A 72,089-nucleotide genomic window follows, 5' to 3' on the forward strand; every position below is an offset into this window, starting at 1 on the left:
AGTATTCCTTGGCTTGTGGCCCCTACTTCCATCTCAAAATGTATCACTTTAATCTCTGCTTCTGTCATTACATACCCTACTCCTCTGAATTTGACTCCTTCTGTTCTGTGATGATTACTCTGGACTCACCTGGATAATCAAGGATGATCTCCCCATCGCAAGATCCTTAACTCAATCACATCAGCAAAGTTCCTTTTACTCAGTTGGGTAATGTTCACAGGTTCCAAGGATTAGGATGTGGACATATTTGGTGGGGGGCATTATTCAGCCTGCCAAAAAAAAAAGTTCAGTAAAGTGGTCTTTCCTTTGTGCAGCCCTCTGGGCCTACACTGCCACCCTGAACTGAGATGCGAAACAAAATCACATCAATCTCTAAACATCCAGAAGTCATCTAGCTCTCTCCCCACCTTACCTCAAGGCATGTTTGTTCTTAAATTATCAAAGTACCTCTTCTATGTTTCAAAATAGCAGTATCCATACACTATTCAGGTGATTCCAAATACAATGCAAATTAAATCCAGACCTCATCTAACTGAAACACTCACTTTTAACTTTATTTATGTATTTATTTATTTTTGGCCACATTGAGTCTTCATTGCTGCGCACAGGCTTTCTCTAGTTTCAGCAGCGGGAGCTACTCTTGGTTGTGGTGTGCGGGCTTCTCATTGCGGTGGCTTCTCTTGTTGCAGAGCATGGGCTCTAGGTGTGTGGGCTCAGTTGTTGTGGCGTACGGGCTTAGCTGCTCCGCGGCATGTGGAATCTTCCTGGACCAGGGCTCGATTCTGTGTCCCCTGCATTGGCAGATGGATTCTTAAACACTATGCCACCAGGGAAGTCCCGAAACACTCACCTTAGACAAAAGTTTTCCTTCTCTAAATAAAGAGTAAATGATAAAACAAACAAGTAACCCTTTTTGGTGGACTTTATTAATAACTTTCAGGGCCCAGTTCAAAAACAGCTATCTCTGCTATACCTACATTTAATGATAATGAAAAGGACATGCCCAAAACAAGTTACAGAGAGTTGCCATCATTTAAAATGATGTGATGAGTTCACAACATATCTCTGTGTATTTTCAGAATGACAAAATACAGCCTTTGTAAAATAACACAAAATCCTTAATTGCTTCTTCTCACATATAAAAAGCAAGCGTATACTTCAATCTCCTACATGAGAAATATATTTCACCACAACAATATAAAGATACAGAAAATCTAGTAGGGGAAATTAGTATTTAAATAGTAGCTGTCATCCAAAACTATCAGAGCATACCATAATTCCTTGATGTTTTTTATTATCTTTAAGTTATGACAATATTTTATTGCTTAAAATGAATCTTTTAAAAGACTGGCCTCTCTCAGTAAAATCAAGAGAAGGAAATCATCATATATGATTTTCTCCACTTTCCAAACAAGAAAATTGAAGACATGGTGAAGTTATCCAACCCAGACAGGATCAAAACTTTTCATGGTACAGCAATGCACCCTTAAAACTTGGAAATAGGTATTATCAATGTAAACACAGTGAAAAATGTATTTGAATGATGAATTTTATGAATTTCCTTGCTTTTAATTTGTTTGTAGATAAATATAACCTCTTTGTTAAGGCTTATGGCAAGTTTCTCCTATACCCTTCCAGTTTAAGTTCAAGTGATCAGCAAAGGGATTTAGCTAGACTTTCATTGCCTGCAGTTTAAGAGGTGGGGAAAATAAAAGTAGTATTTGATGTTGTTTGAGTCCATTTCTTGATCTCTACTAAATTCCCCAGTGGCCTGACATCTTAAATTACCATAATTCCTAACTTGGTTTTCTAAAATTGAACTAATGTGGAATCAAACGAAAACTGAAGTAAAGTGTTTCCCAATTAAGTAACACCAGAAACCCATGCTATATTTTGGGGAGGAAAACCTTACATTATAAAACTACTGTGCCTGTCTGTCAAGTTTATTGGTAAGTAATTTTATAATGTGAGTTTTTTCTTCCAAACATGTTACATGGATTCCTGGTGTTAGTTAATTTGGAAACACTTACTGCAGTTTTCTTGTGATTCCAGATTAGCTCAGTTTCAGAAAATACCAAAACTCGGGGCTTTGTAATCTGACATCACTGTATTGTCTCCACCCTGCTCCCATTTCCCTTATTTCCTTGAATTAGTATTTAAGGGCTCCCATATGAATCTATGCCCCTCATATTATAGAAGAATGACAGACGCACAAACTAAACATCTTAAATGTAGGTAGCTCAGTGTGTTACCCAACCCAGGGGCATGTGCACTTTATAGACAATCAACAGAACACAGTGCTTATCCTAAAGTTATGAATGAGAGAGGAGAGAATTTAGGCTTCAGGTTCAGGACAAAGTGAAGTAGTAAAAAATTCAGTGGAATCAGATTCAGACCCTAGGTCTATCTAGCCCTAGTTTATCTCCTACTAGCTGTGTGCCTTGGCAAAGTCACTTAATTCTCATGATCTTCAGATTTCAATTCTGAAAAAAAGCCTAATCTTTTGTTCTATCCTATGTCCATAATCATTTTATACAAATATAAATGTAAGTATTTATAGCATTTAATATATGTTTACAAATAACTATTATAGATATAAATGTACTTTTAAGTACTTATGACTATCTAGTGTTATCCCTATGCTAGTCGAGAAATGTACTCAACATCCTATGCTAGTCACCTTATACAAGACAAAAAGATGAGATGAGTATTTCATACTTTCACAGAGCTTACAACCTTGCAGACAAGAGATTGGCAAAGGAGGCTTTGCCAATAAGAAAGGAGGAGATGTATATATGCTAGAAGAAGAATTCAAGGTAAGAGTTGAGGATCAAAATTATCATAGATTAATGGCTGGTAGGAGGGAGTGCATTCTAGGTAGGCAAAGAATGTGCACAAAGGTACAGAGACCGTAGTGAGACTGAAACATTCAGGGAATGATAAGGAGTCAAAACAGATTGGGGCGCAGAGGATGCACACTGAATCATGTAGAAATCAAAATGATATAGGTGGGATGTAAGGAAAGATCAGGAAGTCTTCAAGGCCAGGAAGTCATGCTTGCACTTGATGCTATAGGGAATCAGGTGGTGACTATTACTGTTGGAGCAATGTTGAGATAGCTAGCCCACTTAGGCAACAACCCAGGTATGAAGTGATGTAGATCCACTTGATACCATGATACCACCTGCGGTTCTCCAGGAAGAACCTGTAGTTCTCCAGGAAGCTTTCACACACCAAGTAGACTTTTTCTGGGAGAGAATTGGCCTATTTGTGATTTTAAATAGGATAAGCACAGATTGTGTTTATTATCATTGCTGATTGTCTTCTTGGACAGTAATAGTTGTTTCCAACATTCCTTTTCAATGTCCCACTGGTACTTTCCCCATAACGGGGTTGATTGGCAGATGATTTAGTGCAGGTGGCCCAGAAGCAGATTCTGAGACTATGATTGATAGTGAAGCTATTCATTAAAGAAGTGCTCCCTGGGAAACCCAGTAAATGAGTGGAGAAACAAAGACAAGGAAAGGGAAGAAGCCAAGCAAGGAAGTGACTTCAGGCAAGGCAACAGCCTCAGTTGGATCTTGTGGAGGAACTCTGGGGTGTGAATTACACCTGAGTTTATCCTGAGTTCATCAAGGCAAGAGAGATGGGTTTTCATTCCTTTGTACTGATTGGTCACTGGCTAGGAAATGCTTGGGGGAGGGAATAAGAAAACAGACTTCCAGGCACTTCTAGCTCTCTGTGCTGTCAGGTGAAGCAGCCCTCCTCTGAAAAGGAACCAGAAACAGGACTCAAAGCAACACAGAAGCCAGGGGATGGATGCCCAGGAAAGGTATGAGGGGATCTGGAATGAGAACCGGCAGTAAATGCTTCCCCCCGGGGCAGGGGGTGCGGGGTGGGCATTACTGGTTGTACAGTAATATTATTTTTTGCCCTCCTTCCATATTGTCCTGAACTTGCAATTTCATCACCATTATTTCCTCTCACCTGAGAATCTGAAACATAGAATTTGGAGGCTCCAGATTTCCGAGATACAAACTATCCCTTTCATCTCTCCAGCAAGAAGTGTTCAGATTTAATCCTGCATCACAGAAAATAATTAGGTGTTTAAAGCATATAAATTACATTTGTCAGCAGCAGAGGAAACAAATGGAGTTTCTGGTTCTCTGGTGGCAATGATGAATGGCAACATTGAGCTTTTGCCATAAGAAACTCACATGGACCTAGCAGCTTTTTTTACTGACTCTTAACGAAAAACTATTAATCCAAACTGTTTTAGATGGTGGTGGCCAAGCTCTGTGTACAATGAGGATGTATGTGTGGGGTATCCTAGTGGATTGGGAAGTTTTATATCACTGACATCCCTCTGATGACAAGAGAAAATACTGCCCGGGCACCAATTTAGAGTAGAATATGTGGCAAAAGTATACGGATTAGACAACCCATTAACTAAGATTTATACGATGCTAGCAGGTGTTAATAGGGTTGACAGTATCTAGACAGGACATCGATTTCTGGCTAACATTCATGATGTAAACCCCTCAGATTCTGACTCCACAGGGTGGTTTAGTGGCAACATTTCAAAGTTTAAGGTAAAATGTAATTGATTAAAAATGATTCTAGAGGTACAGAATGTGTAGGCTGAGAAGAAAAGCTGACTTTGTCCTAACAACTGCTAATAGGTTGCTAAAACCAACCTGCGTTCTATTTGCAGTTTTTGAGGAATGTGGTGCATGGAGTGGCCCTGCGTGCTCTGGGAGGTGGGCAGGTTCAAGGCCTAGGGACATGGGAAAGCAGGTCATTATGCTGTGAATTTTGAAGTTGCTGAAAATAGAACTCCCCCTCACCCCAGTTCTGCTCCCACAGCAGTCATTAACTTGTTGTTAAATCAGGAAGATACTAGGGTTGGGATTAACCAAGAATACATTCCTCCCTTCTCTCCCATCTGAGGAAGGAATTTACAGCAAATGAGTGTATTTAGGCAAACGTGTGTCAGCAAGAGTTTTCAATCAAAGCTGATTTGCATCCAGTAATATCGTTAGTAGGAATCACATTGCTAAATAGAATAAACAGAAAGGCAAAACAGAACAAAAGAAACACAGCTAAAAGAAACACTCAGCCAACGTCTCAGGCTGCTTCCTAGCAATACACACAAGCTATCAGCAGAATAAACTAATGGAAGATATTCTCTTGGCTTAATGCTCACAGAAAAGGGGAAATCTATTCAAGGTCCCTGTTCAATACAGTTCAGGGAAAAAAGCCATGTTGAATTCAAGTTTTTGCACAATTCAGCTACTGTGTCACCATCCAGAAACCTACATTTGTATTCATAAGTTAGAAATATTACTGTAAAATACAGGAAATGTCTCCAGACTCTGTGGACTCAATGAAGAAAAAATAATTCATATGCCTTTGAATCAATAAAAGGGCATGGTAAGGGTATCTACAAAGCACTTTAAGCTTCCACATAATTTCTCATCACTCTGTTCACTCCCTGGAGAGAAAACTATGCATGTGTCACACATTCATTTAGCCCTCCTGTGGAAAGAACAGGGCTACATCCTATGGAGGTTGCAGACATGCATGAGGTTTGTCTCCATTTCTCTAGTGGATACTCCTTGAGCTCAGGAATCCAGACAGATACAGAAATAATTGCTATAACAGGCATCCTGATAATCACCAGATACACAATTGGAAGCAATACCATGTATTTAGGAATAGGGGGACTGGGAAAGACAGCACCACTTAAAATGGGCAAAATGTTGAATGTTGCAGCAATGCATCCTGTATAAACAAAGCGGGCCAAAAATACACAGCCCCAGACAAGCTGATAAATGAGCCCCTTGCCAAATGAATATTTCTTAAATATTTATTCAGTGTTTGTCAGTGAGGTTGGGAAAGTGATTGTTTTTTAAGTAAATGTTATACCAAAAAATACTGTAAATAGAAATAGATTCCCTCTCAGTACTTCACAGCCATTGGACAAAGAAGTTTCTAAAATCTATGAGCAAATTAATTTCTGCTTTCATGCAACTTTAAAATTTTTGTTTTATATTGGAGCATAGTTGATTAACAATGTTGTGTTAGTTTCAGGTGTACAGCAAAGTTACAATATTCTCTAATAACCTAATTGGGAAAAGAATTTGAAAAAGAATCGATACATGTATATGTATAACTGAATTACTTTGCATGCACCTTTCATTTATTTTAATTAGATTATCTCTATTTATTTAGATTTTTAATTTCTCTCAGGAAGTGTTGTAATTTTTAGTGTAACATGTTACATTTTTTTGATAAATTTATTTTTATCTATATTATCCTCTTTTTTTGTTCTCTTTTTAAAATTAAGGTATAGTTTATTTACAATATTTTATTAGTTTCAGGTGTACAGCACAGCGATTCAATATTTTTATAAGTTATACTCCATTTAAGGTTATTGCAAAATAATGGGCTATATTTCCCTGTGCTGTACAATGTATCTTTGTTACTTATTTTATACATAGTAGTTTATATCTCTTAATCCCATACCCCTATTTTGCCCCACCCCCTTTCTCCCCACTGGTAACCACTAGTGTATTCTCTGTGTCTGTGAGTGTGTTTCTGTTTTGTTATATATAATTTATTTTATTTTTCAGATTACACATTTAAGTGATAACATAGAGTATTTGTCTTTCTTGGTCTGACTTCTTTCACTAAGCATAATACTTTGTAGGTCCATCCATTTTGTTTCAGATAACAGAATTTCATTCTTTTCTAGAGCTGAGTAATAAATATTCCATCACATATACCACATCTTCTTTATCCATTCATCTGTTGATGGGAACTTAGGTTTCTTCCATATCTTGGCTATAATAAATAATGCTGCTATGAACATTAGGGTGCAATGATTTCTACAAATTAATGTTTTTACTTTCTTTGGGTATATACCCAGCAGTGGAATTACTGGATCATATGGTAGTTCCAATTTTATTTTTCTGAAGAACCACCACACTGTTTTTAATAGGGCTGCACCAATTTACAGTTGCACCAACAGTGTAGTAGGGTTCCCTGTTCTTGACATCCTCTCCAACATTTGTTATTTGTAGACTTTTTGATGATAACTATTTGACATGTGAGAGGTAACATCACATTGTGGTTTTGATTTTCATTTCTCTAAAAGTTAGCCAGTTGACCATCTGTGTATCTTCTTTGGAAAAAATATCTATTCAGATCTGCCCATTTTAGGATTGGGTTGCTTATTTTTTTGATATTGAGTTGTATGAGCTCTTGATAAATTTTGGATGTTAACCACTATTTGTCATATCATTTGCAAATATTTTCTCCCATTTAGTAGGTTGTCTTTTTGGTTTGTTGATGGTTTCCTTTGCAGTGCAAATGTTTTTAAGTTTAATTAGGTCCCATTTGTTTATTTTTGCTTTTTAATCCCTTTGCTTTAGGAGACAGATCCAAAAATAATATTGCTGTGATTTATGTCAAAGAGTAACCTGCCTGTGATTTCTGGTCTTACATTTATGTCGTGAATCCACTTTGAGTTTATTTTTTCTATGGTGTGAGAAACAATGAGGCTCTAATCTCATTGTTTTACATGTAGCTGTCCAGTTTCCCCAATACCACGTTATTTTTAAATTTTTATTGGAGTACAGTTGACTTACAATGTTGCATTAGTTTCAGGTATACAGCAAAATGAATCAGTTATATGTCTGCTCTTTTTTTAGATTCTTTTCCCATATAGGCCATTACAGAGTAATGAGTAGAGTTCCCTGTGCTATACAGTAGGTTCTTATTAGCTATCTATTTTATATATAGTAGTGTATATATGTCAATCCCAATCTCCCAATTTATCCCCCACCCCGAACCCCTGGTAACCATAAGTTTGTCTTCTACATCTGTAGCTCTCTTTTGGTTTTGTAAATAAGTTCATTTGTACCCATTTTTTAGATTCCACATATAAGCACTATCATATGATATTTGTCTTTCTGTGTCTGACTTCACTCAGTATGAAAATCTCTAGGTTCATCCATGTTGCTGCAAATGGCATTATTTTGTTCCTTTCTTATGGCTGAGTAATATTCCATTGTATATATGTACCACATCTTCTTTATCCATTCCTCTGTCGATGGACATTTATGTTGCTTCTGTGTCTTGGCTATAGTAAATAGTGCTGTAGTGAACATTGGGGTGCATGTATCTTTTTGAATTATGGTTTTCTCCAGATATATGCCCAGGAGTGGGTTTGCTGGGTCATATGCTAGTTCTATATTTAGTTTTTTAAGGAACCTCCATACTGTTGTCCATAGTGGCTGTACCAACTTACGTTCCCACCAACAGTATGGAGGGTTCCCTTTTCTCCACACCCGCTCCAGCATTTATTGTTTGTATATTTTTTGATGATGGCCATTCTGACTGGTGTGAGGTGATACCTCACTGTAGTTTTGATTTGCATTTCTCTAAAAATTAGTGATGTTGAGCATCTTTTCATGTGCTTTTTGCCCCTCTGTATGCCTTCTTTGGACAAATGTCTATTTATATATTCCACCCATTTATTTATTTATTTTATTTATGTTTTTTGGCTATGTTGGGTCTTACTTGTAGCATGCGGGATCCTTCATTGCGATGTGTGGGCTTCTCTCTAGCTGTGGCACATGGGCTTCTCTCTAGTTGTGGCACACGGGCTCCAGAGTGTGTGGGCTCTGTAGTTGTGGCATGCAGACTCCAGAGTATGTGGGCTCTGTAGTTTGCAGCATGTGGGCTTTCTAGTTGAGGTGCATGAACTCAGTAGTTGTGGCACGCTGGCTCAGTTGCCCTGTGGCCTGTGGGATCTTAGTTCCCCAACCAGGGATCAAACCCACATCCTCTACATTGGAAGGCAGATTCTCTTCCACTGGACCACCAGGGAAGGCCCTTCCACCCATTTTTTTATTGTTTTTTTTTAATATTGAACTTCATTAGCTGTTTGTATATTTTGGAGATTAATCCCTTGTCAATTGCTTCATTTGCAAATATTTTCTCCCGTTTTAACGGTTGTCTTTTTCTTTTGTTTATGGTTTCCTTTGCTGTGTAAAAGCTTTTAAGTTTAATTAGATCCCATTTGTTTATTTTTTTTATTTTCATTACTAGGAGGTAGATCAAAAAAGATCTTGCCGCGATTTATGTCAAAGAGCGTTCTGCCTATGTTTTCCTCTAAGAGTTTTATAGTGTCTGGCCTTACATTTTGGTCTTTAATCCATTTTGAGTTTATTTTTGTCTGTGGTGTGAGGAAATACAGAAACAATGAGGCTCTAATCTCCTTTTTTTACATGTAGCTGTCCAGTTTCCCCAGCACCTCTTATTGAAGAGACTGTCTTTATCCATTGTATATTCTTGACTCCTTTGTTGTAAATTAATTGACTGTAAGTGAATGGGTTCATTTTTGGGCACTCTATCCTGTTCCATTGATCTGTGTGTCTGTTTTTATGCCAGTACCATGCTGTTTTGATTACTGTCGCTTTGTAGTAAAGTCTGAAGTCAGGGAGTGTGATTCCTCCAGCTCTGTTCTTCTTTCTCAAGATTGTTTTGGCTATTCTGGGTCTTTTGTGTTTCCATACAAATTAAAAAAAAAATTTGCTCTAGTTCTGTGAAAAATTCCATCGGTAATGTGATAGGGATTGTACTGAATCTGTAGATTGCCTTGGGTAATATGGTCATTTTAACAATATTGATTCTTTCAATCCAAGAACTCTGTGTATCTTTCCATCTGTTTGTGTCATCTTCAGTTTCTTTCATCAGTGTCTTATAATGTTTGGAGTACAGGTCTTTTGCCTCCTTAAGTAGGTTTATTCCTAGGTATTTTATTCTTTTTGATGCAGTGGTAAATGGGATTGTTTCCTTACATTTCTCTTTCTGATAGTTTGTTAGTATATAGAAATTCAACAGATTTCTGCATATTTATTTTGTATCCTGCAACTTTACTGAAATCATTGATGAGATCTAGTAGTTTTCTGGCAGCATCTTTGGGATTTTCTATGTATAGTGTCATGTCATCTGCAAACAGTGAAAGTTTTACTTCTTCCTTTTCAGTTTGGTTCCTTTTACTTGTTTTTCTTCTCTGATGGCTGTGGCTAGGACTTCCAAAACTATGCCAAATAAAAGTAACAATAGTGGGCATCCTTGTCCTGTTCCTGATCTTAGAGGGAATGCTTTCAGCTTTTCACCATTGAGTATGATTTTAGTTGTGGGTTTCTCACATATGGCCTTTATTATGTTGAGGTATGTTCCATCTATGCCCAGTTTCTGGAGATTTTTTAATTATAAATTGGTGTTGAATCTTATCAAAAGTTTTTTCTGCATCTATTGAGATGATTGTATGGTTTTTATCCTTTGATTTGTTAATGTGGTGTATCACGTTGTTTGATTTATGGATATTGAAAAACTTTTGCATCCCTGGGATAAATCCCACTTGATCATGGTGTATGATCCTCTTACTGTATTGTTGGAGTTGGTTTGTTAGTATTTTGTTGAGGATTTTTGCATCTATGTTCATCAGTGATGTTGCCCTGTAATTTTCTTTTTTTTGTGCTATCTTTGTCTGATTTTGTTATCATGGTGATGGTGGCCTCATAGAATGATTTTGGAAGTGTTCCTTTTTCTAAATGTTTTGGAAAGTTTGAGAAGCATAGGTGTTAACTCTTCTCTAAATGCTTGGTAAAATTCACTTGTGAAGCTATCCATTCCTGGACTTTTGTATACTGAGAGTTTATTTTTATATTACAAATTCAAGTTGACTTCTAGTGATTGGAGCATTTATTCCTTGACATTTAAACTAATTATTGATAGTTATGTACTTTTTGCCATTTAATTACTTGTTTTCCAGTTGTTTTTGTAGGTCTTCCTGTTCTTTTCTTTTTAGTTTCTTCCCTTGTAGTTTGATGACTTTCTTTAGTGGTTTACTTGAGTTCCTTTCTCCCTTATTTTGTGCATTTATTGTAGGTTTTTGATTGTGGTTATCATGACATTCATAAATGTTGATCTATAACTGTATCTACTTGTTTTAAACTGGTAGTCCTTTAAGTTCAAACATATTCTAAGACATCTACATTTTTTAATTCCTTCCCCCATACTATGTGTTTTTGATGTCATACTTAACTCTTCATGTTTATCCTTTTACTGATTATTGCATTTATACTTGATTTTACAATTTTCTTTTGTCTTTTTTTTTTTTTTTTTCTGCGGTACATGGCCCTCTCACTGTTGTGGCCTCTCCCGTTGTGGAGCACAGGCTCAGGATGCGCAGGCTCAGCAGTCATGGCTCATGGGCCCAGCCGCTCCGCAGCATGTGGTATCTTCCTGGACCAGGGCACGAACCCGTGTCCCCTGCATCGGCAGGCAGACTCTCAACCACTGCGCCACCAGGGAAGCCCTCTTTTGTCTTTTACTCTTTGTGCAAGCTTATTTAAGTGATTGATCCTAAGCCTTTACAATATTTTTGTCTTTACTTGTGGAATTGTTCCCTTATTATAGATACTTACTTCTTGTTATAGCCTTTTATTTTCCACTTAGAGAATACCCTTTGGCATTTCTTTTAGGGTTTTAGTGTTGATGAACTTTTAGTTTTTGCTTGTCTGAGATGTTCTTTATTTCTCCTTCATTAGTTGGTTTTTTTTCTAGAGTTTTTCTCTTACTGTTTCAACTGAGACAAATTCCTCTGTCTTTTCATTTTGCTTATCTTTCTCTAGCTCTATGAAATTAGGTGAAATAGTTACTTATGGTGGTCTTGGAGGGGTGTCCTTATATTGGAGCATCCCTATACACTCTGTCTATGTCCAGTGGCTTTGTTGGGAGAGCTGGATTTGCAAGGAACACAATTCACATTTTTCCTTGGGATGTGCTGTTAGCTATCATCTTGGTAGGAGGTAGGGCTGGAGAAGGAGGTGCTAGGGCCAGAGCCAGGTGTGAGGTGAGGCTTCCTCTCTATTCAGTGGTCGTCATTGCCCTTGGGGTTGGGTCAGATCCCAAGTGGCTGGAACAGAAACCCTGAAGGTTGGGTCCCAGCTGGCCCAGTTCCCTTTAAGAGTGTGTGCTCTTCTCTGTCCCAGGACCAGCACCCTCAGCTCCAGATGTGGGTATTTGGTGAGGGTCAGGCCTGGCCACCATTAGAGATCTAGACTGCCTCTGATGGGCCACCTGTGCAATTGCCAGTAATGGCTCTGACCTCTCTCTTCAGTTGCCACTTAGGGTTTTAGCTGCCACATCATCTCACAGCCTAGACTCTTCCTCAGTTGTGGCCACTCACATTCCAGTATGGAGCTGTGATGTGAGGCCAACAGTGCTGGAACATTCACTCAGCTCAGTCTGGGGTGTCCATCAGGGCAGTTGCAGGAAACCAGTCAGCCAGTCACATAGTGGTTTCAATCGACCCTTTCTGCCCTGCTTTGGAAGCTGGCAAACATTCATGCACTCCTCAGGAGCAGCGTCCAGCTTCCCACAGCCCTCCTGTAGTCTCACCAGCCCTTCAAGCAGCCAAGGGGGCTCATCTTCCCACTGTCAGACCCCAGGGCTGGGGCACCCAATAAGTTACTCAAACCACTCACTCTCCAGAGAGGGTCTCCACCCCCGTAATCTCTCTTTTCCTCTTTTCCTGTGCCCAGAGGCACAGGTCCTGACCTGATTCCTTCTATTCCTCTCCTACCCAATTCTGCATGTATCCTTCTTATAGCTGTGTTTACATGGGAGTCTTTTTGCTTGTTTGCAGTTTTCAGTGAGAATTTTTCCATGTGTAGATGTATTTTTGAGGTGCTTATGGGGGGGTGAGTTCTGTATCCTCCTACTCTGCCATCTTGATTCGAGTCTCATGCAACTTTTAACTTCAATTTCATTTTATGATTTTATGAACTAAACTTCTGGGAGGCATGATAATGATAATTATATCTAAGATTTATTGAGTGCATATTGTATTCCAGGTCCTATGCTAAGTGAATTAAATTACCTTTTTAAAACTTTAAAACAACCTTGTAAATTGAGTCCTATAACTAGCATCCTTTAATTAATGAATCTAAAATATATAAATTAAAATAAATTACTGGTCCACCACAAAGAACATTAAAAACAGTAAGCCATGTATAAACTGTTTTTAGAAACTCAGCAGATTATGGACACATGAAAGTTGAAAAAAATACTCAGTGTGTAGACATTTGTGCAGTAAAGGTGAATTTCATTTCTTCACATTTCCTTGGGAGCACGCTGTCTACTGTGCTGGAAGCTTGATGAATTTAGTTTATTATTCTTTAGATGTAGGTAACCTCACCTTTAATCTGATTTAGGGTCTATGAAATTTCCCCCAAGCAAGATTGTTATTATTCACAAATATTTTGTATAACTGATAGATATTTTAGTGTCAGTCTTTGTTTGGCTTCTTTTTTTTTCAATTGTAGCTTCAGATGACAATTATAATAATCTTCAGTTCTTAAAGACAGAATTATGTTTATGTCATAATTTGACCCTAAGGTTGTTAAAAGAAGGAGGGAGTTTACAAATTTCCCACAAATGAAGTTATCAACTAACATTCCAACATATCAGGGGGTAACATTGGACTTTTAATACCTGCCTTGTTTCTTAGGAAAATTTCATTGACTTTCAGATCATGGGTAATAGAAAATACGCTTTGCAGATTACAACCTTCTGCTTTCTACCCTACAAGATTTCACTTATTCAACCAATCCTGCAATATTGTTCTAGGTAGTATTTAACAACAAGAATAAAATCTTTTTTTCAACCACCTTCAAAAACCTATGATCTATGGCTTATTATTAACAGGTAGGGAAACTGAGATTTAGAGAGTTCCAATTTCACGCAGACAGGAAGTGGAGAAGCCAGAATTCAAACTTGGCTACATCTAATGCTAGAGTCTTCAATCGTTTCTTGATAAATTGCAGCCCTGAGTTTCACTGGTAATGTCATGCTGACCCCATAAGGCTGTGGATCTCAGAGTGTATACATGTCCGCTCATGTGCATGTGTAAAAATTAAGATACCTCTAAAAGGCAGAATGACCTAGAGAGCAGAGGTTTGGAGTAGGAGCCAATCCCTGATTCAGAGATCCCTGGCCAGTTGATCTTGCCTAAGTCAGGATATGTTGTGAACCTTGTACTAGGAGGAATCCCAGTGACTCAAGCTGTTTCACAGGCTTGTGATAAAGGATCAACTCATACTAGCCTATTTAGTTTCATCACTGCAGTTATCATTCTGATATTTTCTTATGTGTTCATTCATGTATTGCCTCCAACTCTCTAACCTCTTCTATCTAGAATTTAAGCTTCCAGAGAACATTTACCTAGTTCAAAGTGTTTAACACCACTGCACCCCAGAACTTAAGATCGTGTCTGGAACAAAAGAGGCAATTCGTTGGTTGATTGAGTGAAAGAGAAAAGGAATGGATTTTGAAGTCTCTGCAGAATATCAAGGGCTCTTTTATTGTTCGGATTGTTGTGATTATCCTCTTCATAATATTTTGAGGTGGTTAATTATTGTTCCCTCTCTCTATGAAAAATTTGGGCTTTGGCTTGAATTGGTATATTTTCCTTCATTTCAGCTCATGGTATTTGGCAGTTTTAGATGAAAGACTTTCTTTTCCATCAAACAGATTCATACACAGACACACAGATACTTGAGACAAAAGACTAAATGTTGAAATTCATCATTATCAAGAAGAATCTATTAGAAGAACCAGACATGTTGTTTGGGGCACACTTGTTATCTTGGAGATACTAAGACAAAAAAATGTAGCAAAGTTTGGGTGGATTTTGTTACTTATTTTGTTTCTGGAAATTGACTACTTCTCCTCCTTAGATGGAAGTCTAATTTCATTGTGACACTGAGCCTCCAGGCAGCCTATGGGCAGAGAGTTTAACAGTGAGTAAGAGAGGGACAAAGAAAGTCCTGCTTTTCCCTTTGATGGCTCATCTGTTTCCATTGCCTCCTGAAACTGTGTTAAAGCACAGTTTATAAACTGTGTATAAAGCAATTAGTTTGCTGGGCTGTTAGAGCCATCCTAGGTTCATCCTTTTCATCAGGCAATTCCTGCTGGGGACCAAACAGTCTGGAACGTGTTCACTAGAACACTATTAAGAATAATCACTATTTGTGTTCCTTACTTTCTGGAAACCTCAAAGCATAAACATACAGGTTTTATTTAGATAAGGGTCCTGTCATCACTAGAATCTTATTATTGCACAGTCCATGGTAGGTAGCTGGAAGATTTTTGTCTCTGTTTTCACATACTCTGGAAACGGTTAACCTGGGACAGACTCCAACTTTTTATTTGCTTTTCATAAAGATTTACTACAAAGTTCTTTTGGGAATGGAGTGACTGAATCCCTGAAACACACCCTGGATCATCCTGCATGTGCGGTCGGGGATGGGAAGAGGTTCTATCTAAGCCAACTTAATTCTTGCCAAAATGTTCCTCCCCCATGTAAACTCCAAATTCAGTTTAAATTCAGAGCTAGAGGAAGAAAACAATTAATATTGCTTCCATATCTATCAATAGCATAGTAGTATTTACTTAAAAATATCTTCCCATCCATTAGCCCATTCCACTGTATCAAAATTCTATAGAGTCAATTGTTCTGGCATCATTTCCCCTGTGTTTTCAAGTTGAGGAAACTGGCTCGCAGTGTTTAGGTCTTGAATTTTTTGCTCCAAGTTTTACTTCAGTGATACCATTTCAAGTTCAGAGAAGGCTGAAATAATTAGGTTAAATCATATGATTATGTCAAAATTCAAACTGTTCTTAACCTAGAAAACAGTGATTCAACTAAATAGAAAGCAGTCCCATTCTAAGACAATGTGTGAGATGCAAATTAAATGTCTTTTAGAAACTGAAGTGGCTAATGACTTTACAGTTTACAAGGTGCTATCACATACTTTAACTCATCTAAAGTTTCCTATAGCCTTTTGGGAAAGGACGAGAAAAGAGTCTCATCTAGAATGCAGAGTCCTTATGTGTTTCAGTGGGTTGAAATGACTTGCTCCAAGTCCCACAGTTGGAAGATGGTTAAGCTGAGACAATACCAAAAATCCCTTACTTGCTTTTCATAAGGATTTATCACAAAATTCTTTTAAATAATGAACCCCTTTGTGCATTTCAAGTGGAGTTTGGTATGCAGAGATTGATTTACATACCACCATTCCTAGCCCTTCTTTTGCTTAATACTGAAGAGATTTTCTAGGAGGCACTTGTGATTATTCGGTTTATGCCCAGTCTCAAAGGATCAGCAAGGTTCTTCTGCAAAGAAGCCACGTCTGATGAAGATGTTGAGGTCCACGATGCATCAAATCCTGAGTTTCTCCATGGAGCCACTTGGGGGCCTCCATGATTCTGTCTACTCAGTCTAAGATAATCTAAGAATCAGCAGTGAGGCTAACATTCTTAACCTGCAGCCTGCTCAGGCACTTCCTTTTCTCTCCCTTTCTGACATTCCATTTCAGCATTTTCTTACTGCACAATTTCCTGTCACCTTCTTTGTAGTCATTTGGTTTAATATCTTTGTGTTTTTCTGACACCTTTATGGATGAGAAAAATGGAGGGTCAAAGTGTCTCTCTCCCTTCCACTCTGATTTCTCTCACTATTGTTTCTTTGGAGGTATTCCTCTTACCCTGCAAGAATCCTCCACTCTTTTGAACTTCTTTGCTATTTCTTGGCTTTGCTCATTTTCCCTGGTTTCTCTTCCCTGGCTTTGCTCATTGTCTTAAGGTTTATCTCCCCAAGATTATTAAAAGTCTCTGCCCAGATGAGGGTAGAGAGTGTTAACCATATTATTTTATATTTAGGACCCTAATCTGCGTAGTGCCTCCAGATGAGAAATGCTAGAAAAATATCTACAAAATGCTTGATTTTTTTTCTGACATAACCATTATCAATGAAGATACAATTATATTTCCCGAACGTAGGAAATGCACAATTGGTAATATAAGTATTTGTAAGGATGCCCAGGGGTATAATTCTAGAGAATATTTATTCCTCAAAAGAATCTATTTAGAAAATCATCTATGGTTATTGCATTTTTAGTATTAATACGTAATATTTAGTATATATTGAGTGCTTACTATGTGCCAGGTAACTGTTGTAAATATTTTATGTCCATTAATTCATGTAATCTTCACAAGAGACAGGCTAGTGAAAGGGTTAAAGAGGTGTGCTATTCTAGACAGCCCTAGTATGTTGCCCTATATGCTTCCAGAATGAGTTCCTTCAACATAGGAATTTTGTTTTGCTACTTCACTCCTAGCACATATTAAATGCTTAGTAAGTATTTAATGAATGGAGGATTTAATAAATGAATGTCAATATTGATTGAAACCTTTGTTTTGGGTGCCATGTTGGAAATTGTTGTGTAAGACAATCAGTCTCATTACTCTATGATCACCCCTTGTTTCAGTCCAGGAATGGTATTTTCCAGCTTGATGAACCACCTAAATCATCAGACTTAGCTTCAGTGACCTTTAGATAGTTCTCCAAAATCAGCCAAATTTTCCACTGAAGAAAATCAGTATAAATCAAAGTTTAACCTTGGCACTATTGATATTTTGGATTGGTTAGTTCTTTTTTTTTTTTTTTACATCTTTATTGGAGTATAATTGCTTTACAATGGTGTGTTAGTTTCTGCTTTATAACAAAGTGAATCAGTTATACATATACGTATGTCCCCATATCTCTTCCCTCTTGCGTCTCCCTCCCTCCCACCCTCCCTATCCCACCCCTCCAGGTGGTCACAAAGCACCAGCTGATCTCCCTGTGCTATGCGGCTGCTTTCCACTAGCTATCTACCTTACGTTTGGTAGTGTATATATGTTCTTTATTGTAGGGAGTTGTCTTGTTCATTGTAGGATGTTTAGTAGCATCTCTGATCTCTACTCACAGATGTCAATAGCATCTCTCCTGTCCCCACTCCCGTTGGGACAACCACTGGTCCCCCGATTCTGGGGGGTGAAGGGTGAGGGCTGGAACAAAAGTGCCCCTGGTTAAGAACCACTGTTGTAAATCATTAAGAAAAAAAACATTTTTTAATAAGTTGCATTTGTTTTTCTGGCAGTTCTCCAAGAAGATGTCTGGACAGGACTTGAGAAATAACAGCATCTTTAGAATAAGTAACATGCCTTCATAAGAGGACTATTTTGAAAGGAACAGACATTTTGTTGTTTTTTAAGTTCTTGTGAGTCTGTATACATTAAAAAAATTGGACTCCTTATTTCATTGTCATGTAGTGCATCTTCCTTTGTCAAGTTCAGCAGTGTTGCTTAATGAATCCTCTCATTTATAGATAGGAAATGGAGCCTAGGAACATACAGTGACTTGGCTGAATTAATAGAACACCACCCTAGGCATCCTGCCTGTAAGAGGCCTGAGCTCTTCCCCTGACTGGTGTCCCTTCTTCGGTGGCTTCTACTTTTGCTCTAGCCTGTGTACCTTCCCTCCAACTATGTGGCCTCTAAGAATTCACATTGCTTCTCCAGAACCACATCAGCCTCACAGTTCACCTCAGATGCCTCACTACTTGTCACAAAGGATAAATACATCTCCCTAAGAGTGGCAGCCTTTTGCCTTTCCAGGGCCACAGCCTGGTAACAGCCCCACAGTTACCACCATGACAGCCCTGAGAATGTGTCATGACAGATTGACTGAAATGCCACGGTAAACCACTCCTTTTCCTGGGCCTGAAGAACATAGGGGCAGGACAGGAATAAAGACGCAGACATAGAGAATGGACTTAAGGACACGGGGAAGGGGAAGGGGAAGCTGTGACAAAGTGAGAGAGTGGCATGGACATATATACACTACCAAATGTAAAATAGATAGCTAGTACAAAGCAGCCACATAGCACAGGGAGATCAGCTCGGTCCTTTGTGACCACCTAGAGGGGTGGGATAGGGAGGGTGGGAGGGAGACGCAAGAGGGAGGGTATATGGGGATATATGTATACGTATAGCTGGTTCACTTTGTTATACAGCAGAAACTAACAGAATAATGTAAAGCAGTTATATGCCAATAAAGATGTAAAAATATAAATAAAAAAACTAAGAGCTAAAAAAATACATATATATATATATGGCATCTGATAGTGCCCTTATTTCATGTGCCTGATATTTTCCATATGCTTATTTAACAAACTTTATTTTGGCCATACTATGCAAGGAGATGGGTGTTCAGCTGTGAGGAAGACAGGGCTTCTGCCCCCATGGAATATGTGGTCTAGTTGAGGTGTTAGAGATTAAATAATTGGAAATGAGATCTTCTAGCATAGTGGAGATTATAGTGCAGGAATTCTAGAACCAGTTATCATCCAAAGTTCATACTTTACATGCTGGTTCAATCTTGATATGGTGCATTCTATGGATTTTGACAAAAGTATAATGATACGTATCTACCATTGTACTATTTTTTTTAATTTAATTTACTTATTTATTTATTTATTTTTGGCTGCATTGGGTCTTTGTTGCTGCATGCAGGCTTTCTCTAGTTATGGCGAGCGGGGGCTACTCTTTGTTGTGATGCACAGGCTTCTTATTGCAGTGGCTTCTCTTGTTGCAGAGCATGGGCTCCAGTAGTTGTGGCTTGCTGGCTCAGTAGTTATGGCTCTCGGGTTCTAGAGTGCAAGCTCAGTAGTTGTGGCACACGGACTTAGTTGCTCCGCAGCATGTGGAATCTTCCCGGACCAGGGATCAAACCCATGCCCCTTGCATTGGCAGGTGGATTCTTAACCACTGCACCACCAGGGAAGCCCCCATTGTACTATTGTACAGAAGAGTTTCACTGCCCTAAAAATCCTCTGTGCACTCACTGTCTTTTCATCTCTCCCTCCTAACGACTGCCAAACCCTTATCATTTTACTGTTGTCATAATTTTGTGCTTTTCAGAATGTCTTCTAGTTTGAACCATACAGTATGTAGCATTTTTAGACCAGGTGGGTTGTTTCACTTTGTAATATTCACTTAAGGTTCCTCCGTGTCTTTTCATGGCTTGATAGCTCCTTTCTTTTTTTTTGTTTTTTGAAGATAGGATGTAGATTTCCTATCTTCTTTTTTTTTTTTAAGATGTTGGGGGTAGGAGTTTATTAACTTATTTATTTATTTTTGCTGTGTTGGGTCTTCGTTTCTGTGCGAGGGCTTTCTCTAGTTGCGGCGAGCGGGGGCCACTCTTCATCGTGGTGCACGGGCCTCTCACTATCACGGCCTCTCTTGTTGCGGAGCACAGGCTCACAACTACAACTACTGACGTGCAGGCTCAGTAGTTGTGGCTCATGGGCCTAGTTGCTCTGCGGCATGTGGGATCCTCCCAGACCAGGGCTCGAACCCGTGTCCCCTGCATTAGCAGGCAGATTCTCAACCACTGCACCACCAGGGAAGCCCCTGATAGCTCATTTCTTTTTAGCACTGAAGAATGTTCCACTGTCTTAGTGTACCATAGTTTATTTATCCACTTATCTACTAAACGATATCTTGATTGCTTCCAAATGTTGCCAATTATTAATAAAGATATTAGAAACATACTTGTGCAGGTTTTTGTGTGGACATAAGTTTTCAAATCATTTAGGTAAATACCAAGAGGTGTGATTGCTGGATTGTATGACAGTAATATGTTTAGTTTTGTTAGAAACTCTTAGAGTGTCTTCCAAAGTGGTTGTACCATTTTGTAGTCCTACCAACAATGGATGAGAGTTCCTCTTGCTCCACGTCATCACCAGCGTTTAGTATATTGTCAGTGCTTAAGTCTTTGGCTATTCTAATAGGTGTATAGTGTTAACTCATTACTTTAATTTTCAATCCTCTAATTATATATGATGTTGAACATCTTTTAACATGTTTACTTATCATCTTTATATCTTCTTTGTTGAAGTTTCTGTTAAGGCCTTTGGCCTATTTTTTTAATCTGGTTGTTTTCTTATTGTTGAGTTTGAAGAGTTCTTTCTATATTTTGGATAACAGTCCTTTATTAGATGTGTCTTTTGCAAATATTTTGTCCCATTCTGTGGCTTATCTTCTCATTCTCTTGACACTGTCTTTTACAGAGCAGAAGTTTTTAATTTTAATGAAATGCAGCTTATCAATTACTTCTTTCATGGATCTTGCCTTGGTGTTGTATCTAAAAAAATTGTCACCATACCCAAGGTCATTGTGGTTTTCTCCTGTATTATTTTCTAGGAGTTTTATAGTTTTTCATTTTAGATTTAGATCTATGAGTGGTTTTGAGTACATTTTGTAAAGGATGTAAGGTCTGTGTCTAAATTCGTATTTTACATGTGGATGTCCAGTGTTTTGTTCCAGGAGTGAAAATTATCCTTAGAGAGTGAGGTTCTCTTTACCAATATTTTATTTAACAGAGGTTCACTGTGGGAATTTAACAACCTGATAGCATGCAGGGTAATGTCTCTTAATAAGCCAATAAAGAAATAACGTACTCCAAACAAATGATATATTAATTACACTATTGTTCTAGGCAAGGGGAGATAACAGAAACAAAGTCCAAATTAAGTTGGTGTACCTTTTATACAAGGTTGGTTTCTCAGGTGAACTGGCTTAACCAACCCAGAGCTGACTTTCAGCCACCAGAGCAAAAGGAAAGTTCCTTGTTGCTAGGGAACCGAGTTACTGGTATTGACAGGCAGGCTTGGCTGCTCTGAGTGTTATCATTCCAGGTACTGTTGCATGGCTTGTGTCACTGCCTATGAGGAATGCCTCACCAGGGCAGAAACATATGGTCCTCCTCTTCTTAGACCGCTGCATGATTTAACACTATTGCCAACCAATAGTAACGTGGCCAGGCAGGAGCAAGTGCCTCAGGATCTTAGAAGAGCCAAACCAGGAAAAGGGAGCTTTTGCCCAGACCAAAACTCTCGGATATTCTTCACAAACTCTCAGTATTTACATTCTAAATGTCTCCTTGCCATAGTTTCTTCTCCATGTATTCTTATTTATACACACCCCAGTGGGGTACCTTAGTAGCTGAACTGCAAAGAACTTATCAACAGCAAGAGATGAGATGATGACATCCTGACAGAGCTTACTTTATTCTTGATCAAAACAACTTCACTTCTAAAAACAACATTTTTTGTCTTTGTCATAAACAAGTAGATTTGAAGTCATATCAAATCAGTATATAACAGTCCAGTTGTTTCAGTACCATTTGTTGAAGACTATATTTGCTCCACTGTATTGCCTTTGTTCCTTTTTCCAAGATCAATTGATGATGTTGGTGTATTTCTGGGCTCTCTATCTGTTCCATTGATCTAACTGTCTATTCTTTCACCAGTAACACACTGTCTTGATTATTGTAGCTTTATAACATGTCTTGAAGTTGAATAGTATCAGTCCTCCAGCTTTGTTCTCACTCAGTAGTGAGTTGGTTATTCTGGGTCTTTCTCTTCTGCAAATAAATTTTAGAATCAATTTGTCAATATCCATGAGATAACTTACTTACTTAGATTTTGATTGGAATTGCATTGAATCTATAGGTCAAATTGTGAAGAACTGACATCTTGACAATATTGAGTCTTCCTATCAATGAACATGCAATATCTCTCCATTTATTTAATTTTTCTTTGGTATCTTTTGTCAGAGTTTTATAGTTTTCCTCATATAGATCTTGTGCATATTTTGTTAGATTAATACCAAAGTATTCCATTTTGGGGGATGCTAGTGTAAATGGAATTTTGTTTTCAATTTCAAACTTCACTTGTTCATTGCTGGTAAATAGGAAAGTAATTGACTTTTGTATATTAACATTGTATTTTGCAAACTTGTTATGTTCACTTACTAGTTCCAATAGTTCTTTTGGTCAATTCTTTCAGATTTTCTGCATAGATGATTATATCATCTCTACAAACAAAGCCAGTTTTATTTCTTCCTTCCCAATTGGTATACTTTTAGTTTCTTCTTCCTGTCTTATTGTATTAGTTAGGACTTTCTGTACAATGTTGAAAAGCAGTGGTGAGAGGGGACATCCTTGCTTCATTCCTGATCTTAGCAAGAGAGCTTCTAGTTTCTTACAATTAGGTATGATGTTAGCTGTAGGTTTTTTGTAGATATTCCTTATCAGGTGGAGGAAGTTCCCCTCTATTCCTAACTTACTGACCATTTTTATCATAAATGGATATTGGATTTTGTCAAATGCTCTTTTTACATCTATTTAAATGATAATGTCATTTTTCTTCTTTAGGATAGGATTAATTAATGGATTACATTAATTCATTTTTGAATGTTGAACCAGCCCTGCATATCTGGGATAAATTCCACTTGGTTGCAGTGCATGATTCTTTGTATACATTGTTGGATTCAATTTGATAATATTTTGATGAGAATTTTTGCATCAATGTTTGTGTGACATATTGATCTGTAGTTTTCTTTTCTTATAAATGTCTCTGTTCATTTTGATATGAGAGTGATGTTAGCTTCATAAAATGAGTTAAATATTCCCTCTGATTTTATCTTCGGGAAGGAATTGTAGAGATTTGGCCTAATTTCTTCCTTAAATGCTTCATAGAATTCACAGTGAACCCATGTAGGCCTGTTGCTTTCTGTTTTGGAAGGTTATTAATTATTGATTCTTTAATAGCTATATTCAAATTGGCCATTTCTTGTGTGTGTTGAGAGATATGTCTCTCAAAGCATTGGTCCATTTCATCTAGGTTATCAATATTTTAGGCACAGGGTTTTGCATAATATTCCTTTATTTTCCTTATAATATCCATGGGGTTTGTAATAATCCCTTCTTTCATTTCTGATATTAATAATTTGTGTCATCTCTTTTGTCTTTGCCTGGCTAGAGACTTATTGATTTTACAGATCTTTAAAAAAAAACAGTTTTTGCTTTTGTTTATTTTCTGTTTTGAGAAAAGCCACATCCAGCTACTAATGAGCCCATCAAAGGCATTATTCACTTCTATTAGCGTTTTTGATCTCCAGCATTTGTTTTTGATTCTTTCTTAGAGTTTCCCTCTCTCTGCTTACGTTATCTGTTTGTTCTTTCATGCTGTCCACTTACTCCTTTAAATCCCTTAGTGTACTAATCATAGTTTAAAAAAAAATTCCTGGTCTGATTATTCAAATATTCCTGCCATTTGACTCTGGTTCTAATGCTTGTTCAGTCTCTGCAGACTGTGGTTTTTTTCTTTTAGCATGTCTCGTATTTTTTGTTGAAAGGTGAGTGTGATGCACTGGGTAAAAGAAACTGTGGTACATAGGCTTTTGGTAATGTAATGAAAAGGTATAGGGGGAGAGGAAGTCTTCTACTATAGTCCTATGATTTGGTATCAGTTTTTGGCACCCATGGGCTGTGAACTCCATCTGTGCTTCTCAGTACCTGCACCAACACTTAGGTGGAACGGGATGACTGAAGGGGGCTGGAATTTTGTTTCCCTTTCCCCACATGGAAGTCTAGAGTGGACTGGAGTTGGGTATTTCACTTCTCTCAGGTAGTTTAGGCTCTAAAATAACTCTTGCAGGTTAGGCTCTGGTAAAACCGTTTTTTCTGAGGGCAGACCTTTTTACGAACAGAATGTTGTGGTGTATTTCAGAATTGTTCCTTTTCCCCTCCCCCTTCTGGAAACATGAGGTGATGTTTCTCTGTAATTTACTGTGAGGAACTGGTAAACCTTCTGGATGTAAAATTCCCAAAAGTGTAAGCCCACTCATGACTGGGTCCCCTGGAATTTTTCCCTCTTGGGTTTGTGAACGTTGAGCCTTCAGCAATTTGTTAATGCGAATTCAGGTTTTCCTACTCTCATACTGGTTTCCAAGGAGGTTTCTGCTCTGGTAAATTGTGAATCTCTATATCTGCCCATCTGTCTCTCTAATCTTGGGGGCAGTGATTTGCCCTGTGACCTCCTTTCTCTGGCAAAACTAAGGAGAGTTGTTTGTTTTTCAGTTTGTTTAACTTGTTACTTGTTGTTTGGATGAATGAAGACTTCTAAGCTCTTTACATGCCAGACCAGAAACCATAAGCCCAATATTATTACATTGATTTCACAGATTATGAAGCTTAGAAGTAAACTACATTGTTCTTCCAGGACAGTTACTCATGGAATGAGTGAATAATGGCAGAGACTCAACCCCCACTCTATTTACTCCAAAACCCATTGCTTTTAGCCACTGGAGTATAAGGAAATTCATTCTTGTACATTCCCATTTTTAGTCCAGTGACTTGAATTAGGTGCTTTTAAAATATATTTTGATCAATCTCAAAATAAAACACAGTCAGATTGAATAGACGGATCCATTATGATTTTCTTTGGAGACACCAGTTAGGTTTTTGTCTGGCTTTTATTCATTTCCATGAATAAATGATTTATTCACAATGGAAAAAAGCTAGAACACTATTAATATTAATATTATGAGAGTCTAACACAGCTGCAACCTGGAAGAGCTGAAAGACCATCCATTGGGAACAGCTTCTTTAGAGTTCAGTTGTTGAGATTCAGTGTGCCAAAGTTAAATGTTTCCTCTTGTGAGAGTTCAGAAATGTGTTATCTTAATCTACCCCTTCAAGCCCAGGGCTGACAAAGAGAGAACTAAGCAGTCCGACTACCTAAAGGAACAGAGGGTGAACATCTTTAGTTTTTGGTACATCTCTTCAACATGGTAGGAAAAGAATAGACTTAGAATAACAGACATGGGTTCCAATGCTATTTACTATCTGTGACAACTAACAACATCTCTCAAAACTTTTGGACATATTTCTACATGAGGGAGTTTTAAAGTCCAGCTCCAATATTTTATAAGTTTAATAAAGTAAAATTCCGTTGCTACTCCTGTCTAAAGCATTCTCACCTAGAATCTCCTACCTCTCGAGAAATTCTTAGCAATGGGGGAAGAGTGATTACTCATGTTGTCCTTTCGTTGTATTGATTGTCCTTTTCCTAGATTGATTTTCTGCATAATTAGGGAGTTGATAGCATTCTCTGAAGGAACAAGCTATAGTGAGGTTTTCCATCTGCCACAATATGTATAGTCAGAAAATAAAAACTTGTTACAGACATAAGTGATGGAATCAAAAATGTTCATTTATAGTGTGGGGTCTTGTAAAAAGCCTCAAATGGCCTAGGAGACACACTACTATCCTGGAAGAGTTTTAAATCTACTTAGAGAAGCAAAACCAACACATGTGAAACTGAAGACTAAACAAAATGGCACATGGGCAGAGGGCAGTGAACTAGGACATGGAATATCTCTGATGCTGATTATGTGCTCTCTGGCAACTTGGACTGCCTCCTTGGGCCTATTTCACCTGCAAGACGGAGAAAATGAAGATGAACTCACATGGGGTTGCCTGATGGTGCCTATCACTTACATTTAATACACGTGACTCTACTCATGTTGGCCCTCAGTGCTGCCTAGAAATCCTACTGCATTTCCCTTGTCCTTTTACACTGCCATTCTCTTAGAGGACTTAACATCTACTCTTTTTGCCCCTCCAATGCCTCCTTCCTCATCCTCAGTCTCGTCTGATGACCTCAATTTCTTTTTCATGGAGAAAATAGAAGCAGTAGAAGAAAACTTCTGTAGGTCTTCCAACCATATGTGCATTGTCAGTGTCCATGTACTCACTTTTCCTTCCTGGTTCTGTGAGTTCTCTGTGCTCCAAAGGCCAGCACCTGCCCTGTCATTCAGATCCCATTTCCTGTCACCTCTTAAGTACACCATGTCAGTAATTCTTTCTTCTTCTTCTCCTCTCTTTATCTCCTGCATTTTTAGATTTTTCTCTCTCAACTGGATTATTTTCTGAGCTCACAAGCATACTATATATCTATTTTTAAAGATGAGAGATATGTGTGTGTATCTTGTTCCCACTTACTTGTTCAGCTAGTTCAACCACTCCACTATTTCTCTACTCCTTTATGTCAATTCTCCTTGAGAGAGTTATATATACTTTTTGTCTTCAAGTTATCTCCTCCAATTCTCTGTTCAACCCATTTCTATGAGTATTCACATACTCACGGAACTCACCCTTGTTAAAATATAATGAATTCTATTCTCCTAAATTTAATTATGAATTCTCAGCCCTCATCTTATTGATCTATAGGAATTAATGTTGTTGATAACATGCTCCTTGTTAAAATGCTCTTTTCACTTAGCATCTGGGACACTGGTTCCTACTGTTTCTCCTTGTCTATACTTGGACATTTCTTTTCCATCTCCTGTAATGGTTTCTCTGCATCTTTTTGACAGTCATATACTGGGGATACTCCAGAGTTCATTCCTTAGGCATCATTCCTTCTCTTCGTATAACTATCCCATGTCATGGCTATATACACCATCTATAAATGTACAAATCCAAGATATATCTTTAATCTGAACATATCTCATGAACTCCACACTTTTGTATACACTTCCTTCTGGGTATTGCCACTTAGATGTCTAAAAGGCATCTCACACTTAGCCTGTTCACAAAGACTTCCCAGACTCTCCTCCAGTCTACTGCCCCAGCAGTATTAGTAAACAGCAACCCACCTTTCATGTCACTCAGACCAAGCACCTTCGAGTTATCCTAGACTATCCTCTTTTTCTTACATCTCACAATTTAACAAATCTTGGCATTGCCACATTCAGAATGTATTCATAATTCTATTCTTCTTTAGCCCCTTTAATCCTACCACCCTGGTGCAATTTACCATCATTGTTTACTTGGTTTATTATAACAGCCTCTCTTGATTACTCCTTTATTCCCCTTTAGTCTACTCTCAACATAGTAGCAAGAGCAGATCAATGAAAATACAAAATAGATCATGTGTGCCTCAGTTCAAACCCTCCATTTCATTTTTAAGTGGCTCAGAGTAAATGCAAAAGTTCTTACAATGGCCCACAAGGCCCTTTGTGTTCTAATACCTGGGTATTTTTTCTGATCTCACCCACAACAGCTTCCTTGGCGTTCATCAGACACACTAAGAAGGCTTCCACCTCAGGGCCTTTGCAATTCCTCCTTTTATCTGCCTGAACTTCTCTTCTTTAGATAGCTGGGTAGCTCACTCTAGTACCCCTTTTAAATCTGTTAAAATATTACCTTTATTGAGAACTTCCTTTATTACAATTTGTTAATAGTGCATACTTTCCCCTCACATCTTACCCTGCTTAACTATTGGTTGCTTTATATATATATATATATATAGGTTTACTGTCTGTATAATCCCCTTAGAATGCCAAGTTCCTTGAGGATAGGGACTTTGTCTCATTAGTGGCTGTGTTCTCAGTACCTACAGAAGTTCTGGAGACACAGTAGAACCTTAAAAATACATGTTGAATGAATGAATATAATTGAAAGAGTTCTTTGAGCTCTGGTATCAATATTCATCTATACAGTGCTTCCTGTGGGTCCGAGGGGAGGGACTAGAGCATAAGGGCTATAAACTGAAGTTTGCCTTCAGCTTCCCCAGGCTCCTTTCTTTAGTTTACCCCCTTCTCTCCTGGCTTTACTGATACATTTCTGCAGCTTTTTGTTCAGTCATACCTCAAGGGGCTGTTCTCCTATTTGCAGAGTAAGAAAGCACAAGGAGAAAGGAGACCCATCTCTTTCCAACTATACCCAAGAGACCACAGAGAACCAACGTTCTAACAAGGTGGTAAAGCCAAAGGATGCTCTCTGTAACAGAGAAATAGCACAGAGCACAACTTTGTGGAGGAGAATTAACAGTCCATCAATCAGCCTGAAGGAAGCTCCGATGCCTTACCAACATGGCTATTACTCACAGACCCACCTACCACCAAAACAGTTTCCGAGGAATACTAATCTGAAGTTGTTATTCAATTTGAAGATCACTGATAGGTTCTGGAATGCAGGGAGAATTAGCATTAAATTCTGCAGTGTGGGGATGGATGAGCGGTGGGGGCCACTAAGGAGACTGATGGTCATGGAGGTTCTTGTTGCTGGGTAATAGGGAGGTGTATCAACCAGGAAAGCAAAACCCTTGATGGAGGGCTTTATGTGTCAGGTGAAGGTACTTATGCTTGATTCAGTAGGCAGTAAACGAGGAGCCATTGTATTTTCTTAGCTGGGATAGAGGTGGTGACATTGTGAAAGCATTGTTTAGAGTGATTGAGAAAACTGGCTGTAAACAATATTAGAATGTAGGCCTTGAACAACCTGCATCAGAACCACATGAAAATGCATGTTTTAGTTGGTCTGGAATAGGGCCCAATAATCTACATTTTAATCTGAATCTCTGTGGGAGAGGCCTGAAAATTTGCTTTTTTCAAAAAAAAAAAAGTCCTAAGCCAAATGAATGCACACTAGTTTATAGCATGCATTACAGTATTTTTTTTCCAAACTGTAGGTTGCAAGCCATTAGTGAGCTGTAAAATGAATCTAGTGGAATGCATTGGGTAACACAAATGAGTACATACATATGCTTCCATTTATATAGCATTCATGAACAGGCATGACTATTGTGAAAGAAATCAGAATAGTAGTTTCCTTGGTCGGAGAGAAGGCTGACCAAAAGGATGCACAAGGCCAGTGTTGGAAATGTTCTATATCTTGATTTGGGTGATGACTACCTATGACTGATCCAACTGTACACTGAAAATCTATGGTTTTTGCTGTGTATAAATTATTCCTCAAAAATAACAAAAGTCAGAAAAGAATGTAGAAATATCAATGCATTACCTGAAGTAGGGTTAAGGGGTGTGTGTGTGTGTATGTATATGTTGGGTAATGATTATTCAACATGTATCTGTGTGTGTGTTGGAAGCACTGCAGTGGAGGATACAAGCTGGCAGCTAAGGGACAATTTATGTTTACTCTGTCTCCTTTTTGTTTTCTGTAGATTGATACTTTGATTCCTTGCAAATATCTTGCTATTAATATTTCTAGTATGTTTTTATCCTTATTAGGCCACTTGAGATTTTTGGTAAGTTTTCTTCCAAACGACTCAATCTGATTCTAATTTCTTGTAAAGTTTCAGTACAGCACAGTATTTTGTGTTTCTGATGCATGTGTAGGGGTAAGGCCTGGCTACAAAAGAATTTGGTCATATTTGTTCAGTAAGACAATTGACTGCTTCTAGAAGCTTTGTTTAAATGAGTTGTAGATTTATAGCAGATCCATGGTTATCACCAATAAACATTGCATTTTAAAGCAGGTAATACGCTGCCTGTTCAAAGGGAGATGTTTGGAAGCTGTTCATTTCCTGTTTATAGAGTTGGAAAAGGGAATACATGAAAGTACTGGTAATCCAAAGATGCATGCAAATAACTTAAGCTTATGTTTACTTTCTGTTTAACCTGTTATTGCCATAAAACATCATCAAACTTATGATCAAGTTCATTTTCTTGGGGTATTATGTACTCAGTGCACAAAACAGTTTTTCTCTGACAACTGTGGATATTGTTGATTTTCAGAATGAAATTCTCTTTGTATAATGAGAACTAAATATGTATCACTCTGAATCGAAATATGGACTATTTTAATGAGGTAAAAGAAAGAGAGGTAAATTGTATTGAAATGAGCCATGCTGAGTATCCATGTTGTAGGACTAAGGATTGTTAGCTGGTTAAAACCTGCTTTTCTCCTGGCTTGAAATCCCTCTTGGGGTAAGGCACATCCTCTAACCACCTACATTTCCAGGATGATTTTTGGATCTTTTTTTTTTTTTTTACTTGAAATATAGTTATAATTCTATGCATTATTTGTATTCTGTTTTCTATGGAAGGCTTATATAACACTAGTCCAGTCTTGTTTTCATGTGGAAATACTTAGAACTACTGTTGATTTAGGGAAGGCAACTTTCTCCAAGCTAATATGAGTGTCCAGAAGAATCCAAACAGTTTAAAAGTTCTGGTGCATTCAAGAAAGTTAGGAATATTGGAGGCATATAATGGGAGAAAACTAGACAAAATTTCCCTTTTCTATCTTTTCTACTAATGTCCTTCCCTGTGAGATATGGGATGCTGTGGTGATAAGGGTCAGTAGGATGTTGGTGAAGGTGGCTGGTTAGATAACTGGAATGTTAAAGAAGGTCCCTTCATGGAGGGGAATAATAAGACAGTTCCTACCTTTTGAGTTTGACTAAGGCCACCACATTGCCTATTCCCATGATGCTAGGAAGCACCATAAGATCGACACATTTTCATGACATACTAGGAGAAAGGCTAACATTTTTGTCTTTTCATTACTTTAAATCCCAAGGAGCTCATGGTTAAAGTGAGAAGTCCATAAAGGAAATATATACTCCACTCACAGAGGTCTCGGCTTATTATTTTTAACACAGTCCTCAGCATGATCCATTTTTATTGCCTGTGCCTCAACAGCATCATCCTCCCCAATTAATTAAATTATCTAGGCAATTGTCTTCTAGTTTTTCAATTTCTATAGATGGGTTTTTATCCCTCTTAGAAGTGTTAATACAGAGACACTAAGGGTTTGAAGAAGTAATGTGAACATTTTAAGAAGAATTTCAGCTTATACTGAAGGAATATTGAATTGCAGAATAAGGTAACACCAGGTCTGATGAGAATATATAAGAAGGCAGTGTATACCAGTGACAAAATATAATAGATAGGGGTCCATTAAGATTCTGGGTTGCAAGTAAGGGAAGCCAATTTTGATTGTGTAAAGGAAGAGATTACTGGGATGTCATAGGATGTTGAGAGTTTGCAGGAACAGGATTGGAAAGGGGTGGAATTAAGGAAGGACTGAAGCATGGGATAAAGTAATCTGGTCAGGACATGGTCCACAGTATGCTAGATGCCCTGCACACAACCACATCTGCTAGACATCACCTCTGCCTCACGACATTACTTTTGGACATGATCCCCTGGCCACTATAAGTCACTGCCTCCCTCATTCTAGATTCACATTCCTGAGCAGAAATATACAACCATCCACTCTTAGTTCATATGCTTAGATCCTAGCTGTAAAGGAACTGAGAGAGGAAAGATCTTTCAAATTTCCATTTCTATATTGAGAAGTAATGTTCTATGCCTCCTACCCCCTTTCCCCAAATTAAGCACATGGGGAAATCCCTACCCAAAGAAGACGTGTTCTTTATTATTATGCAGGAAGAAAAAAAACAAATGTTCACTACAGTGTGTCTAGTAACTGGGAATTTTTAGGTAGAAGTTGGATGGATAACTAGAAATAATACTGTCCACTGTGTTGCTGTATGAGAGAACAGTTCGAAGATAGTTTCCTGCAAGTCCCTGGTCTAATTCTAATTCTATGAAATGTGGGAATTTTTGAGTTACTCTGGGGTGATTGCTGAGTTGTAAGAGATAAAGCAGGGCAGCTGTGTGTGCCCTTTGCCTGGAAGCTTCGCGTTTCTGAATACGTTTCCGCCCCCACTAATTCAGAGCTGTCTTAATTAACTACTGTAGATTTGGCCTATTACCACTAGGGGTCATTCTTTTACATGTGTCATTCAAAATCATCTTAGAGGAGTTGCCTGGTTCTGAGACAACCTTAGAGGTTTGTTTTCTTTCCGACAGTTTTAACTCCAGCTACAAATTGCATTTGGTGAATCTATGGTTTCAGTGGCTAGGTACAGAGTTAATTGCTATGGGGCTTGTGCTGCCATTCAAAAATAAACAACATCCTGTTGAATAAAACTGGCAATTCTTAACATTCTATGCAATTTACTTTTCAACCTAGGATTCCTTTCACTTTAAGACTTTCCCGCTCTGTTTAACACACACACAGGGCATTTCAAACATCGAGTTAGGTTTGGGCTCGTTACAATGTTAAGTTTTTATTAAAACATGAGGAAGTAAAGACACAGAATTAAGGCATTAAAAGTGTTAAACATAGTAAATATTCCATAAATTAACATTAAAACAAGATGATTCCATATGTAACGTTCTCTGGGTATAATGGTACGTGTCTAAATTTAAGTTTCTTTGTTAATACGGGATTAGACACATGCACCCCTGCACCCTACTGCCCCCCACCCAGGATGGGCCCTGTGTGCTGGCACACCAGTGTACATATGCTCCACCATGCACATCTGCTCCAGCATACAGGGCTTTAATCTCAAACCATGAAGGACTTGGTTTTGGCTGATTGCTTTGTGAGGATCAATGAAAGTTAACACCTAGTCTCCATTTTATAATGAAAGTCACCTTTCTGCTTTTAATGAACATTATTGATACTCACCATAATTAGATAAGAGGTGGGGTTAGTTTCATGCATCATGGCATGGCGGCACACCCCCTGAACTCTACCGCTGCTTCCCTACATGCTGATATTTTGTTTTTGTTGTGTTGCCTGTTTCGATTCAGTTTTCAGATTTGATTATTGAATGGTTCACTTAGTTCAATCACAAAGGTAGGAAGAGCCTTCCTGATGTTGGCACTCCAGAACACAAGTCCTCAGAGTCCTGTGTCTGAGGAATAAAGCCTGATCTGAGCACGTGGATTCATTTGGGCTGCCATGCTGCACCACCACTGTGATGCCTCCCCTTCGTCTGTTCCCTGATACTCAGCATTAATCCTCTATTCTTCCACTCCCATCCCCTTCAACATCCTTCCTCTTCCCCTTTCACTAGTCCTTGTGCCACGGGAGAAGGGTGTCCTACTCCTGCCCCTATCTCCTTCTTATCAGGGCATCTGTGGGGGACAATGGCAGAGCAGTAATGCACAAGGACACTTGATTTAATGCTTAAGTATACAACACGAAGAGATTCTTCTGAGCATTTTAATGAGCTCTGTTTTCCTGGAATGGCAGAGAAAAGAAATAAAGGACAGTATGCAGAGCTCCTGTTTTTTTCTTATTGCTGCCATGAGGATAAAGATCAAAGTCTTTATCTGTGATTATCCATCAGACAAATGCAATAAAATGCCCAATTTGCAGTCAAGGCTAACTATGTTCTCTCTTTCGGAACACATTCATCTCCTAATCTTCTTGAAAAATCTTTCCTCCCTGAGGCCCCACGGGGCCCATGAGGAAGCATCCCTACCAGCAGCACCAAAATCTATAGATTGTTATTAAAAAATATGTTCCTTTGGGACAGGGATCTGGCCATGCCCTAGGCACATATAGGGTCTCAATAAAGGCGCCAGGAGCATGGGCATTTATGGAATCCCTAGGGTGTGATGACCTGGATCCTTACGGTAAAGAAGATTCAGCAATCAACCAGTATTATGTGTGGCCTTCAGGAGCTTCCTCTAAAGTTTGGGCTCAAAGGTGGGGTAGGTCCTAGATATATGAATCAGTCATTCAACAGCGCAGAGTAAAACAACAGAACATGGCCCTCAGGGTTGAGACTGTGTCTGAACTCCTCAACTTGGTTCCAAGGGCCATAAGCATCCCTGCCTTTATAAAGTGAATTCCAAATGGTTCTCACTTACGTGTACAGACTTGGGAGGAATTGGAGGTGATGTCTGGCACAGACAGAGAATGAAGAGCCATAAGGTGAGGAAGAAAATTCAATATTTCTCAATATCAAATGTTAACAGGAAGAAAAATGTTTGTTGTGCAACTGAGAGGTCGCAGGAAAAGCAAAGGTTAGAAGTGGTTTTTGTAGGAGGGGAATCTTTATTTTCAGTTCTGTCTTTCATCCCATTTTTCCCTCTTCAGTGGGTGTGGAGGGTAGGGACCTCTGGTATGATTGTTGAGCCTGGAGAGAACCTGGCATCTGTGAGACATTAATAGGAGGTAGACCGGGCCACTATCTGAAACCCAGGCAATGTGGACCAACTGTTCTCTTGATCTCCTTGATCTTTTTTCCTCTTGGCTTCTTGAGCCTCCTACTCTCAGGAAGAGAGGGTTTGCCTTGCTTCATGTGATAAGCAAATCAAGCAGACTTTGCTTTTGGGAAGCAAGCAGATCACTGCTCTCTTAGTTCTGGATTCTTTGCTTGCCACTGTTCACTGAATTTTGGGCTACGCTCAATCTAAGTTGAGGAAGGAGGTGGAAAGTTGCCCTGAGTTATTTGACCAGCTTTGCTAAGAATAAATCTCTGTTGGGCTCTTCATATCTTTTCCCAAATGGTTAAAACACAGAAGGGAGCAGTGGGTGATTCAACTACATCCTAACTTCAGTGGCTCTTAATTGGGATCAAAATGGGTTATGCCTAGTACAAAGGTTCCTGGGGATACTTAGGTCCATGCTTTATCATTTTCCAAATAAGGCAAGTGATGTCAATCATTTCTTCTTGTGGTAAAATATATGTAACTTAAAATACACCATTTTAACTATCTTTAAATGTGTAGCTCAGTGGCATTAAATACATTCACATTGTTATGCAATCATCACAACTATCCATCTCTAGAAAGTTTTCATCTTTCCAAACTGAAACTCTGTACTCATTAAACAATAACCCCACATTACCTCTTCCCCTCAGCCCCTGGCAACCACCATTCTATTTTCTGTTTCTATGAATTTGACTACTCTGAATATCTCATAAGTGGAGTCATACAGTATTTGTCCTTTTGTGACTGGTTTATTTCACTTAGCATCCTGTTCTCAAGGTTCATCCATGTTGCAGCATGTGTTAAAATTTCCTTCCTTTGTAAGATTGAACAATATTCCATTGATGTATGTACTACATTTTGTTTATCCATTTATCCATAAAGGTATAAAGGAAGTGAAGTCAATCTTGAATGCTCACATTCCTTTTTGTCCAGAGCATTATTTATGCTGGTGGTCTCAGCATCACCGATGTTAACAGCATCACCTCTCTTTGCCAAATTTCTCAATTTGGACAATGAATTATGTGGTTACCCTTTGAGGAAAACTCTTCGAGAATCTCCATATTTCCTGTAACTGATCTCATGTTCAGTGCAAGTTTACAGCTATTCTACAAATATCCACTAAACTAAGCACCGACAAGGCACACATCTTTCAAGTGCAAATAGGGCATGTCAGTGGGCGGTATTTTCCCAAATGAAAGAAGCAGAGATGACTGGTGATTTTCAGGCAGCTGGATAAATATCTTACAGACATCGCATTTCAGGAGACTGGACTATCCCATGTCTGTCTAAATAGGAGAGCATTCCTAGCAAGTCTTAGAGGCAGCCAGAAAGTGAGTCTGTCACAAGTGCTTCTCCCATAGCTGGGTGAAAACAGTGGAACGCTAGTAGGGGAATGTCCATGTCTTTCTTTCCATACTGGTCTGAAGCCTCTGTCAAAAGCTGTTAAGGGAGAAAAGGGGTGTGATTTTGACTCACGGAGATTTTCCTGAAGAGAATTTGCATCTTTTATTGACTCCATAATAGGAGAAGCCTTCTGATTGTATAGCCGTGGAGAGTTTATTTCAGTGCAGTTGATGAGACAGGATATTTGTAAAGTGTAGTAGCTGGAGGGACCCAGCATGAGCTGATCACTTAAGTAAGAACTTCTAGACTTCCAGGCAGATGACCTGAGGTAGAGTCTTCACTTTGCCACAGGAAAGCCTCCCTAGGATTAAAGTTCTATCTAAGCAGAAAGCTTGTCTGGCTTGTTTGCTGACATAGAGACGATGACTGGCCCATGGTAGATGTTTTAAAAAATGGCAGAGAAATGGATGAGTGAATGACTAACTTTGTGCTCACTTAGTTTCTCAAGAATCCAGTTGCTTTGTCTGTAAGATAGGGACAATGTCACCTTCTCTGCCAGTTTGTTTTCATAGGAAGGGTTTTGGACCTTCCCCTAAAGGAAGCATGGAATAAGATGATGCCAGGCAAGGAGTATTTTGTACCATCAATAAAATTTTATAATTAAATTTTACAATTAAAGAAGCCAGACAAATATATCATAATTTAACCATTGTTAAATTTTAACAACTCCCTCTGTTCTGTCTACTTTTTCACTTTACAACAAAACCACAATTGAAACAATGGGCTATACATGTACTTAATTGAAACAATCAAATAGTTTTACAAATGATGGCAGGAATGGTAACTGTTCACCAAAATCTGTGTCCTCCTATTTTTTCTTGATACACAGCTAAGCTCCATTTCCCAACCCCTGTGGCATTTATGAGTGGTCACATAACTGAGTTCTATCCATTCAGTTGGGACAGAAGTGGTGTGGCTCTCTGTCTTGGCATGTTCCTTCAGAACTCCCCTGAGTGACGCCCCACGCTCCTTGACAGCCTTGCATAGTGATACACTTGGCTTAGACGTCAAGTTGAAGAAGGTGGAGCTTCTTCTTGATTGAGCTCATGGAAGAGAGTCATATCCACCATAGAGAAACACTCACCTTGGACTGTTAAATGAGTGAGGATAAACTTGTATTGTGTTGGAGACCATTATATATTCTCGAGTTTGTTAACAGCAGGTAGTGTCCTCTGAATAATAATACACAGTTTTACTGCCTTAGTGTTCTTTTGCCACCTTCATTATCTGCTTCCCAGAGACAAACATATTCAACTTTTTAAATTGCTTATTTTGGTGTTTACATCAAAATCTCTAGATAACAAGTTTATATTGCTAGTTCTTTTTAGTTTAAATGGTTTATTGACTTCTCACTGTGTTAGATAAAATGTACCACCATCCTCTTAGCCCTAACCCCTCATTCCTATGACACAGTTGTATCAGAAAAATAGGTCAGTATTTATTATTTAAATTATTCTTATCATATTAACACTGTTCACAGCTGAGACATGTATTTTACATGACCAGTTTTTCTTTCTTTTATAAGAGATTCTTTTATCTGGAATTAATCATTTACTCCCCCTTCCTGCTCATCCTCTTCATCCTTCCCTCCTTTTTCACTTGCTTAGTTTTCTAAGTACTAACCATTAATTCAATCCCAAATTCTTCACCAGCTGGGTAAGTCTTCTTTCACTACCTGCAAAGAAATTAAACTTTTTATCAATTTCATTTCCTTAAAGAAGTATTTCCCATCCAACGGCAACCAATCTGGAAAGTAGCTTTTAAACCTGCTGAGTAAATGTCATTGTACAACTCTTTTCAACATCATCACAAGGACGTTTTTTACCTGTCTCTTTACTAACTCCCTATTTCCCATATTGCATTTTGTTTTCTTTCTTGTTATTTCCCTCATACTGATACAACACATTTTCCAATAGCTTCCTGGCATAGAGTACATGAGAGGTAAATTTTGTGCATGTGTGTCATGGCTGAAAATATCTTGACAACCTGAGTACACCATTCTATTTTGAAAAAAAAAATTCCTCAGAATTTTGAAAATATTTCTCTACTGTGTTCTAGCTTCTGGAGTTGCTATTGTTGGAGAAATCCTAGGCCATTAGGGAGAGAGAATTATTGTTATTCTCGAATTATTTGTAAGTAATTATTTGTAGATGAAAGAATTATTGTTAATTGTTTGTAATTGAATTATTTATACTAATTTATATTGAATTATTTGTTCTTTATATGAATCTTTTTTTCTCCTTATCTGGAAGCTTCCAGAACTTTCTTCTTATCACTTGTGTCTTCAAATTTTTAGTAATGCTCTTCATTTTCTATCTAATGGACAATCATGTCTCTCAGTATTAGGAAAACAAAATGGAATTATATCTTTCTTTTTTTCTTTTCTTTTTTTTTTTTTTTTTGCGGTACACGGGCCTCTCACTGCTGTGGCCTCTCCCGTTGTGGAGCACAGGCTCCGGACACGCAGGCTCAGCGGCCATGGCTCACGGGCCCAGCCGCTCTGCGTCATGTGGGATCTTCCCGGACCGGGGCACGAACCCGTGTCCCCTGCATTGGCAGGCGGACTCTCAACTACTGCGCCACCAGGGAAGCCCTGAATTATATCTTTGATATCCTCCCCCCATTTTCTCTTATCCTTTTTTTTCTAGATCTTTTATTATTCAGACATTGTACTTCTTGAATCATTTGTCTTCCATCCTTCATCACTTTTCTTCCGCTTTGCTCTCTAGGTGATTTCTATAACTTTATATTTTTAATGTTCTATTATTTTAAATTTATTTTCTATTATCATAGCTTATGTATAGTCTATGCCTGTTCTTTTATGTAGCTTTCTGTTTTTGTTTCACAGATGCAATATATCTACTTATCTTTTTGAGAATATTAATGATAGAAACTATTCAGTTTACATAAAACTAAAGAAACTAAAGTTGAGGAGAGTTGTTTGTTTACTTGCTTTCCATCTCTATTTCCCACATTCAGTGCTGGCTTTAAATGTCTAGTAATCCTTGATTTTGCTCATATTAAAGAGAAGAATAAAGAATTCACTAGAAACCCTATGCATTTGATTAGAATTGTTCACTATAGTTCTAACTTTAACAGTATCTGAATGGGTGCTTTCGTTGGGGAATTCAGTCAGTATCTTTAGGTCAGTATCTTTAATGTCAGTATCTTTAGGTCAGTATCTAATGTCAGTATCTTTAGATCTTCTAGTTCCAGTTAGTCAGATATCCAAGAGGAAAACTGCTTCAGTATTCCTATTTGAAGGATATAAACTGGTATAAACTTTCTAGGAGCCACATAGAAGAAGAATGAAATGAGGGGATTTAACATTCACTGTGAAACTTTTACTTAATTCTCTTTTTCTTTTTTCCCCAGAAATGAATTTCTCCCCGCAAATGTTTCTGGAATCCCGAATCTAGACATATTCTATTTTAGTCTGTCTAGAGAATAAACTCCTAGTCATCAGCTCAGGTTGAGGAGAGTCAGCCATGTGACTGTACACAGTGGGGTAGATAATCTGTGGATCTTACTTTCTTAAGATATCTTCAGACACTCTAGTTAGTCCCATGTTAATCCCCACTTCCAAGGTACCTGTTTCCCCCACTTCCTAAGCCTTTTAGGGATTCATGCATAATGCTTCTTTTTGGCTTTCCCACTTCAAGCACAGAATTAAGATTTTTCAGATATGCTCAGTCATATCCTTGGCATATCTTTCCGTTTGCTTCCAGCTTCCAAAATCTTGTTATTATCTCATTTCCCATTCTTTAATTTCATACAGTTTTGTGCCTTAAAACATTTGTCGTCTTTGTGGGGCCTAGGGTGTGGATTAAATAGAAATATATGTATTCATCTGCCATCTCTAATAATACGATGCATGCAATTAATTTTTCACTAACAACACATTAAATCATAGATTTCTAATGTAAGAATATTCCTTGAATTATAAGAGCTCTAATCTATTACCAACATAGAAAATTTTCTTTCCTGACAGCCAAGCTATTCATGAGAAGGTGAGTACATTTAGAGGACTGTGTAAAGTCATTCAGCATTCATCCAACAAATAATTATTCGGTGACTATGATGAATTAGGTAGTGGAAATACAAAAGTGAGTGACACAGTCCTAACTTCAGGAACTTGCCATGCTGGTGAGTAATTCAAGAAAACTAAATATGAATAGAATATTAAAAGGGCTTCAATAATGTCAACAACAGGAAAATCCAGAAGTGGGTTTTGATCTTATTCATGATCTGAATGAATAAGAATTAAAGGCATATTAGACATTAATATTCCAAGAGATGGAAAGAGAACCAGCCAGATAAAAACAGAAATAATGAAAGCTTAGAGATATAAGAAATATGATAAATTTAAAGAACTAAATACAATGCTAGGAGGAGACGATAAGACTAGACAGAAACTTTGACATGAGCCAGATAGTAAGGAGCTATATATGGCATGTTAAGTTGTTTAGGACAATGATGAGCCATAGAAGAGTCTTAGTTGGGGCATGACAGGTGAATGGAACCATGTAAGAAAAAAAATCACAAATGATCCACTATTGATGATCCATAGTACCTTTGCCTACTCTGTCCCTTACTATCCAACTCATTTTCTTGTACTTCCACGGTTGTTTAGCTAATTGTGTTGCAATTATTACAGCTTCTGGGTAGTCTTATTTACAACCATCAGAGCTCATTCATTGATAGTTAGTGCACTATCAAGTCTCAGGCAGTGGGATTAAAAATTGTGTTGTCCGCCACTGCTCTGAGAAAAGATGGGGCACTATCGTGAAGCGAATGATTTGTTCTGGTCCTTTTCCAGGCAGTAGAATGTGCTAGTTGTGTTCTAGTGCTAAGTCATTAGAATCTGAAGCTAATGGTTTCAGTCTCAATTTAAGCCATTTTCTCTCTTGCAGTTTTGTGACTGTAGATCATATGTTAAAACATTTCCCACCATCTGACAAATGAACAACTTTGTCCTGTTAAAGTATCATTCCCTCTCATGATGCCATTCAGAGTGTGGGGCTTTGGGAGGGTCCTATTATCACTGTATTATGTACCCAAGGTGGTTGGGGACAGTGAATCTTAACCTCATATTCTCCAAGGAGAATAGTACAGTGTAAGAATCAATGCTGGATTGATGAGAATCAGGCAGACTGGGGCTGAAACCCTAGCTTCACAACTTGCTTATTATATGACTATGGGAGACTGAATCTCTGATTCCTTCCTATCAAATAGGGATATATATACATGCCCACAGGGTTATTCTAAGGCTTAAATGAAATAATGTGAGTAGAACAAACTTTAGAATTTTAAATATTATTGTGACTTATTAATATTGAAATTTTCTAGCTGGCTAAGTGTGTACCTTAATTTTTGTATTTCTATTGGCTTACTCCATGGTAAGAATTTTTTTCTTCTAACTTTTTTTATTGTGGTAAAATACTCATAGCACTTACCATCAAACCATTTTTTTTTTTTTTTTCGGTATGCGGGCCTCTCACTGTTGTGGCCTCTCCCATTGCGGAGCACAGGCTCCGGACACGCAGGCTCAGCAGCCATGGCTCACGGGCCCAGTCACTCCACAGCATGTGGGATCTTCCCAGACCGGGGCACGAACCCGTCTCCCCTGCATCGGCAGGCGGACGCTTAACCACTGCGCCACCAGGGAAGCCCCATCAAACCATTTTTAAGCGTACAGTTCAGTAGTATTAAATACATTCATTATGTTGTGCTACCATCACAACCATCTATCTCCAGTTCACTTTTCATTTTGTAAAACTGAAACTCTATACCCATTAAACAATAAGTCCCCATTTCCCCCTTTCCCCTCAACCTCTGACAATTATTTTACTTTCTATCTCTATGATTTTAACTACTCTGAGTACAATGGCAGGGATTTTTAAAAAGTTATTAAATAAAGGAGACAACCCTCTGGTCTAGAGTTAGCTCTGCTTAAAACAGCTCATGGGGAAATTGTGAATTCAATAAGGTTTTCTTTGAGCTCTGCTGGTCTCCACTTTCTATGACCTTTCAATTCTCCTGTAACTGTCCTTTCTTTTGTCATCCTGGGTCCTTATGTGTTCTTTTACTTTCTCTTCCCCATATTAAAATTTAATTGTAGGAAATAAGGAATGATTTCTTAGTATTCAAATGTCATTTCTTTCTCAATTTAGGCAGATTTTGGCTAGAAGTATGAGAAACACCTTCTTGAACTGCCTTAAAGGTTATGGAAATGAATTTTTAAATATAATAAGTCCTGTATCAGAGCAGGATTCAGATATGTCAGTTCCATGGCTTAGTAGCATTATTTGGGGTCAGTTTCCCTCTTCTGCCAATTACAGCATCGGCTTAATCCTCAGGCTGGTTGTACTTAACAAACGATGACTTCCTTTAATAACTTGGCCTACTGGTTTCTTCTTTCACATCAAACAGCCAAAAATTAGAAATGAAAAGCATTTTTTCCCCATAATTATGGAGTAAATGATCTTCTCTTCAGCCCTCTTGGACCAAGTTAAATGCCCAATTCTAGATGAAACACTGTTTTTAGAGTATGATCTTCCCTCTGCCATTCAGCCCTACCTTTGGGGCTCTGAATGAGATCATCTTCCTCTAGGCATAAAGGCTACCTGGAGGGCTATGTTAGAAAAGAAAAACGGGAATATGATGCTATCTAGACTATTCATGTCTAATACACATCCCCTTCTTCCTCTAAAAATGACTTATTCTCACAAAAGAGCCTTCACGATCCAGTGAGAAGGTAATAGGATTAATTGGGAGGATGATAGAGTTACCTTCTCTGCAAGATGTATGAACATCTGCTTGAAGTCCCACCCAGCAGAGAACCAGGGGCTTTTGTGTCCATCATGAAGAATACCCATTTTCTGTGGGCTTGAATGGCTGTGAACACAGAAAGACTGTGTGTATGTATCTTCTGCTGGCCTTCCAGCCTAAATTACCCTTAATTTTGTCCCTTATCAATAAATCCAGTTACCCTGCACATCCTTCCCTCACCCCACTCTCTCAGAGTCGCTTAGAAAAGACAACAAATGAAAGCAAACGTGTTGATACATTTTTAGGAAAGCGTTTTAAAAAACCCTTCTGGAAACAGATGGCATCTCAATCTTCTAAATATAAGGATAAAATTTCCTCCCTCCCTGCTATTCCTTTCAAATTAGACTGAGACTTGGATATAGGATCTGGGATTTGCTAATAATACAGATGTGTACACACCCATTCCACTCAGTTTCCTCATAGCCTTGAGGACAACTATTTGGTTCCATCAGTTTACCACCATCAGTCACTATTGGTTCTCCCTTGAGCTAATTTCTCTCTCTCTCTCTCTCTCTCTCTCTCTCATTGCTCTCTCTTTCATTGTTTTGGTACAGAGAAATGTGAAAGATGGATTCTTTATTGACATGCTTGTTAACACAAACAGTTGCATTCCCCAATAATTATATACTAATGAAAAAAATGGGGCAGAACTTGCGATTTTGTAAGTTCTAGGTATAAAGGGATAAAGAGTTTGTTTTTATGTTTGGTTTCATTATGAAGTGACAGATTTGTGGCAGAGAGTAAAATTAGGGATTTTAAAAGAGAGGACAAAGATGAAAAGGAAAATTATTTATCTGTGTGTGACTTATGTGATGGCCCATCCACATAGAATTAGAATCTTATGGGTCTTAAACATTGTATTAGCATGAGCCCACTTGAAGACAGGGGAAAATACCCTAACCTTAAGTAGATTACAGAGAAATTAAGGGATTTACTAGAACAGCTCAGTACTGAGTAAGTAATACAACGATCAAATTTTGGAGAAACCAGAACCAGGGCAATGATACTAATTAATTTATCAAATATTACTATTGGCAGATATTATTCATGGAACTGTATTTTAACTCATTTAATCTTAAAATAGCTTGTTTGGGTCAACTTGTTTGGTTCATCTTGGTCATCTTGTTGGATAAAGACAACAAGCATTTCACTATATCTCAAGTTTTTTATATGTCAGGAATTTAGGCAGTGTGTGGCTTTGCACCTTATACTTTGTACAACATTGGCTGAAGTCACTTGGTGGTTTGCTACTAAAGCTGGGCAGGTCAAAACACCCAAGATCGTTTCATGCACATCCACAGCACCTTGTTGAGAATGGCTGGAAGGCTGGGCTCAGCTGGACATTTTACACTCTCCGTGTAGTTTCAGAACATCTCCAGATGATATCTCCTTTAGAGTGTTGGATTTCTTACAAAGTGGCTCTGGGATATGAAAGGGAGCATTCTCAAAGAAAGAAAGTAGAAGCTGCAAAGTTTTTAAGATCTGAGCCAGGACACTGGCACAGTTACTTTTGCTGTATTCTAAAGCAGTCACAGAGTCTTCCCAGATTCAGGAGGAGGGGACGTAGACCCTACATCTCGATGAGAAGAGTATCAAAGAATTTGAAGCCATCTTTAATCTGCCATAGCCCTAAAAGGTAAATGTTAGTGATACTGTTAACCTCATTTTACATAAGGTCACACTGAGCTAAAAAGAGTAGAAACGTAACTTTCTCAAAGTCATAATTAGTAAAGAGCTGTGGATTTGAACCCAGGTAGTCTGGCTCTAAACCTGTATTTTGAACCATTTGATGGCCTTTAATCACTTCTAGATATAGACATTCTCATGCAAGAAGTCTCTTTCTACCTCTCAGAGGCTAACTTGCAGGTCTGCTTCCTTCTTTTGGCAAAGAGCAGGGCCACTGCAGCTCCAGACTCAGATAAAATCTCAGATCCCAATTTTAAAGTCCTTGGGAATGGCTTGGCTGGCACAACATGAATTATGAGCCTATCCTTGGGTCAATAAATATGGTCAAGGGGTAGAGGTATTCCATCTGGCTTAGACTAGGTTCTGGCCAACCCGCATAACCAAGCAGACCTTGTGTGTTGCCAGAAAGAGGGAGGAACGGATGCATGGCAGACAAGCAGCACTGAGGCTCAGGACAATGGGTATGTAACCTGCCTGTTAACCAGAGAGTTGAATCAATCCTCACTCTCTATTTGAAGTAAATGCTTAAACAACTTGGTTTTCCAGAGAACTCATTGCCTCCCAAGGATGCCCATTAGTATTTAAAGAGTTTCAAGCTTCAGAGAGCAGATGAGGAAAGTGTTTTGGAATACTAAGGTCGTTCCCAGCCTTTGCATTAGCACTGTGCCACAAAAACCTATCAAGAGAGTATCTGGTCTACTTAAACCTCTATACGATTTCACTAGGGTATCCCCAGAGTCTAGCACAGATGGATGGATGGGTGAACAAACCTGGTTCAACACAATTTAACAAGCACTTTATTGAACCATCAGATTGATTGATTATCTCCCCAGAAAGACTGATAATTTTGGCATTGAGGATAATAACAGATTCAGGACTTACTTGTGAAACAGTCCTTAGGGGGTTGTGATTTCCAGAGTCAACAATGGCTGTGTAAATTCTCCAAAGGAAGAGAAAGTTTGTGCAGAAAAGTCAGCCTTAGCCCAGGCTAAGCCTCTCTAGGTGTGAGAACTTCCCTTATAAAACAGAAACTATCAAGTCAAAGTTTCCATGAGGTCAAAAGAAACTGAACTATTAGGAACTGCACTCCTTTAAGTACTTCTCCTCAGAGCTAAAATGCTAGTTTTTAAGCTATGTGATCAATAAAGTCTCTCCTAACCCTGTCTATGATTTACAATTTTAGTGCTGAAAAGAACCATTTCCTGGAATGTTCTGTATGATTTTTTTTTGAAAATTAAGTTATATTGTAAATGTACTTGGGTAATTCAATTTAAAGGAACTGTATCATGAAATCCATAAAATGAAGAATTATTTTCTACAATCTGTCCATTTTTCAACATTTGTGTGAACTTGGGTTTTCGCACATCAAGTTTGCCTTAGCTACCCCTGCAGTGCCCCACTTCCCACAAGCCAAGACTTTCCTGGATTCTTTGTGGCCCCACAAAGAGCCATGAGGAAGCCTTTAGCTGCTGGTCTAACAGCATCACCTCCATCAGTTGACATCCAGATAATCTAAGGAAATACATCACACTGGAGTGCCAGATGGATTCAGACATAACACAAAAGGGAGTCAGCCTTTTCAAACCACCCCTATGGACAAGATGAGCTGAGTGATATATTCAAACACAATGAGACTGGACACTGTCATAAAGAAGAATTATGGTGGCAGAAATCACATCCCCTGTTGCATTTTGGGCATGCAGTCCATATGCCCTGCCTTACAAAGTGTGTACACAAAATTTGCATCAATTCCAGAGCCATGAGATGGAATTTCAAATGTAATTCAATTTCCTCTTGCCGAAAAGAGAATAAGTATTCAAATTCCTTGAGAATATTAATATTAATAACCATAATTCTTATAGAAAATGACAAATACACATGCATGAGTAGGTATATTCTTAAATATATACACATATGTATTCACACACGTATATAAATTCATTTAGAACAAAAGATTCTAACACCATTGTGCCAGGCCAATAAAAACAAAACACAAGGCAAAAAAAAGTCCACCACACATAATTGTCTTGTAGGTACATGATTCAAAGCAAGCAAGATGCAAGTTAGTCCCTTTCTCACATAAGACTGTTGCTAAGCCTGGGAGATACAGAGCAAGGTGACAGGGGCAATTACCTCAATGAAGAAAAATATCTGCACAAAAAGGAAAGTTTGACATGGTTCATCAGGGGCTCCTCCCTCTATTTTCTGAATGTATTCCAACCTATGTCTAAGTAAAGTTTTTTTTTTTTTTTAACTCCTAAGTTATAGGGCTTTAGTAAAAATCCAGGGAAGGCAGGGAAACAAAAGCGATACACTCTTTTCAGATTTGAAGTAGGGCCAATATAGTGTGACTTGAAGGCTATATGGGCATATTCACATTCACACACACGCATACACACAATTAACAAGTATTTTGGATCTATAGTAGGGTTTTTCAATAGTAACACTGTTGACATTTTGGACCTGATAATTCTTTGTTGTGAGGGCATGTCTTGTGCATTATAGAATACTTTGCAGTATCTCTCACTTCTATGCAGTGGATGCTAGTAGCATCCTTTCCTCTACCCCATTGATTACAACCAAAAATCTCTCCAGACATTGCCAAATGTCGCTTGTTGGGCAAATTCCTTCTGGTTGAGAAGCACTGGTTTAAAGTGAAGACTCCAATTACCTCTCCATTATGACTATCCTAAACATTCTTATCTACTATGGGTATTATTATGAAAGATTTATTGTCAAGGCACTTAATTTAGTTCTTTCAGTTTAATTTTAAGGGTATCTGCTTTAGGTTTTATTTCTTAGAAGAGCCTGAAACAAGAATTTGTGTGCAAGCAATTTGTCAAAGGAGTGTTCCATGGAGAAATCTGTGAGGGAGGGAAGCAGATTAGGGAAGGAGAAAGAGCAGGAAATACATGGATTCAGATGAGATCTAGCCCCAGGCTGATCCCTTCGGAAGCTCTGAAGTATAAATTGCACCATGGAATTTGTCCAGCTTTGAGTCAAGAATACTAGACTTCTGTACCCCACACTGGTCAGTCATTGTCTCCGTACCATTGCAGTAAATGTTGAGACTTGGCAATAGCCTCTGCTATAGGATTTCTCCATAAAAATTTGGAATGAAGTTGATTAGCTTAAAATATTTTCTCCAAAGGTGAGTAATATTATGAAAATGGAAGCACCCTGAAAATGGTCAATATTGGCATTAACCCTGGTCTGATATAAAACTCCTTCATTTAAAATATACTTTTTTGAAAAATATATTTTACTAGAATTAGTATCATTTATGAGTGCCTTTTTACTATAAATGTGCCTCCAAGCATAAATTTATAAAAACATTTTTAAAATTTGTATTGTGTCTTCTCTACAGTGGCACAATGGGATATATATATATATATGTACACTTCACCAGAATGGCAATAACCCATATCTCCAATATACACTTAAAATATGTCTTCTGTCCCTTTCTCCCATTTGTTTTTTTGTGCTCAGGGAAAGTGAAAATGGTAATAAGAAAGGCAAAAAAGTTATCATCATACAGGAAGAACATTACTGTAAACAAAAATGAGTCGTTCAGATGGAGAGGGGTGAGAGAAAACTAGAAAGTAATATACTTAAGTTTAAAAGCTAATGCAAATGACTCTCTGATTGTTGTGTGGGGTTGTTGTACCATTATTTCCCTGCACACGTGCACATACACACACACACACGCACTATGGAAAGATGAGTTATCACTAATAACCCTTGTTTGAAAAACACTATGTAAATATATCTGCATAAATCTCCATGCAAATACCTTTTAATGTACCTAGCATTTAGATACTACTCACAATTGAAAGAGATATATAATATTATAAAGATGAACCAAAACGAATCTGACAAAGACATGGTTATCTTTCTTTAGAAAATGACAGTGTACGCACTAGAGGCATTTAAATCCTATACCTACAAGTCCATTAAGTGCTCTGTTAATTGCTGTCATGGGACACCTTACTTTTTCGAAGTTTGCGGTCTAGTTGAGTAGGCAGAATAAACACACGGAAGAGGATGACAATTAATTCCAGGTCATAAGTAGTTAAACAGAGGGTAGCTATAGAATATGCTAGAAGGAATTCTGGAAGGAGAGACACTGTTCTTTTGAGATAACCAGGACACACCGGGGGTATTTAAATTAGGTTTCGAAGCTGTGTGAGGTCCTTCATCTATTCTTAGGCAACATTTAGATATTCCAAGCAATTCAAAGTTTTATTTGTGATGTTCCAATTTCAAGTAGCAGTGTTGGCTTCCTTAGGTAACCCCAAAGGAATAGTAAAGGTTTCCCTTTAAAATTTGTATTTTTTTTCTGTTTAAGAAATTATGTAAGCTTACTTAAATAATTCAGAAAGTCTGAAGAAGAAATGAAAGGTAATCCATAACCCCAACACCTTTTGCCTTTTGTAAACCACTACTAAAATGCTGATAAGTAGGAATGGATTTCTTTTCAGAGTTGGAGGCAAAAAATTGCCTTACACACCTATGCGTAGTCTAAAAGTGATGTGACAAGTTATAGCCTAAACTGTATTAATGCTTCAACACCCAGTTACCTACTAATAGCTATCCAACACCATCTCAAACATCTCTGTGATAGGGAACTCTAACTCCTGGGAAAACCTAAACTATTTTCAGAGACTTAATGTAGTCTGAAAATGCTTCAATATATTATATCTAAATCTTCCACCTCTCATTTTCCGTGTATTTCCCTGATCCTGGGTGCCCCAAGAATAGATTAAATCTCCCAATTCTAAGGTTTTTGTGGCTTCTTTGTTTCCTTCTCTGTCTCTTGACCAAGCCCCCTGTTCACTGTTTGCTGAATACACTAGGAGGTGTTCACAAGTAAAATGTGCAGCAATAATATTATGGGAAAAACTCTAGGTACTCTCTAAATTGTGCGCATAGAGGTCAGAACTGTACTATGCTAAAAAGGTAACAAGCTAATAACTAATAGTTGTCATACAATGAGAACGACAGTATTGCTATCATGCAGGAAAGCTTTCATTGCTTATCTGTCTTCTTTCTTCACCACCCCTCTTCCACCAAACAGCCTCAACAATATCTGCTAATAAGAAATAATTATGTGTGTCAGCTTTCTGCTGTCAAAAAAAAAAGAGAGAAGATGATTTATAACCGAAAATTGAAATTGCAACAGTTGGCATTTTTACAAATTTCTTTATTTTTAAGGGAGCATATGTTATTAAGCAGTAGCTTGAAGCCTTTTGAAATCTCCCTCTGACTATACCTCCTTGTTCTCTCAGTGGTCACCAAGGATGTGTGAATGTTCTGTAAAGAAAGAGACAATGAATTCTTTTAGTACTAGTATCCCCTGAATAATGTTAAAAGAAGAAAAATCGGTGGAAAGATAAACTTATGGTGGGGGAGTTCTTTAGTGAGCATTTCCCTTCAATCAGTTGGTAATTCTCTTATGTCACTCCCAAACTATCCTATCTAGGGTTCTCTAACTCATTCAGGGGCTAGGCAACTAACACACATGTGCAATAAGGGCCAGTTGAGGATGGTGGTAACTAAAGAGGTCACGGATCACCTAAAGGCGAAAGGTTATCTCAGCATCAAATTATTATTTCTCTGTGGGAGTTTCGTCCCACCCACTTTTACCAGATGCTCTGATGTTTTTCAAGAAATGTCCCCCAAATCCTTCTTTTTGTGAAAACTCTCTTGCTTTTTTACTGTTGGTAATTAACTTTTTAAAAAGCATCATGTGGGTCAAACAAAAATGTTCCGTGGGCTGAATTTGGACAAAGACAATACCTGTTTGAGATCCAAGATATAGAAGTTCTTTTAATGCTAACTGGTGAGTCTAATAAGCTGCTCAATGAAAAAATCTAAGAAAGGTTCACAATCCTCCCTGAAGGGTGAATGAGGTTGGGGTTGGTGAAAGTGAATGAGAATCCTATATGGAACAAATAAACATGTGTGAAGATAGAGGAACAAGAATAACCACTAACATGAGGATGTGACAGTCAAATGTCCTAACGTTTGACATATATGGTGCCAACTGAAGAGGTAAAGAGAATTGTTCAATGGGCTACATGGGCTGTGATCAAGAAGCATATTTTATGCCAACCAGAGGGAAAAATACATTATAAATGGTTGAGAACAGAGAGACAATGAAAGTGTTGGAGCAGGAGAATGGCACAATACAAGCAGCATTTAATAGAGGTTTTTAGGAAGGGGTGCCCAGGATGGTGATCTAGAACATTCTGGAGGTGGTGCCCTTGCCTTTGTCAACTAAACCACTATTGATTCAGTGGAGGAAGTTCAGCCTAGGGAAGGCTGTGAAACACCTTGGCTAGTCAGAATATATATAGAGATATCCCTTGGCCTGTTGACTTATAAGTGTTTTTCTACTTCTGTTCCTTCCATCCTTCCTTCATTTATGCCACAGATATTTACTGAGCACCTGTTCTGCATCCTGCACTATACTAATGTCTGGAAAGGGAAAATTTCCCCCTCTACCCACCTTGAGTTCTTGTGACTGGACTAATAATAAAATATAAGACAGATTAACAAGAAAGAAAAACTAATTTGTGCACAGGGAGGTCTCATTGAAATGAGACATAAGAAGTGGCCAAAGCAGGCAGCTTTTATATTTTTTTAGACAAAGAAACATTTGTGAGAAATTGACAGGACAAAGAAACTTAGGTTTTGGGTGATCAACTAATGAAGAATGTAAAGAGTCTGGGCTCAGGGAAGTAAATTAAAGAAGTAACAAAGTGTGTTTATTCAGCCTGCCAGGCCTGAATTCCCTATCTCTGGCAATAACGGTTCCCTTCCACCTCCAGAGGCAGGGAGTGCACCTTTCACATGAGAGATTCATTTTCTGCTTTCAGGGAGACAGAAAGGAGCTTCAGAGTGTCCCTTTTACATTGGCCATTTCTTAAGTAATTTTAAATCAAATTTTGATTATTTTAAATCAAAATATTTAACATGCCATCGAGGCGCATTTGGGGGTGGCCTATGAGAGGCCCCAACACTAAGAACTAAAGGTTGCATCAGAAAATGTAATGAAAGTAAAGAAATTCAGGTGACACTTGCATTAAAGTGTAAGAGCTGTGAGAAAGGAATAGAAGGCGCTACAGGAATACATAAGACAGACACCTGGACCTGTCTCTGGGGCATGAAGAATTCAGGAAATGTGTTCCAGAAGCAACATCTAAATTGAAATGTCAAGGATCCATATGGGTCAGCTAGGCCAAGCACAGGGACAAGCACGTTCTTGGAACAAGAGAGAAAGCACATGTTAGAGCTGAAATGGGAACTGGGAACATTAAAAAATTCCTGGAATGTGAAAAGAAAGGGGAAAATTGGCAAGAGGTGAGTCTGGAAAGGTATTCAGGAACCACATTCAGTAGGTTGCGAAGGCTTTAGGAGTGTACTTTACTCAAAAAAATTAAATATTTTAAACTGAATGTTAATAATTTTCCACACTTTCAAAAAAATTCATATTTTATTTAAAAAGTGGATTGGCAACAGTATGCCTTGAGGCAGGGAAACAAGGATTTGAACTTGTTTGTATACCCAGAGAACTGACCCTATCAAGCAACTCAAAAAGCATTACTCGTGTTTGGACACTGAGAGAAATAAATATAAGCCCTGAGATGGAGTCCAGTACAGTGTCCGACAAGCAAGGAAGTGTCTTGGTGTCAATATCACAACTCTGGGTTGTCCGAGGTGGGAGGGCTCTTAGAGACCATTGTCTTTCACTCTCTATACCAAGGAGGAAACTGAGGCAGTAAGGGTACGTCATTGATGGTACAGATAGGACCCAGATCTCAATAACACAGTTTTTTTTTCTTAGTATGAAAGCTAAACAATCTGTGACATTAAGGTAGGAAAAAACCTCCCAAAGAATATAAGAATTTTAGTTATTGGTTTCCACATCCATGGAGAAAGTAAGCAGCTATCTCAGTCAGTCCCCAAAGTGGAACACAGATGTAAAAAACAAAATGAATTATTAGCATTATATATGTTTGTAATTTTTAACACTGAATTTATGGAGTTCTAGCTATGACTCTTTCCTAATGAACTAGACTCAGGGACAAAGTCCATTCCATTATGTTGACCTCTATGCTTTTAAATATTTTTCCTGTCTAAAATTAGGGATTGGACAATCTTAGGAGACACTATTTTCACATTTCAGAGGACCTTCTGTTCGAGGATATAGGAGTTCCTGGGGTGTCAGTTTCTAGGCTTTCCAGCACCCCCTAGAATGAGGGGGTGAACTTAAAGGTCCTTAAGGGCCCTTCTACTTCAAAGATTTATTGAACATGGATAAGAAAAAGCAAAACTTCTCACCCGTTTTAATATACCTGATTTTTCAAGCAAACAAGTTATTTGCAAAAAATAAATTTTTTATATATATCATCAAGTGGGAATGGATATTCATCATTTTGGTAAATAGATTTCAGTTTACTCCCCAAACATAGAACTGAAGCAGCATGCAAATTAGTAACAAACGAACAAGGGGGATGAGAAGGTAAGTTCAGGGAATTGCTGGTTGTTAAAATAGTTGATGAATTGGGTTTAAATAAGGCCTGCTCTGTCACTATACCAGGGTAAGTGTCTGTGTATAAACTATGTATCTGGATCCTGCTCCTGCAACTGTAAAATGAGCCGGATGTTTCAGGGAAAGACATGTCCATAGCAGCTAAGAGTGTCCTCTTTCTACCAGTTCAATACTTGGTATGTAATAAACAATGAATGTTAGCTGAGTAGACCAATAAACTCACCAGGATGTTAGCAGTAGTGTTTGGTCATTTGTGAGTGTTATGTACTTTTCATGGGGAACAACAGTGCTTAACCAAATGAACCCATCTTAATGGTAGAATTCGCGTCGCTTCTTTAGAGAGAAATTTGGGGACTACAGGTACCTTCCAGTGCTATTTGCAGAGGCCACTGATTTAAAAAACAAAAAACAGAAACTGTTTCTTATAAAGTATTGAACTGCTGATAGATTTTATCTGTGAGATCATTTCCATTTACGCAAGAAAGACATCCTGGTGGACCTAGAAATTGAGAAGAGCTCGGCAGGGGTTTGGAAGATGTTAGAATCACAGATGCTCTGAATGAAAAGCTAACACCTTCTTACTCCCAATCTAGTACTCTTCCAAAAATGTTTATTTCCTGTGAATTTTATAGAATAACTTAGGTCCATCGAGTATAAGATCAAGGCACATTACAATGCAAGCATATTGCTTTTATAAAATCTGAGTAGTAAGAATTAATAACTTTATTAAAATATTTTTGACATTTGCTGCATATAGTTTTAAAGCAGGGCTTCCAAGCCTGCCTGTAGATTAAGAAATACTGAAGACATTCACTTTTACTGCACGAAAGTAATATTACAATTTGTAAAGGTGGGCACACACGTCTGAATTATGTTAACATGAAGGCAATTATCTACATACGACTGAAATTTAATTGTTTCCCTCAGTTGAGACAGTTGGCACATTGTACCAAGAGTCGTCACTACAAATTTTAAAATACTTTGCATCACATTGAATCTGGCAAACATCCAGTACAACTGACATCCTTCAAGTTTTAATACCTAAAACTAGACCTGGAGCAGCTTTGTTGACAGACCATATGCAAGACGTAGTAATGTGGAAAGAAAGAACATTTCTATTTTAGTTATTTTACCCTCTATCACCTAAAAAATGCCCAAGTAGGCTATCTATTTCATTTTAGACCTATAGAATAATGGTTGCTGGCAAGTTGTGATGCAGACAAGTCCAGAGAATGCTAAGAAAATTATTGTTGTTTAAACTCACCCCTTCTAATATAGTCTATTAGTAAAGTGGCAGTAAAATTCTATAGAGTAAGATAAAAGTTACCTCAAGCTTTTCCTGCCCACAAGGTAATAAAGTGTTTAAAGAGCACTAATCTAAAACCTTAGGCTTTTGTTGCAAAGTTGCGGGAACAAACATAATAACCCCAAGAGACAGCCGGCCATCCAATTTCTCATTCTGTGGATGAATCTGTTGATTGGCACAAGGCTTCAGTGGGCTCTGAGACCAGAGGCCAGGGAAGAAGAAGGTTAATTGCATGGATGTTCATGAATACACTTGGTTCAGAGTCCAGATTTGAGAACTGGAAGGAACTTTAAAGGTCAGCAAGTCTCACAGTGACTTGCCCTTCTAGTTCTTCCCACTAGACCTGGAAGAGTAGATTCGAGTTTGTGGATCAAGACAAAGTTAGAAAGTGCCCCTTTGTGGATCTGGGAGTATATTCCAACAATACTTCACAGCCATAAATCTTCTGTCTACACACACTGCCCTTACTCCAGCTGAAATCCCAGAGAATAATCAAGGAGCCTTCTAATGTGGGTTTAACGGAGGCTCAAAGTTACTATTGCATTACAGCATCTGCCCAGAATAGTGTTGCAGATTTGCCCCCAAGGTCTATAAAACGTGTAGGTCAAGTACTTGTGTCTGGAGTTTTAGGCCACTCGTCTAACACTTTTGGTAAATACAATAGGCTTTTTTTTTAATGTGCAAAAACTAGGTGGTTATTTAATATAAACTTAATTCTCATAACCCTGTGAGATAGGTGCTATCTATGCCCCCATTTTACAGATGTGGCAACTAAAGCATAGAAAAGCTCACGTATCTTGGTAGAAATCACATATAGTGAAGCCAGAATTCAACTACAGGCAGTGATATTCCAGAGTCTCTGATCTCAAACATTCCCCTAAGCTACCACATGGTCTCTCTCATGTCCCCTCCCTATCTGACCTTCCCTTTGTTTTTAGGAGGTTTGGAACTGAAATTTTGTGTGCGGTTGCTGACTAATGTAAGAAATGGTGTCCAGAAAGGATAAACACATTATCCCTTCTTTTTTTCCCCTCTCATCAGTGAAGTATTGAGATAGGTAATAATGAAAGATAGAGGTCATTTGGACTTTTGTAATAGAAGTTTTTGAGCACTCAACTTACCTGTGAGAGATTTTAGGCTGATGGTCAAGACCAACAGCAAATAGATGTTTTGAATGGGAAGCTTTAGCAAAGAGGGTTGTTGGAATTTAGGGAGTGGGGTTCAATGCTATGCCCTGAGATGCCCCAAAGGAAGGTCATCCCGTGAAGGTAAAAAAAAAATACCTGTGGACCTCAGTGTTCTGGGCTTACAAACCAGATTACTTCATCACAAGAGGAGCTCCATATCTCATGAAAATGATGTTAGATAAGAATGCTAATTCATTAATTTGCAAGGAGATCTAGGAGATCTGTAGTTCCCCTGTGGACTGGAATACCTACATCAGCATGGCCAGCACATTCTCATACTGTAAGCAGGCCAATGTGGGAAACCAAATTATAATCAGAAAGAAGGTTGCTTGATTAGTATGGAATTAGAGAAAGGAGAATGAGTTTAATGATTTTAGGCTTAATGGTGTGTGACAAAAGTAGCCTGATATGTCCATCTCCACAGCAGGGATAGCCTTCCAAGTAGCAATATAATACATTGCACTGACCTAAATTTCCTCTGCCCTAGTGGAGCTGGGAGAGGAACAGCCAACTTTTTTCTTCTCATTATGAATTTTCCATAACTATTTTCTGACCAGTCTCCTTTCTGTTGGGAGGAGTTATCTCTTTCTGGAATATACTGAATATTTTTAGTTTAATTTGTTTGAGCCAAAAAAACCATCCTTTCTTTCAAATTATTTCTACTAACTTCTAATTCATCTTTGGATTCCTGCTCAGGGAATAGTTCAAGTTCTAAGTATTTCCATTTATTATTAGCTCAGCAGAATAAAACCTCAAAGAAGTAGAATATGAAAAGTATGACTTCTCATTTATACTCATGTCTGTACATTTTGCTTATTTAAAAAGTAAACAAAAGTCAAGAAATGAAGATTTGATAAGGAGCTGTTAAAAACTGAGGGTATATCTTAGACTTAATTCACGTATTCACATTCAACTCAGAGTCCCATTTATTTTTCTATCCTTAGACCATGGGTTAAGATAATTGAGTCGCAGAAAGATTACTTTAATGCCTTACAATATCCTAAACATGATACAACTATTTATTCACATTTATTGGACTATTCTTATTAAAACAATTAAAGCAACTCTAACTCTGGAAGACTATTTTCATCAAGTGTTAAAATCAGAATTTTTAATTTATTTTTTAACTTGAAAATTCTATGACCCAGAATATCCTATTCCCAAGTCTTTGGCTCAATTGATGTATTTACATTTATATCAACTCTATAATATAAAATCTCTTATGTTTTCAACCACAGTTTCGGTGTCCAGAGCATGCTTTAGGCTTGGTAAACTCCTAGAGGAAGAAGCTAGGTTCTTAGACCCATTCTTCCTTTGGATTAAACACTGTTAGCAAGAGGTCCTTTTCCCCTGGTGTAGCAGTTGCTGTTGATGCTGACCTGTTCTACATCTACTCATCCACCTCTAAGCTCACCAATAGCTTTGGTGGACACATCCTGAACACCCTGATAACATCTCACCACAAGAGTTTGTATCTTTGTTTCTCTGCCTGGTAGATTTCTTCAGTTCCAGGAAAGCAGGACACCCTGAAAATACTGGAATTTGACATACCCAGGGCAACCTGATTGAAGCTGGAAGACAAATATTCCAGCTTCCCCAACTTCTATGAGACAGTTGGGTAGTACATGTTACAAGATGCCTGAAGGTTCCCAGAGGGAATTTAGCCCTAATTGCCTAAGCATCACTTACTTATTAACACACCTTTTACTGGCTCCCTGCATTCCCTGTCTCACTTTCACCATTCCCTCACTTATGCCTCCTGGCATTGGTTGTCAGATAAATTGTACCTAAGTCTTTATCTCAGGACCTGTTTTTGTGGGAACCCAAGAAAAGCAAGTCACCCACTTCTGATTTTCTATCATGATGTATCAATTAACCACACTTCACTATTAAACATAGAGAATAAGTTTCTGTTTAGAACCACTAAATGACATAAATAGAGCTCCTTCTTCTACTTCCCTAGGACTTGACAAGAAAATAGTGTTTCCTGTTTCTGAAGGTTCTCAACAACTATAGGTGATTTTTAATTTTGCAGATGGTCAAGAGTGGTTCTTTAGCAAGAATTTAAATTTTGGAATTATTATATTGCTTTTAGAAAAGAACTTGATAATATATTTAAAAACAGTATCAATGGTCAGAGCCTTTGACCCATTAATGCCACTTTGAGGAATTTACTTAAAGAAAATACATATCACAAATGGTACATATACGCTATAGATGTGAAAATAGGTATTTCAGAATTGCTTAGAATAACAGCTGAGAAAAGCTTGAAAATAATCTTAATGTCCAACAATGAGGAATAGTCAATTAGATTATAATGCATTATTTAGTTGTAAAATTATGTAGTCAGAAGAGATGGCACTAACAATCATGGTCTTGATGAGATGGTAAATGAAAAGATATGGAAAAACATTTATGTTACAATTAACTTGTAAATATAAGGTTTTCATATGGACAAGAGATGGAACAGAACTGGGTAAAGTTACCCATAATCTATCACAATAGTGTTCTCTTTTCATTGAGAACGAAAACCAGAAACGAGAAGCAAATAATGTTTTTAAGGCTATAAGTACAATGTGGGCAGAATTCAAAGACTAAGAATTCAAGCATTGCTAGACATATGCCTTTATTTCCTCCCCACCTCAATAAGAACAGAGATAATGGGTAATAATGTCACAATTATACCATCAGCTTGGAAATACTAGATTAAAATGTTAGGATAAAAAGGCATGCAGAAAAGGAAAAAATGATCCTGAAGAGATGAAGTGATTTGCTAAAGTTAATTACTTGGAGAGTCAGAACCAGCTCTGGTCTTTTGACCATTAGCATAGGGCTTGGCCAATTTCCTTGTCTTTAAGTGGAGTAATAGCTCCTGCTCTACACTGTAGGTCTTTGGCTCTTGTAGGACTTATATGAAAGGAAATTCATAAAGGGGCTCTGTACAGTGCAAACTCAGTCCACAAAGAAGCAATGTAGAGTTTAAAAGAAAAGTGAAGTGATATGGTGGTTGCCTGATTTATTATCTGTAGAGCTCAAGGGCATAAACTCTTGGAAAGAGGGTCATTATCTAGCATGGGAGGTGCAGGATATTGGTTATTCCTAAAATAGGCTCTGAAGAATGGGTGTCTTAGCTAGAAGCTACTGATGCCTGGTTCTCTTTCCTCAGGCATGACAGTGCTCATTCTTTGTACCTGTACCACCTGGGGTTGATTCAGACAAGAAGTGCTAGAGCTGCCAACTTAAGCTCTGTCTCCTCTCATCCTCATTTTCAGACACACTGCACACACTGTCTCTCTTAATACTTAACCCTGTTCTCTCCAATTAGGTCCCCTCTCCCAGGCTCAGTTAAGGGCAGTTCAGTCTAGGCTTTTAGAAGAATCCATGCTGAGCTCCCCAAATTCTCTACAGGCTCTTCACAAACAAGTGTCCTGCTAAGAGCTATGTGGGGATATGAAAGAACAAGTCTATGCACCTAGGAGATGCCCAGTAAGTGTTAAGAAAGGATGATACTCTGCAAAGTAGCATGAGGTTCAAATTGTGAATTAGTACTTTTAAACGTTAAAAACACTATTATTCTCAAGTACTACATTTGTTATAAAAACATACATATATGATGTAACTCTATAAACAAGGGACTAGATATTCTAAGATCTGGGTTCTACTCTTGGTTCAACCACTAACTTGGTCTGTGACTGTGGACAGTTACTTGAATGCTCTATGTCTCTTTATAAAATAAAGGGATTTTTCTAGATGATTCCTAAGATCTCTTTTAGGGCTGAAGTTCTATGACTAAGTATGAACAACCTTAAAAATAATGAGGAAAGCTAATGCACACATGAAAGTTAGCCTCCCTATCAGGGCAATAGTGCAAAAAAATGAAGTTTTTGACACTTATCACTCAATACTAAATCACTCGGTGCATATATCAACATAGGTTTTAAGAAAGCTTGAATGTGGCTGCGTAAAGGCAAAGAGTACAATAAATAGTATAGTTCTATCAACTTTTTGCTGAAGGAGGGCTCTTTCTTTCTCCTTCTTTCTGCCCTCCCTATCTTTCTACAGAATAGTATAGATTTTAAGAACACACATTCAACCAGATTGAGTTCAAAGTCAAGTTCTGCTAATATCTAGCTGGATGACTTAAGAAAATTATTTAAGTTTGTTGTGTCTCATTTTAAATAATTATAATGGTAGTACTTACCTTGAAGGGTAGTTGCAAGGATTAAATGTCATTACACATAAAGTTCTGGGAACACTTAGTATGGGTTAACTCTTAAGAGTATAACTAATATAAGTATGTTGATATCTATCCTTTACAAATGGGACATCTTATCTTGAGAAAACAATAAATAACTTATTGTGGGAGCTTTTTGAGTATCCATAGGATATCCAGGTGGCAATGCCTAGTAGGCAATTCAAAACTTCAGCTGTAGTTCAGGGAGAGGTCTAGGCTTGAGGTTTATATTTATCAGGCTACCTACAGAGTCAGAGATTCCACATCTAGAAGTAGCTAACATTAACCATGAACAAAAATTGTGTTGTATGAGGAGAGAAGAAGGTAATAGAACAGGACTTTCTTTTGAAAGGAACTACGGGACCGTACTGAGAAAGAGTGGCCAAAGAACTGAAAGGGTGACTCCATAAATGCCAAAGTACAAAGTTTCAAACAGAAGGTGCTCAAAATAGTCAAGTTATGTAGACTTAAGACCAGATAAAGGCTGCGAAAAAGTCATTGCATCTGACAATTCAAAGGTTATTTCTAACCTTTGCAGTCTTGGAGGAATGATGAAAGAAGAAACTAGATTTCAGTTGGCTAGAGAATAAATTGGAGGTGGAAAAATATGAGTCAGGGCATGTAGATTACAATTTCAATATGTTGTCAGGTAAATGGATCTCATACCTGATAGAGCTGAGAACAGGAACACGAAAATCCTCATAGGTATATACCAAGAGAGTCATGTATTAAATATTTTTAAGATATAACTTAATATTTTGTGCATTTCATCTTGAGTTAAGTCTTTAAATGATATGCAATAAAGGTTTCACTGGAAAACAGCTTTAAACTATTGTGATAATATGCAGAATTTTCATAGGGTTAACACTAATATAGCTACTTGTAAATATCAGAAAGGCTATACTCTTAGGTTGTTGTTATGGGACCAAGTCTATATGATACTCAAACAGCCACAAGTACAACAGAAGCACTTAAGTTAATCAGCCCATGGTTTCAAGTAGCTGCTTTGACTGATTTTCTCACTAAACTGTCTCAGTTGAGCATTTGTGGTGACATCATTTAGAGGAGGCTCCAGGTGTTTAATGAAAACAACTTGCTGATGGAAATTGTACTACATGACTAGGCTTTATTCGTCCACAAAGGCAAGGCAAAATTATATACATATCTGTAACATATATACATTATATATATATATATATATATATATATATATAATATATGGATATATATGTGTGTATGTATATGCATATATATATGCATACATATGCATATATATATATATATATAAAACATACACCCACACATACAATCTTCCTATACTGTCTAGCATTTACCAGTCTCGCTGATTATTTTAAGCTAAATTTGTTTCTGATACTTAGCATTCTCAGGACAGCAATTTTGTGTATTCTGTTATTTCCTAGCTTTATTTAAGTCAGGGGATACTAAAACAAGCCACTATTTATAAAGCTCATTCTATTTAATTAAGATGGTAGAAAGTGAGGGGAAAGATGATAGAAAGAAAGGAAGAAAAGCACCAGGGACTAGGGTTGCGAATAAGTTTTAAAAAAATAGAGAAAAGAAAGCTGAGAAGGAATAAAACAAAACAAAACATTGCTTCTGCAAATCATAAGGAAGCTAAGAGCAACTGCAGAAGTCCTTGCTGATGAATTCAGTTCTTATCCTGGCTATCTTTTTCAACTATCAAGGCAAGACATTTTGAGGACTATTTCTGGGGTCATACCTGAAATTTTCACATCAGGATTAGTTTAGATCTCCAGGTCTCTGACTCATGACCTCCTAAACAGAGTACAAATTTACTCTCAGAAGAAGGAGGGCGAGTTAATCTAGTGGAATGTTTTAAGTAGCTCCCAAGAAGAAACATTTTTATCCATTCTACTTAAAAGGGAGAAAAGGCTAAATTTAGCTCTAATAGACCTCCAAATTGTCCAATAAGTACCACTGTGAATACTTTTAAACAAAATAACCTTGTGCTGCATAGGAAAAGCCAAAGAACACAATATGAATGTCATTATTATTAACAACTAATTCAATTTCTGTCCCCATTTTAGATTATTTCAGCAAGGAAGAACCATAATGATTATTGGATATTTGTTATTGAAAAGATTTTCTATGAAAAATCACTCTTTGTCAAAGTAGATGTTGAAAAATATATATACCATTAATGTCTGGCCTTGTCACAGGTAAATGCAGTTAGTGAAGAAAATCCAGGGATGGAGGCAGACTCCAGCTTCCAGAAATGTGAGAAGGTGCTAACGCACAAATGGGAAATTTCCCATTTTGTGTTTACTCAGAACAGCAAACTAACAAACAAACAAAAAAAGCAAAAAAAGATACAGAAACTCCAAGACCAAAACTGTTAAGGAGACCAAGTTTAACATAGGTACTCTCTTCATTTCTGTATTCATATATTCCTTCTTCTTCTATCAAAAGTACATGCTTATTCTGAGTTTTGATTTTTAAGGATTCTGTTCTCAACCAGGAGTCAATAAAGATGTATTCTAAGTAGCTGTTGAGATTTAGTTCCTCCAGAGTAGCTTAACTTTAAACAGTCCATCAACAAATACTGTATATATCTTATGTGTGTAGCACTATGGGGTTACAGAGGACCTAGATATTGTTCAAAGCATATTATCTTAGTTGGGCTGGTAAAAGATGGCACAGAGAACAATAAAGATGATACTGATTAAGTGCTATTGATGGGATTCCTGTTTTATAGCATTATCCATTCCAAACAGCTTAATAGTATAAAAGAGAATATAGCCTTCCAGTGAAAATTACAGAATCTGGGACCAGCTTACTTGGGTTCACTCGTGGTTCTGCCATGTACTAGCTGCATGACCATGGGCAAATCCCTTAAAATATATGTGCTTCAGTTTTCATATGTTTATCATTGAGGCAAATCTAGTATCTTCCTCATAGAGTTGTACTTGTCATTCCCCTCTTTTCTATGAGAGTTATTTGGTCAGAGATGAACACTGCCAAGCAAGCTTCTCCAGCATCCTTTTTGGGTTTAGTAGGTAGATGGTAGATCCTACAAATGGTTCAACACATGCAGTTTAACATTACCAGGTCATCTGAGAGGACTACAGCTACCTCTTTATGAAACGACACTGAATGTATTTTGTTCTTCTTTGGAGTATAGGTGACTACAGAAGAAAGGCTAGAAACCACATGAGAAGCCTAGTGCCAGAGTTCCAGAGATGGTAGGAAAAATCCCTGACACTAAACTACAAGACAGGGGAAGACATTTAGCTCAGTGACACCCGTGAACACAATGTCCCTCACCAGTGGAAAGGGACATAGCTCAATAGATAGGAGTAGCTCAGGCAGTAGGAATCATTGGTGGGTGAGGAAACCAACACAAAGCTTTTGTTCTGAAGGAAGGTCAACATTTCAGCCGCTAATAGGAGAACAGCAGGACGGTGACACTGAGCTTGATGCTCCCTGAACGCTTTCCCCAGCCTATGCTCTTGCCTGTGGTTTTCCCACTCTTGCTATGTCTGTCTCTCCAGCTCTTTCCATGTGCTGAAATTTTACTTGTTCTTCAAAGCTATATCAGTGATGAATATAAGCAGGATTCTCTGTCACTTCCCACAAGAAGAAGAAATCAGCAAAAACTGGTGAGGAAAAATACATATAGACTTACATAATTAAAGTACACAGGTAAATCCAGGGTATAGGCTTAGCTTCAAGCATGGCTTGGCTCAGCACCTAAATGATATCATTAATGATAGTGACAATAGAGCTTCAATCTAGAAACACAGATAAGCCATAAGAAGATACTAGTCTTAAAGAAGAGGGAGGCAGCTATCCTGCTGGGTCAAAACCAGAACTGGCCTCATTGGCCTGATTGATGTAGATTATGTGTCTATCCCTAACCCTAGCACCGTGACCAGGAGCATGGACTCTGTTGATTGGCCACTTCTTTCTAGGACCTCACACATCATCAGATGGAATCAGAACCACCAGACGACAGGGCCTGACACTGGGAGAGAGGAAGTCCCCAAATGAAAATAAGATCATAAGATTCTGTTAGAAGAGGAGGGATAAGTGGTTGATTTATGGAAGAATTAAAAAACTAACAAACAAAAAACACCACCACTACCAAAAAAGATAACCTACAAACCTCACTGAGGAGGCCTTGTCCATATTTTATTTCCTTCAGGAAGTTTTTCCTGACATACCAGCCAGAAGTGAACCATTCCTCTCCAAGCTCTGTTAAGCAGTTCTGTTTATTTGCCTTGTCATATTTACTTGTGCATGTACCTTCTCTCTTCTTTTATAATCCTAGATTAAAGGGACTGTGTTTTATTTGCACCTGAATTGAAAATAGAGTCTAACACAATGTGTCACATACAGAAAGTGTGTCATTAAGAAAGGCTAGCAACTGTGTTTATACATAGATTTCTTTTGGATTTGAAAAGTAAGTTATATCATTTTTAGAAAATAAAATAACTGTAAATGATTAGGGACCCATGGAAATCAGTCATGGATAGCTTTTGGGGATTTCTCATATTATCCACAGAGTTTATTTACTATTTGTATTTTCATTGATCCTAATCATTCACAATTATTTCATTTTCTAAAAATAATACTAACTAATATTAGTTGAATCCTTTGAATGTGTAGAAAATAACTAACACTATTTTACTTTATAATCTCAATTTCTCATACAAGCCTAGTATTGTAATCTTTGTTGTGCAGATTATGACTGAAATGTAGCATAGAGAGGTTAAAATACTTAGCCCAGCTGCAGAGCTAGAGATAGGTAGAGACTGGGTTTGAATTCAGATCCGACTAATAAACATGAGTGCTTTCATCATAGTACAGATATCTTATGCTTTGTTTTAATATTTATGGGTCTTGGATTTCATCACATGGGAGTGAGCTGCTGCTTTTCTGTGGTACTTATTGGAAGGTAAGCTCATGTTTTTACTGTTTTCTTAATTTTTAAGCCCCTAATACCAAATAATAATGTTTTTCCTTCCTTCCTTCCTTCCTTCCTTCCTTCCTCCCTCCGTCCCTCCCTCCCCTCCTTTTTTCATTCCTTTTCTCCTTCCTTATTTTTTTGTTATTATCTTTGCAGTATTTGTGGAACATTCAACATTTAGAAAGATACAATGGCACTGGGGTTCCCTGCTTGGCTTCTTGGGGTGATGAAGTTTAGGATCGATCCTTGCTTTGATTACTAAAAATGTTATGATCTTGAAGAAGATCATAAACCTTTGTTTCATTTTCCTTAAAATGGCTAATAATAATAGTACTTACTTTAGAGGGTTGCTATGAAACTTAAATGGAATACTTCATGAACACCATTAGCTTTGGGCCTGGCTCGTAGTAAACACACAATAAAATCTGTGCACTCTTGGTTAATATTTATTTTATGAAGTAAATTTGATCCCCCAGACTTTGTAACCTTTGAATTGTTTTAAAAAGCTGAATATCTATTTCCAGGACTAGAAAGTAGAACTTTTAAAAATAATCAAGAGATAGCAGTCAAATAATGGTTAATGAGAATCATTCATGTACATATAGAATTAAATATATAAAACAATAATAACCACTCTGGCAGCAGATTCTCAAGGGAAACAGAATCTCATAAAAATGGCCCAATGTTATTATCTCATGGACTCAAAAACTCATGAATCAGTTTCTAATGAATCAGTTTCTAACAATCAGTTTCTAATTTCTGTTTCTCTCAATTCCACTCTTTTCTCAATCAGTTTCTAATGAGGTCAAGCCAATCTTATGAGCAAGAGAATAGGTCCAAAATCTGATTGCAATGTGAAAATTAGCCAATGAAATTGTTGAAAATATTTTTTTTCAGTGAGTTTTTTCTCCACTGAAAAATATAAGAAGTATCAGAGGCATTACATCCAAACAGGTCATTGTTATTTTTAATCATAAAACTACCTCAGCTCTGTGAGAGATCCCTTTTTCTTAGTTGGGTCAGATCATTGACTTGAAGGGTAAAGGAGAGACTAGTGAACCCTGAGTCCTGAGTCTGAAATGACTGATGGGTAACACAAAGGAAAGGAAGATGGGATGAATCAATCCATATTTAACATCTGCAGAGTTGATGTTAGCTCCTTCTTTCTGCAGCCTGCTCTAACATCTCCCTCTCATCAATGTCCTGTGGTTGCTAAGCAACCTATTGTAGAAGTAGTGGAATGAGTAAGATCTGTTAAGTTTATTATTTTTGCCTTAAAGAGGCCGTGGCTGTGATGAAAGCAAAGGTACTATGCTTTATCTCTGCATTTACTTCATCTCTGTTTCTCTCAATTCCATTCTTTTCTCATTTACTGCTTTTAGATATGAAATTCCTGGAGATCTAGAAAGAATTGGAGGTAAGATTTTGTCTGAGAAGGAAGGAAAGGAAAAAAGCAAGTTGAAAACATAATTTTTGTCTCAATTTCCATTTCCAGTTACTCTGGAAGCAGGTTACAAAATCAAACACAATCTTGAAATTCAGCAAAAGAAGAGCAGGAATAAAATTAATGGTAGCTCTATCCAAAGGATCATATACTTCAAGGGGAGAAGAAATCATAGCTTCTCCAATCCACCCATTACATGTTTTTGAGAATACCTGGTGTATTTAGTATCTGTTAACTATGAGTCTAAGACAGTGGTGAGAGAGTATTTAAGACCAAATTGGCTATTGCATACAGGGCCTCTATTTCTGCATATAAATTTCTTCTAAATACTATATTGGGATTGGAATTTCTTATGTTTGAGTTGTTCCACTGGGATTAATTTCTTTGGAGACTAGATTGGTCTGTATTTCTTTCTTCCATGGAAATCTGATGAATCTCTTTGTGCTAAAGTTTTATACTCTTCCATGAAATAGTTACAAAAAATAAAATAGTGGTTAATAACATTCATTTTGGAAGTATACAAACATCAAGTTATAGCTTAATTTCAATTTAATAGTTGCATGATCCTGGATGAATCACTTAAGTCTTGCTAACTCTTGGTTTAATAATCTCTAAAATGAGGATTCTAAAAATACTGTCTCCATGGGTAGTTGTGGAGATTAAATGAGGTAATTCATGTAAAGTGCTTAGAAGAGTAAATTACACAAAATAAGTATCAAATAGGTATGATGTTGGTATTTTTTTTATTTTTAATTTTAGTTATTCCCAGACTCCTGCATTGTTTGAATGTATTACTACACATTATTTCTGTGACAATGCTAAGTACAATATTAAAATAATAAAAGCAAAAGCAAACATCTTCATTCAAAGTTCGTATTTGAAAAAGTTAATACTAAAAAAATGTCATTTTTTAGTTCCACTGAATGTCAGAAGTTTTTAATTAATTTATTTATTTTTGCTGTGTTGGGTCTTCGTTTCTGTGCGAGGGCTTTCTCTAGTTGTGGTAAGCGGGGGCCACTCTTTTTTTTTTTTTTTTTTTCCTTTTTGCGGTATGCGGGCCTCTCACTGTTGTGGCCTCTCCCGTTGCGGAGCACAGGCTCCGGATGCGCAGGCCCAGCGGCCATGGCTCACGGGCCCAGCCGCTCCGCGGCATATGGGATCCTCCCAGACCGGGGCACGAACCCGTGTCCCCTGCATCGGCAGGCGGACTCTCAACCACTGCGCCACCAGGGAGGCCCGCGGGGGCCACTCTTCATCGCGGTGCGCAGGCCTTTCACTATTGCAGCCCCTCTTGTTGCGGAGCACAGGCTCAGTAGTTGTGGCTCACAGGCCTAGTTGATCCACGGCATGTGGGATCCTCCCAGACCAGGGCTCAAACCCATGTCCCCTGCATTAGCAGGCAGATTCTCAACCACTGTGCCACCAGGGAAGCCCCCGTCAGAAGTTTTTGATGAGAGGATTTTGCTCTGCTGAAAGTCCATGCATATGTTACTGATCAAGGATGGTGACCCAGTGTTCCTTTCTTCCACCTAACTCCAGTCCTTTAGCAGAGCTAGAAGGTACATAATGAATGACCTAACATTTAAACAATAGTGCAAAAGAAATAATTTGACAAAGTAAAATCTGGGAAGATTCATCTGAAAGGAGACGAATTCTACGTCTTCAGGAATTTATTGGATTTTCAATATAACTGGATCAGGTTGCAAAATCCAGAGTCTTGTAATACCTCAACTCTCAAAAAAAAGTTGAGCATTTCAGTTCCATTCTCCTGGTTTCATACTAACATTTTGCTTAACTTTTATTTTCTCTGCAGTCACATGTTACTTGTAAGCATGCTTAAGAAAGGCAAGTGCACAGAAATATAGTGATAATTTTGAGAATAGAAGAATTTAGAGCTCAAATAAATATTAAGCAGTAAAGAGTGTTTACATATGCATATTACATATATTAAATGTGGTATATAGAATTATTTGTGAGAATAATTAGAAAACTGAATGGAGATTTGGCTAATTCAATATATACCTCATCAGTGACCCTAATCATGCTTTTCTCTTCCTATTTCCTCACCTAATAAATAAGACCAATATCATACTACCACTGTCTGGCTTTCAAGAAATCTGATTGATAAATAAGAACGTTTCTGATTCTTTGGGAGAAAGGTCATCAGGAAGAGGATTTCTGAGGAATTTCCACTGAGCCAGCTGGACTTGAGGCTAAGGACTGTCTCTGATTTCTCCACTGGGGTAGCAATATTTTATAATGGTGTGGGGCATTTAAATCAGTCATATGTGGATTTAGATCTGGATTCTAACATGCACTTACTTAACCCTTCTACATCTTGTTTTCCATTGTAAATGGCGAGTGATAATAGAGCTGGTGTGATGGTTATGTGCTTGGCACAGTGGCTGGAACATATGTGAGCTATTACAGTCATTATCAGTGTCTTCATCAACATTATCCTGTCCTCATTTAAGTCCATACATTCAAACCTTTGTGAATGCTTTATAAATGAGCAAATATTCTAAAAGTATTCCTAAGCCCAAGATGTCTCTGTCTATAGGTAGCCCTATAATTCTAGTTTTAGAGGTGGCACAAAACTTCTACAAAGGAGATAACTCCCACAGATGTAAATTTCATTGGCTTAAGTTAGGTAGAAAAGGGAATAGAAGTTAGGCAAGAATAAGCAGAGATGTGGACAAACATGCCCAGTGACCAAGAATCATGAGAACTTTGCCTCCAGACCTCGTGGGCACTACTGACTCTGACTGTAATTTTCCAGTTCAGAAATTAACATGGCAAATATGTTTTGAATGATGAGTCAGAAGAAGTGGGGTTAAGCCTGGACTTGATTCTTTTGTGAGCATCGATTTCCTCACTTACAAAATTAGGCATTAATTGAGGGTTCATTTGGTGTCAGACATAATATAGACATTTTATATTAAATAATTTGTAAGGTCTCTTATAATCCTGACACATATCTTCAGGTTATAGGTTCTTACTCTTCCTTTCTCTCTCAACTTGGACAAGTTATAAGAAATCAATAAATGTCATGCCAAAGCGTTGAGAGTTACCATCCAGTTTCTCTAAAGAGAACTGTCAGTTATTCCATGAAATACATTGGTGCTGCTGGAATCATGGTTATAGAAATTATCTGAGGTTGTGCCATTAAAGACTTTAAAAAGCAAACAGAATCTTATGTAAGGATGCATTCTATAAATGCCTAGCATCTCATCAAGGTCTTCTTTCAGCTCTAAGGCATAGGTTATACTCAAGGCACTGATTTCCTATTTATTTGTAAGAATGTGATCTTAGCCATTGAAATTTCTACTCTACAAATGGTTTTCAATCACCAACCAATCTATGATTCCTTTCTGGGAAGTTACATCTTTCAGCACCAATTTGCAATTCATTGGCAGTGCCCCTTTTACAAGATTTAATAAGTTCTAAGGAACTCTCCCCAAATGTATATTTTTAGTTTAAACCAATGCAACTATACATCTTGAACATAATTATTCCCCAGATACAATTTACTTCATTCAACCATCATTTACTTTGTGCCTATTGTGTGCTTAAATGAGTGCCTTTCCTAGAAGGAAATTCTAAGCGAGATCACTGGCATCAGTCTTTATTTCCTACACTTAACATATACATGTGTGTGAGTTACAAGTATCATAGATGTTATCATAAGTTGACCTTGAAGGCATGGTATTTGGATGGCTGGGAAGCAAAGCTTCCTTCCGTCCTAGGTACAGATTTGCCTAGTTGTTTCATGACATTATCAAATACATAGCCATAAACTTCTATTTTTTACAGGAATCAATTCTATCCAATGCAGAGTCTCTGTCTCTGTCACTATCTCTATCTCTCTTGCTCCATATATATAAATTGTCCCTTTCTCCCTCCAATATTTTGTGCTGAACACACCAGACTGTGTAGCTTTTATGTGTTTCTACTGTAATTATGCAGCTTTAACCTTTACACATGAATAAGTTGCTGTGTAGGTTGCAGGATGAAAAGTTAAAGAACACTGCTGTTGCAGAACAAGGATGTGGGAAATAGAACAGCACGATGACTTTAAAACTTTATGCTCTCTTAAATAGCTTTTTGTTGTGGTTATATTAGAGCAGAGTCTCAAAAAGCATTACCAGCATGATTATTTATTCACAATTGCATTTCTTCCAGCCTTAAAGAAATCACGGATTTCTTAATCTTGTGCAGGAGGGTTCATGTAGTAAGAGTCCTTCTTTTCAGAATCAGTTGTTTGCATCAAGGCTTACATTCATCTTTCTGACCAACAGTTGCTTTAATCCTTCCAAATTAGAGAAATGAAGAAGCTATTCTGTAGTGTTTACAGAATCTCTCTAAATAGAGGTTTTAGATACTTCTTGGGTCATAACCTCTTAGAGAATGTCTGGAATCTATATGAAATATAAATAACTATAATTTCAAGAGTGTGAATAACAAAAGTTACCATTTTTATCTTTCTAAGTTATTTTACTCTTTGTGTGGGAGTACGTATGCATAGTAATATGCACACATAGTAATGTGTGCATGCAGTGAGGTAAGGTTGGAGGGGTTAAAAGGACACTAGTCATCAAGAAACTAATACAACATGTTCCTTTGTATGTCTTTTCCATTAAATGGCTTTAGATGCTGAACTGTTGCTTCCGAGAGATGGCTGAGAGCTTGTTCTGAAATACAACACTTAGGTTCCTTTCTTCATATGACTGTGCTATTATAAGCACTTACACAGAGTCCACAGACCTGACAATATGCAAGGGATCTGAATAGAATTTAGGAAATCAATATATCTCTTTTATCTCCAAACTCTTATTGAAGGCCATGGTGTTCCACAGAAGGCAGTAGGGAAGGTCAAAGTGATGGAAATAATTAAGAGCGTAGGCTGCGGAGGATGGAAGCAACAGCATGAGAATGAGAACAAGCAAATCCACAAATCAGGTTAACTAAACTGTTTTTAAACTGAGCTGTGCTTTATCAGAGGTGTTAATGAATTAACCTATTGACTCAACTTAGATGCTATGAATAATTACTTATGAAACCAAACACAATGACTACTAATGACAAGGAATGGCTACTAATTGCTATAACCTGGACAGAAGCTTTCACAAGCAAAACTCAGATACTACCTCTCTCAGTAAGCAGGGAAAAAAGCACATCATTTATTCCTCATTATAAAAATAAATTTAGTCAGTCTTTCATCTTGATGTTGATGGCTAAAATCTAAGACAATTTGGGCTTACTCATTTCAATATAAATTTTACATGGTGGACTAATATTTAGTCATGCTAAAATCATAAGGATCTACTGTATATTTTGACCAAATAAGGGTCTATGAAATGTTAATAACTATTACTTTTTAAAACTGGATGCTACAATAAGAATGAGTGAGAAAGGATAGAAGAGATAACCTGATTTTTCATTGCTATTTATGCTTTAATTAATATTTTAGGTGTTTTATAATGTTTGCTCTTTCTAGTTGGGACAACAGTTAGTCATTTCTGGTTAATATTTAGAATGCCCACGCCCATTGTTAACAAGAGGAGTTTGTGTTTTAGTGGGAATTTATCAAATGAAGCTGCGTCTCAGAGCTTCTGGAATCTCAGGGTTAATTGGAGTGTTAGTTTTTGATGCAGTCACAATAGATCAGTCTCCTGTTCTCGTAATCAGAATGAAGGCTTTGCAGCACATGTATTAAATTCTTCCAGCACCAAAGACATTTTTAAGAAGCAAAGGCAAGCAAGTTTGTAGTAAATGCCTCTGGAGGACTGGGTAGGAGGAGAAAAATAGGTTGTCCTCGGTCTAGAGCTGGAGAATTTAGGAAAGA

The sequence above is a fragment of the Mesoplodon mirus genome, assembly GCF_964341445.2.
Source record: "Mesoplodon mirus genome assembly, chromosome: 2".
NCBI lineage: Eukaryota > Metazoa > Chordata > Mammalia > Artiodactyla > Ziphiidae > Mesoplodon > Mesoplodon mirus.